The 72,089-nt window shown below is 43.4% G+C and overlaps 1 protein-coding gene across 1 annotated transcript; it reads right to left on the bottom strand.

Annotated features, from left to right (window-relative positions):
* Window positions 1-24,328: 24,328 nt before the first annotated feature.
* LOC141085802 (ranaspumin-like) lies at window positions 24,329-60,120 on the bottom strand. Its single transcript, XM_073571367.1, has 15 exons — window positions 59,964-60,120; window positions 59,824-59,873; window positions 59,554-59,610; window positions 55,442-55,498; window positions 51,340-51,390; window positions 49,863-49,928; window positions 47,701-47,748; window positions 45,090-45,134; window positions 44,404-44,451; window positions 39,994-40,038; window positions 37,628-37,678; window positions 33,655-33,723; window positions 31,094-31,135; window positions 25,474-25,579; window positions 24,329-24,488 (listed from the first exon to the last, which is right to left on the bottom strand). Exons 1-14 carry the CDS (start codon window positions 60,010-60,012, stop codon window positions 25,508-25,510), a joined length of 750 nt encoding a protein of 249 aa, XP_073427468.1. The 5' UTR covers window positions 60,013-60,120; the 3' UTR covers window positions 24,329-24,488; window positions 25,474-25,507.
* Window positions 60,121-72,089: the final 11,969 nt, after the last annotated feature.

The following is a 72,089-nucleotide window of genomic DNA, read 5'->3' as shown; positions in this document are numbered from 1 at the left end:
GATTTTCCTGCTGGATTCCTGGAGACCAGTCTGATTCCTGCATCTCAAAGCTAAGTTTTTCTGCTCTTCTTTGTACTCTTCAGTTTGTTTTTTGTTTTGCCTTGTTTTTTGGGAGTTCTGCCATCCCCGGCCGGGGGTGAGCTGGATTCCATTTTTGTCTCTGATCTGTTGATATTTTGCTCTGTCTTCAGAATATACCTGAGTGCTGATATAGTCTTTTGAAGCCTAGCGACTTCAGGGCCTGTTTTTCCTATCAGTCGGTTGGCTCATTTTGATAGAGTTTTTGCGGATGGCAGACAGCAGGTTTCCTATCCTGTCCTATGTAGTTAGCTTGGGCCCCATCACAGGTTTCCTATCCTGTCCTATGTAGTTAGCTTGGGCCCCATCATTTGCTCAACCTATCTTTCTATCTGTGTTAGTGAGCAGTGTATTTTAATATATGGAGGGCTATGAGGAGTGTATTATACTATATGGAGGACTGAGGAGTGTATTATACTATATGGAGTACTATGGGGAGTGTATTATACTATATGGAGGACTGAGCAGTGTATTTTAATATATGGAGGGCTATAAGGAGTGTATTATACTATTTGGAGGACTATGGGGCAGATTATATTATATGGAGGACTATGGGGTGTAAACTGTAGATGTGCTGCTGGTAACATGATACTGTATGGTGATTTGTTAGGGTGTGTGCACACGTTGCGGATTAGTCTGCGGCTTTTTCTGCAGAGAATCCATATCTCTTGGCAGAAACCGCAGGGTAAAACACATGCATTTTTCCTGCTGATTTCTAGCATGTGTACAGCTGATTTGATGCAGGTTCTAGTGAGGTTTGGCAGTGCGGATGAGAGAGATTGATTGATTTGTAGGTCCCGGAACGTACACTGCAGCTGCGGTTCCACAAAAAAGAAGTAACATGCTGCGGAAAATAAACCGGAGCAAATCTGCGCGGAATTTTCCGCAGCATGTGCTCGGCGGATTTGGTTTTACATAGGATTACATGGTACTGTAAACCGCATGGAAACTGCTGCAGATCCGCAGGACCAAATCCGCTGCAGATCCGCAGCAAAAACCGCAACGTGTGCACACACCCTTAGTGATCCATTAGTGATCGTTCTGTTCCCATCATTGTTCCTCAGCCAGTGGAAAGAGGCCGGGAAACAAATGTTGAACTATTTCAGTAATGTCGATCACACTCGTTTAGCGTCCTGAACTCAGCGCATGTAAATAAAACCGAAATGCTTCTGTGTGATGTGCAATATGTTAGCATTTGGGGCCCCATTTTAAACTTTGCCAAGGGCCCCACTTTGCCTAAAACCGGCCCTGACCACGGACATCATGGATCAGACACTGTCTCCATCACTTCAGCCAGGTATGTTTTATTCTGTAACACTATGGTATTTCAGAGAAAGACAATACATTTAAAAGCCAGCAGGAACCATGCCACACAGGTGACTGATCCAAAAGGCAGCGTGTCACAGTTTCTGGTCCATGCTGCCTGTTGTTCAAGGACCAACTGTCAGATTCACTTTAAGACCTAATTCACACATCTGTATTTCTGGTCAGTACATTAGTATTTGTCAGTCAAAACAAGGAGTAGTAAAATCTCAGAAGAGGTGTGAATCTTTGTATCTGTGGAGTCTATTCCTGATTTGGGATTACAAATACAGATGGGAAAGACTGAACAAATACTGACGTGTGATACCCTATTCCAGGGGCGCACAACTCCAGTCCTCAAGGGCCACCAACAGGTCATGTTTTCAGGATTTCCTTAGTATTGCACAGGTCATAAGTTAATCGCCTGCACAGGTGATGATTCCAATACCTTGTGCTTATGAAATCCGGAAAACATGACCTGATGGTGGCCCTTGAGGACTAGAGTTGTGCGCCCCTGCCCTATTCAGTAGCTTGCTTCAATTGATTTGTTGTGGAATCTCCCCCAGAATTTTCAACAAAATCAGGAAAATCTAAACGTTGTTTGAATCACACAAATCATTTATCAACATTTTATTTATTTAAAAATTACTGAATTCAGATGTTACTCTGATGTTAAAAAGCAAACTGGCTTTACACATCCTTGTAAGGTCCAAGGTCCAGTGCTGAGTCCCTGCTGCTGCCTCTGGGGTCTGGTGTCGTCTGCCATGCTGATATGTGGACAGCGCTGCAGCCAACCAAAAAGATCAGGAACTTTGAGCAGCTTGTGGCATCAACGCGGGCAGAGCCGCTCAGCTTGTTTATTGGCTGCAGTGCTGCTGATGTCGTGTCAGTGCTGCAGACAATCACAGAGACTGCGAGCAGTAGCAGAGACTCAGTGCTGGATCCAGGGAGGGTGAGTAAGGGACAGCTTGTTTTTAGAAAACAAACTTCAGCCAGGTGATAAAGCTAGGTACGGAGAAAAGGAGACTAAGAGCTTCAAGGAGGACACATTAGTATATGTTCTGGACTGCTTGTCCGTTAGATCACCTGACATATAAAGAAGGGGTAACTAGAGTTGAGCGAAACGGGTCGAGAAAATTCAAAAGTCGCCAACTTTCGCCAAAGTCGGGTTTCATGAAACAAAACCCGACCTTAGCGTGAGGTCGGCCACGAGGTCGGCGACTTTAGCGCCAAAATCGCGTTTCAAAAGGTGCTTTAGTGCCCTTTTTCAGCCAATCAGGAAGAACGGACACTGTGGGCAACGTGATGACATAGGCAGCGGTCACCACCATGTTTGAGAAGGGCATTGTCAGAGACACCGCACTGAACTTGCTCACTGAGCCAGTGCGCGTGCCCTGAGTAAAGCAAAAGCGTGCTCAAAGCTACCTGTGGAGCGGGCAGCAACCGAATAGATGCGTACTTCAGAGCCGCAGGACCTGAAGCACGTGACTGCTAGAGGCGTGGCCTAAACTCCACAGAGCTAGGAGCTGCAAGACAATTCCTAGCAGAGTAACTGCGAGACAAAGTTACCAAGGGGCATAGACAGGGAGAATAGTCAGGACGTAGCCAATGAGTCACACACAGAGATAGCTGCAAGGTACCAGAGGGGCGAGCAGAGAGTAGTCAGGTCACAGGCAATGAGTCATACACAGATAGCTGCAAGGTACAAGAGGGGCGAGCAGAGAGTAGTCAGGTCACAGGCAATGAGTCATACACAGATAATAACGCAGTACAAAAACAACAGGCAAACTCACAACGGGAAACAGAATCGGGTCAGAACCATATAAACAAGCTATAGCAACAAATAGGCACACGGGGGTCAGCACACTAGGCCAAAGGCAAAAGTATAGTATAGGAGTAACCCCGGCACACTAATAACATGAAAGTAAAGTCTTCTCAACGACAGTCTTTAATTGTTGTGATTTTATTGATTGTGAAAAAAAAGGGTGGTGTTACAATCCAAAAAAGGGTGGTGTTACAATCCAACGTTTCAGCTCTACATCTCGAGCTTTCATCAGGGATATGACTAGATCCTTGGTTTTGAGGTGTGTGTATAAGTGGTATAGGTTTGCCTTTGTAGTCCAGCTGCTGGAACAGTACCTATAGTAACCACGATGTGTAGGGTCAGCACGTGCCGGGGTTACTCCTATACTTTAGTCTTGTTTTTTCCCAGAGCACCTAAGTTGGGGTTTGAGCCTGTCATATCTACTTTATAAAGGCAAAAGTATAACTGGCAGGGATTGAAGCTACCCAGAAGTTTATGAAGCTCTCCCAGAACCAGAAAGAGGCCACAATCATTAACCCCAAGTGTGCAGGTCAAAACCTGCACAGAGCTCCAGACATTAACCCCCAGTGTGCAGCTCAAAAACCTGCACTGGGATCATGACAGTACCCCCCTCTCAACGGGGGGCCTCTGGACCCCCAGGCTTCCCCGGGTACTTGGCATGGAACGCCTGAACCAGGCGATCTGCATGTACCGAACGAGCAGGGACCCATGAGCGCTCTTCTGGTCCATATCCAGGTACTGCAAAGAGCGGCGCACCCGCCGAGAGTCCACAATATGTCCGACCTCATACTCCAATTGACCCTCCACCAGCACTGGAGGAACAACAGTCTCAGAGTTCTCTTTGACAGATCCTGCTGGTTTCAACAGAGACTTATGGAACACATTAGATATTTTTAAGGAGGCGGGGAGACGCAACCTATATGCCACAGGGTTGACTATCTCCATAATCTCGTACGGACCAATGAACTTTGGTCCCAACTTAACTGATGGTACCTTTAAGTTGATGTTACGCGTGGAGAGCCAAACCTTCTCTCCCACCTGAAACATGTCTCCCGAGGCTCTCTTTTTGTCCGCAAAATATTTGTATCTCCCCTGGGCCCGAGAGATATTACGCCGGACTTCAGTCCAGAGGTTTTTTAACCGTTGAACGGACCCCTCTGCTCCTGGACAACCGGAATCCACCCGAGAAAACTCCCCAAAATGCGGATTAAAGCCGTAGTTAATCAGGAATGGGGACATGTTGGTGGACTGACTCACCCGGTTGTTAAAAGCGAATTCAGCCAACGGTAATGCATCACACCAATCCTCCTGTCTGGCGGAGGTCAGACACCTGAGAATTTGTTCCAGGGATTGATTGGTGCGTTCCGTCTGACCATTGCTCTCCGGGTGATACGCCGACGAGAAGGAGAGTGAGATGCCCAATTTCATACAGAACGCCCTCCAAAATTTGGCCACAAACTGCACACCTCTGTCAGACACAACATTCAGGGGTACCCCATGCAGTCGGACCACATGCTGCACAAACAGCCTTGACAATGTTTCTGCTGAAGGTAATGCTGCCAAGGGAATGAAATGGGCCTGTTTAGAAAACCTGTCCACCACCACCCAGATCACGGTATTGCCCCTGGAAGATGGAAGACCGGTAATAAAATCCATGGAAAGATGAGTCCATGGCCTATCAGGAACCGGTAAAGGTATGAGTTCCCCAGCCGGTCGGTTATGCGAGCTTTTGGAACGGGCACACATACCACAAGCAGAAACAAATTCCTTGACATCGGACCTTAATGAAGGCCACCAAAAACCCCTGGTTACTGCCTCTCTAGTGGCCATGATACCTGGATGAGCACTCAGCCTAGAATCATGAAACTCCTGCAGAAGTCTAGGCCGCAATGAATCTGGAACAAACAGTTTATCGCTTGGCCTGGTTGCCGGAGCTAGGGCCTGAGCCCTTAGGATTTCTTATTCCAACTCAGTTGAGACCCCCGCCACTACCACCCCTGGGGGAAGAATGGAGGACGGCGGCTCAGGGGGAGACACTCGATCAAAACTTCTGGACAGGGCATCCGCTTTAACATTTTTGGATCCCGGTCGAAAAGTAATTGAGAACTGAAATCGTGAAAAAAAAAGTGACCAACGGGCCTGTCTAGGAGTAAGCCTCTTAGCAGATTCAAGGTATGCCAAATTTTTGTGATCCGTGACACCGTGATAGGGTGAGCCGCCCCTTCCAAAAAGTGCCTCCATTCCTCAAATGCCAGCTTAACCGCAAGAAGTTCTTTATTGCCTACATCATAGTTTTTCTCAGCTGAAGAGAACTTCTTGGAGAAGAAGGCACAGGGTTTGAGATTGGTAAGGGTGGCCGGACCCTGGGACAGCACAGCCCCCACCCCCACTTCAGAAGCATCCACCTCCACAATGAATGGTTTGGACGGGTCAGGTTGCACCAACACCAGGGCAGACATAAAACATTTCTTAATTGCTGAGAAGGATTCCTTAGCGAGTACAGACCAATTTTTTACATCAGCTCCCTTCTGGGTAAGATCCGTGAGCGGTTTAACCACTTGTGAGAAACCTTTAATGAATCTCCGGTAATAGTTCGCAAATCCTAAGAAGCGCTGGAGCCCCTTGAGATCTCGAGGCTGAACCCAGTCAGCGATCGCCAGCACCTTCTTAGGATCCATACGAAACCCCTCACAGGACACAATCAACCCCAAAAAAGACAGCTCCTGTACAAAAAACGAACATTTTTCCAATTTAGCGAACAATTGGTTCTCCCTGAGTCTCTGGAGAACAGTCTTTAGATGTTGCAAGTGATATTGACTGTCCGGGGAATACACCAAAATATCATCCAAATAAATAATAACAAAATGGCCTATCAGATCAGAAAACACAACATTGATGAAATTTTGCAAAATAGCGGGTGCATTAGTTAACCCAAATGGCATTACCAGGTTCTCGAAGAGTCCTTCTGATGTGAGGAATGCCGTTTTCCACTCGTCCCCTTCCCGAACCCTTATCAGATTGTAGGCCCCCCGCAGATCCAACTTGGAGAACCATTGGGCCCCAGCTAACTGGTTACATAAGTCTGGGATGAGGGGAAGCGGGTAAGAGTTCCTAACCGTTATCTTGTTCAGTTCCCGAAAGTCGAGGCACGGCCGCAAACCACCATCTTTTTTCTTCACAAAGAAGAACCCTGCTGCCACAGGTGACACAGAAGGCCTGATATGCCCTTTGCGGAGACTCTCAGCTATGTACTCCTTCATGGCTTGGCGCTCAGGCCCAGACAAATTGAACAATCGAGCCTTAGGTAACTTGGCTCTGGGTACTAAATCAATGGCACAATCATAGGGTCTATGTGGTGGCAGCGCCTCAGCCTCACTTTCGGAAAAAACGTCTTCGAAATCTTTCAGGTACTCTGGAATACCTTCCAGATCGACAGACGACACAGACACTGATTTAACAGCGTTAACAAGATGTCCCCGGTTACCACATTTACTATTGCATCCCCATTGAGTGATTTCCCCTGTAACCCAATCAATGGTAGGATTATGGCGTTGAAGCCAAGGCATCCCCAGTACCAGTCCTGCAGGCAAGTTATCTACCACCAGACAACTTAGTTTCTCCACATGAGTGGAACCCACTTTTAGAGAAAAAAGTTCAGACCTGCAACAGATACCGTCTTGGGTAAGAGGAGATGAGTCAATTGCCACAAGTTTAACAGGATCGTGAAGCCTGACTGTCCCTATCTTATAAAGAGTCATAACCTTGGTATCAATCAGGTTCACAGCCGAACTGCAGTCAATAAAAGCAGTAGTCTGAACAGGACCATAACCAAGTTCCAGTTCCACCTGCAGCACCATTTTTGCACATGAGGAAAATTGTACCTGAAGGTCTGGGTAGCCTCCTCGATTACTACCCAGACCTAGTCGTTTCCCGCCATCTTGGAGGATGACGGACAGGAGGGGCAGTCCTTCTTCCAATGTCCAGATTTCCCACAATTGAAGCACAACTGCTTTTCCCGGCGGTGTCTTCTTTCCTTTCCCTCACAGGTGACAGCGTTCACCTCCATAGCCATAGGAAGAGTCTGGGTCACATCTCCACTGAAGAATAAGGGCATTTTCCATTGCATAATGCCTCTAGCCCACAGCCTGCTATCCATGCGAACCGCTTGGACCATGGCATCCTCCAGGGAGTCAGGCGGAGGATGAAGTGCCAAAGCATCCTTCAGACGTTCACACAGGCCTCTGTGGAACAGCCCCCGCAGGGCGGCGTCACTCCAGGAAATCTCCGCTGCCCAACGTCTGAATTCAGTACAGAACCATTCGGCCGAGTGCTCCCCCTGACAGACACTCATCACTTTGTCCTCAGCCAACCGCACTCTATCAGGCTCATCATAAATAAGTCCTAAGGCTTCAAAAAATGCATCCACAGACATTCTCTCAGGGGCAGAAGAGGAAAGCGAGAATGCCCAGGCTTGTGGAGACCCCCTAAGCAGGGACATCACCACCCCCACCCTCTGTTTCTCATCCCCAGAGGAACGGGGTCTCAAAGAAAAAAAAAGCTTACAGCCCTCCTTAAATGCCCTGAAATCATCCTTGTTACCAGAAAACATATCTGGTAATTTAACCGGGGATTCAGGTGGGACTAAAATGACATCTCTATTCCCCACCTGCTGGAAGCCAGCGGAAAGTACCCCCTGAACTGAGTCCTCAACCCGCCGTTGGGACTGGGCCAGAGCTTGGTGTTCCAAACTAAGCTTCTGCAGTGACTGAGTCAAGCTTTTCACCTGCTCAGATAAAGCACACATTGGGTCCATGCTGCAGAAGTGAGGAGAGAAAAAAAAATTGTAGGCCAGTTATAATGTCAGAGACACCACACTGAACTTGCTCACTGAGCCAGTGCGCGTGCCCTGAGTAAAGCGAAAGCGTGCTCAAAGCTACCTGTGGAGTGGGCAGCAACCGAATAGATGCGTACTTCAGAGCCGCAGGACCCGAAGCACGTGACTGCTAGAGGCGTGGCCTAAACTCCACAGAGCTAGGAGCTGCAAGACAATTCCTAGCAGAGTAACTGCGAGACAAAGTTACCAAGGGGCATAGACAGGGAGAATAGTCAGGACGTAGCCAATGAGTCACACACAGAGATAGCTGCAAGGTACCAGAGGGGCGAGCAGAGAGTAGTCAGGTCACAGGCAATGAGTCATACACAGATAGCTGCAAGGTACAAGAGGGGCGAGCAGAGAGTAGTCAGGTCACAGGCAATGAGTCATACACAGATAATAACGCAGTACAAAAACAACAGGCAAACTCACAACGGGAAACAGAATCGGGTCAGAACCATATAAACAAGCTATAGCAACAAACAGGCACACGGGGGTCAGCACACTAGGCCAAAGGCAAAAGTATAACTGGCAGGGATTGAAGCTACCCAGAGGTTTATGAAGCTCTCCCAGAACCAGAAAGAGGCCACAATCATTAACCCCAAGTGTGCAGGTCAAAACCTGCACAGAGCTCCAGACATTAACCCCCAGTGTGCAGCTCAAAAACCTGCACTGGGATCATGACAGGCATGCAAGTGATTGGCTTGCTTTGTGTGGCATCACAGGGGGTATAAAAGGGCGTGCACGCCGACCGCCATCTTATGCTGATCTCAGAATAGGGAGAGCTGCTGCTGCTGCTGCTGATTCTGTAGGGAGAGCGTTAGGCAGGGAAGAAGATACCAAAAACTGCTTCTGCTACTAGCGATTTTGCATGTACAACACACCAGCTACTGTGCAGTGCAAGGGGAGGCTATATTTTGGTGCATCAGCTCTGTTGGTTATTAGGCTGCCTTTTAAGGCTCCCTGATAGCTGCATTGCTGTTTTCACACTGCTGAGAAAACTGCTTTTTTCAAAGCAATCCAAAATTTATTGTTTTGTCCTGGTGAGTTACTGAGCGTTCATTTTTTCACACACCGTACAGCGGTGTACGCTCCTCACACAGTACCGTGTACCGGCTGTTATCACGGCCAAATTGAAGCTATCTCTGTGTGACTCTGTAAGAAAAAGTCGAGGAGTTTGCCTGTTCTTACAGACCTACACTCTAGGGAGATTCCAATTCTGCCCAATTCTATATACACCTTGTAGTTTGTCATACACCAGCCAATTTCTGCCTGTGACATTGCGGTGTAATCTCAACTGCGCTTGATACTAGTTCAGCGGCCAAATTGAAGCTATCTGTGTGTGACTCTGTAAGAAAAAGCCGAGGAGTTTGTCCGTTCTTACAGATCTACACTCTAGGCAGATTCCAATTCTGCCCAATTCTATATACACCTTGTAGTTTGTCATGCACCAGCCAATTTCTGCCTGTGACATTGCGGTGTAATCTCAACTGCGCTTGATACTAGTTCAGCGGCCAAATTGAAGCTATCTGTGTGTGACTGTAAGAAAAAGTCAAGGAGTTTGTCCGTTCTTATAGACCTACACTCTAGGGAGATTCCAATTCTGCCCAATTCTATATACACCTTGTAGTTTGTCATACACCAGCCAATTTCTGCCTGTGACATTGCGGTGTAATCTCAACTGCGCTTGATACTAGTTCAGCGGCCAAATTGAAGCTATCTGTGTGTGACTCTGTAAGAAAAAGCCGAGGAGTTTGTCCGTTCTTACAGACCTACACTCTAGGGAGATTCCAATTCTGCCCAATTCTATATACAACTTGTAGTTTGTCATACACTAGCCAATTTCTGCCTGTGACATTGCGGTGTAATCTCAACTGCGTTTGATACTAGTTCAGCGGCCAAATTGAAGCTATCTGTGTGCGACTCTGTAAGAAAAAGCCGAGGAGTTTGTCCGTTCTTACAGACCTACACTCTAGGGAGATTCCAATTCTGCCCAATTCTATATACACTTTGTAGTTTGTCATACACCAGCCAATTTCTGCCTCTTACATTGCTGTGTAATCTGTCCTGGGCCTGAGACAATAGTTCAGCGTCCTCCAATCTACAGTGAGCTTCAAATTCTCACCAATACTATATACAGCTTCTGCCTTCTCATACACCAGCCAATTTCTGCCTGTCACATTGCGGTGTAATCTCTACTGGGCCTGAGACAATAGCTCAGCATCCTCCAATCTACAGTGAGCTTCAAATTCTCACCAATACTATATACAGCTTCTGCCTTCTCATACACCAGCCAATTTCTGCCTGTCACATTGCAGTGTAATCTCTACTGGGCCTGAGACAATAGTTCAGCGTCCTCCAATCTACAGTGAGCTTCAAATTCTCACCAATACTATGTACAGCTTCTGCCTTCTCATACACCAGCCAATTTCTGCCTGTCACATTGCAGTGTAATCTCTACTGGGCCTGAGACAATAGTTCAGCGTTCTCCAGTCTACAGTGAGCTTCAAATTCTCACCAATACTATACACAGCTTCTGCCTTCTCATACACCAGACAATTTCTGCCTGTCACATTGCGGTGTAATCTCTACTGGGCCTGAGACAATAGTTCAGCGTCCACCAATCTACAGTGAGCTTCAAATTCTCACCAATACTATATACAGCTTCTGCCTTCTCATACACCAGCCAAGTTCTGCCTGTCACATTGCTGTGTAATCTGTCCTGGGCCTGAGACAATAGTTCAGCGTCCTCCAATCTACAGTGAGCTTCAAATTCTCACCAATACTACATACATCTTCTGCCGTCTCATTCACCAGCCAAATTCTGCCTGTCACATTGCGGTGTAAATGTGGTGCCACACTGGCTTTGCCTTCCTCCAGGGGAGGGTAATGCCAGGCTTGGATGCAGTGATGGGTCTCTCCAGCAGTTAACCTAATGCATGCAACACAGTTCCACTCCAGGCCAACAGGGGGAACTCTGAACCAGGATTGAGGGGAGGAGTGCTCTCTTAGGGCCAAGAGGAAGGGGTGGGCAGTTAGTCTGCGGAGGGTGAAGTGTGCAGACGTGGAGAGAGAAGCTGAGAGGTTGAGCTGCAGAAGGCGAGCTCCCTCAGCTTGAGAGTGCACGAACTGGAGCCTTGTCTCCACGGTGGTATGAATACTAACGGTCCTGCCACAGAATACCAGAGGGGTAGGAGGCTGTAAATGCCCTGCTCCCATCTAAGACTTGGGACACAACAGCAACTGAATAGAGAGCCAGGACTCAGAGAGGAGTCCCCGAGAGAGGTTACAGCTGTCTGTCAAACAAGTAGAGTTCTAGGAACATCTGAAGAGAGGCATTCCAGAGTAACTAAGTACTGGAGTGCTTCAAAACACAAGGCGCTAGGAAGGAGACTGCACAGCCCTTCTACTGAGAGAGAACCCTGATCTGCTTCCAGGCTAACCTGCTTCAATACCATCTGTAATCAGGACCCTGGACTGCATATACCAAGTAAAGGTACAGAAACTGCAACCGCTTTGTCTTGTCTGTTTCCTTCGCTCTCGGCACTGCTACATCCCCGTGCCAGCTATATCTACACTGCCCTGGGACTACAGCTCCACCTGTGTGGAGCTACAACATCTTTGCTGCACCACACCATCAGTCCCAGCAGATCTGTATGCAGCGTTGGTCTAACACCATACTTGCCAAACACCACGGGTGGCGTCACGAACTATTCTACCATTAACCACATCTCCCTATTGCTTGGGCGCCCAGGGCCACGGACCGGGTCACCGCTGCTGTGACACATCCCCCTGACACCGGCCCGGTACCGAGTACCCCACAGCCCTGGGAGGGCGACCCATAATCTCTACTGGGCCTGAGACAATAGTTCAGTGTCCTCCAATCTACAGTGAGCTTCAAACTCTCACCAATACTATATAGACCCTCTACCTTGTTTTACAGTACCATATAGCTGTTGTTATTTTTGGTACCTTTTTCAAAAAAATGAAGAAGTATGGTGGAAGAGGCCGTGGAAGTGGGCGGGGGTTGCCATCTGGTCCTAATGGTGGTGTTGGTGCTGGTAGTGGCAAAAGCACAATAGCACCTAAGGCAGGAGGTGGTGAGCCTGCGTCATTGTCTGGCTCCACAAGGCCTCGTAGGCTCCCTTTTCTGGGAGTAGGTAAACCGCTTTTAAAGCCGGAGCTTCAGGAACAAGTTTTGGCTTACATTGCTGACACAGCCTCCAGCTCTATTGCCTTCTCTTCTGAAGTTTCAAAAAATAAAAGCACTGCATCGTCAGTGGAGGCTCCTGGTCAGGAACAACACCTTTCCTTGTGTCCTTCACCCCTACCAAAAGTGAAGGATGTGGCAGGCCACACTACAGATTACTCCATGGAGCTCTTTTCTCATACCATGCCTGGGTAATCAAGTCAAATCGTGAATTCCCCAGGCCAAGATGAATCTGACATGGAGTGCACTGATGCACAGCCACTGCTAGATTAATCTGCTGGTACATTCACTCAGAGCACAACATTGTCCTCGCAGTGTACTGAGCCAGAATCTGACCCTAATGAAACTCAGGTGCCCCTTCCCGCATACTATACCACCATACACGGTGACACAGAGGAAGGTGCACATGACATTGAAGATGAGGTGATGGATGACCCAGTTGTTGACCCAGATTGGCATCCATTGGGGGCAGAGGGTGCCGCTGCCAATAGCTCAGAAGAGGAGGAGGAGCATCCGCAGCAGGCATCGACATCTCAACAGCTGTTATCTTGCAGGCCCGGAGCAGTCCAAAAACGAGTTACAAAAACCAAAAGAGTTGCAGGACAGCTTGGCCAGATGGTCAAAATAACACAGCGTGCAAGGCCTCAAAATGTCTTCCATAGTAGGAAGAGTGCAGTGTGGCACTTTTTTGAACAAAATCCTAATGATCAGGCAAAGGTTATCTGTAAGAAGTGCGCAAAGACCTTTAGCCGAGGGAAAAATCTGAGAAATTTGAATACCAATTGCATGCTTAGACATTTGACCACCATGCACTTGCAAGCGTGGACGGACTGCCAAACCTCACGTACCACATGTGCAACTGCTCCCAAAGAAGGTAGTCAGCAACGCTACATTGTTTCCCCCACTGTAAGCCCACCGGTTAGCACACCACCAGCAGTAAATGTTGAGCTGTCGTCGCAAGGCCAAAGCAGTCAGGGAATCGCAATGTTATATCAACGAAAGACTGAATCTAGGCCATCAGAAAGAACACCAACTCCATCACCATCATCAACCCTCTCTCAGTCCGCCATGTCCACCGCTAGTTCCACCGTATGCAGCTCTCAAGTCCAGCTCACCCTACCAGAGACTATGAGTAGGACAAGAAAGTACTCATCCTCTCATCCGCATACACTGGGTTTGAACGCCCATATTACCAAACTAATCTCGTTAGAGATGATGCCCTATCGCTTGGTTGAAAGCGCAGCTTTCCGTGAACTCATGGCCTACGCAGTACCACGCTATGACCTACCCAGTCGGCACTTCTTTTCTCGCAAAGCCATCCCAGCCCTCCACCTTTATGTGAAAGACATGCACTCAAGCAATCAGTGAGTGGAAAGGTGCACCTCACAACTGATGCATGGTCCAGTAGGCATGGCCAGGGCCGTTACGTGTCCATCACTGCGCACTGGGTTAATGTGGTGGATGTAGGGTACACAGGGGACAGTGGTGGTGGGACAGTGCTGCCTAGCCCACGGTATAGGAAACAGTTGGCTGTAGGCATTCGACCCTCCTCCTCCTTCAGAAGCGAAAGCTCGTCCACAGAGCGCAGTCTCACGATCACTCCATCCGCAGCTGCCAGTGTTGCACACGAGGTGTCCCCCTATCGATCAGCTAGTGGAAAGCGTCAGCAGGCTGTTTTGAAGATGATGTGTTTGGGCGACAGACACACCGCGGAGGTACTGGCCGACTACTTTCAGCGACAAACTGAGTCATGGCTGGGCAGTCTACATCTTGAGGCAGGCAAGGTAGTTAGTGATAACGGCCGGAATTTTGAGGCAGCCATAGCCCTTTCAAAACACAGACACATAACTTGCTTGGCTCACACCTTGAACCTGGTGGTGCAGTGCTTCCTCAATAATTATCCGGAGTTAACAGGCCTGCTCCATAAAGTTTGAAGACTGTGCTCGCACATCCACCGGTCGCCGGTACACTCCATTCGCATGCAGAGGCTACAGCGATTGATCCACCTTCCCAAGCACCGCCTAATTATCGACGTTGCAACAAGGTGGAACTCCACCCTGCACATGGATGAACGGCTGTGCGAACAGAGGCAGGCCGTAATGCATTTGTGGGAAGATACACGGGCAGGCACTTTGAGGGCAGACATGGAGTTGACAGGTGTGCAGTGGTCGAAGCTGAAAGACCCCTGTAAAGTCCTTCAGTGTTTTGAGGAATGCACACGGCTGGTAAGCGCAGACGACGCCATCATAAGCATGAGCATCCCACTTATGTGTCTGCTCATGCAAACTTTGACGCACATTAAGGAGCAGGCGTCTGCAGCCGAGGTTAATGAGGAGGAAGAGGAGGAGGGAAGCATGATGACAGTCAGCCATTGTCTGCTCCGGGACCTCTCCTGGACGAGTTGGAGGAAGAAGAGGAAGAGGAGGATGATGATGGGGATGATTATTTAGGGGAGGAGAATGCTTCTCGTGGGGCAAAAGAAAATGTTGGCATGGCAAGGTCTGGTACAGGGTTTGTGCGTGACTGGAGGAATGTGGATTTGCCAGAAAGTGCTCCTCCACCCAGCACTCGCAGTGCATCATTGACAACGGGAACATTGGCCCACATGTCAGATTATGCCTTGCAGATCCTAAAAAGGGACCCCCGCATTGCCAAAATGATGAACGATGACGACTACTGGTTGGCCAGCATCCTGGATCCACGCTATAAAGACAAATTACAAAACATCATGCCACAGGAGAACCTTGACCTAATATTGGCTAACAAGCAACTCTGGTAAACCGGTTGGTTGAGGCATTCCTAGCACACAGCAGCGGTGATGGTTCTCACACGAGCCGTAGGGGCCGGGGGCAGCTTGGAAGAGGTGTTCGTGGTGCACACATCAGAAGTGGCGTTGGAGACAGGGGTTTCATGACCATGTTGTGGACTGATTTTTCAAGTCCCGCCCACACGACTGGTAATACTGCATCGATTGAAAGTGACAGGAGACAGCAGTTGTCAACTATGGTTACAAACTACTTCTCGTCCCATATCGATGTTCTCCCTCACAGGTCATTCCGATTTGACTATTGGGCCGCTAAACTGGACACCTGGCCTGAATTGGCACAATATGCCTTACAGGAGCTCGCTTGCCCATCTGCAAGTGTGCTATCGGAAAGAGTCTTCAGTGCAGCTGGATCAATCCTGACAGAAAAAAGGACCCGTCTGTCCACCCAAAATGGACAGATCAAAATGCTTCAGATGATCAATGGCTTCCATTTCTTATGGACGTCGACTCACAGTGACATGCAGTGGTGGTCTATCATCAGCTTTCACAGTTTTCCTACTCACAGACGTGTGACATTCCGGCGCCCATTTTTAAATGTGTCTTCTCATGCCAATCCCATTGAATCGCCTACGGCCTGTGGCTTCTGTCTTTTGCACTCCAAAGTTACGTGACAGATCATGATACGCAGTGAGCAACATGTTTACATCTCTCCCTGTGATAAAAATTTGATGGAGATGAGTAACGCTGATGGGATCAACGGTACTGCGATACAGCAACACTTTCTTCACAAAGAAATGTTTTTGCTGTCTCCACACACAAATTAATTGAGGGTCAGCATCGCCTCTGAGAATTGTGACGGAAGTTATTCCCGCGATTATTAATTCCTAGATTTCTGCAATCACTAGACTTTATGTCAGTAATTGTATGCATCTCATTTCCTATTGTGGAGAGGCTGGACTGTCTTACTGAGACAGAAATATATATGAAGATTTAAAAATACCACCAAAAGTGTATACTGGTGTACGCTTCAAATACATTTCCTTTTTTATTCTTTTTAGATTTTTGTCTAATTCTTACTGAGAACACGGAGATTTTAAATGTTTAAACTATGCTATATATACCTGCTATCCAGTGATAATGTACCCTTTCTCAACTTTGTACAATCTGGTCAAATCCATACTGGGCCTGAGACCGTCTGAGCCTGCCTCCTGATCTATAGACATAGGTTTTAATATGTAAACTATGCTATACATACTTGTAATCCAGTGATACGTTACCCTTTCTCACCTTTGTCCAATCACGTCTAATCCATACTGGGCCTGAGACCGTCTGAGCCTGCCTCCTGATCTATAGACATAGGTTTTTAATGTGTAAGCTATGCTATACATACCTGTAATCCGGTGATACATTACCCTTTCTCACCTTTGTCCAATCACGTCTAATCCATACTGGGCCTGAGACCGTCTGAGCCGGCCTCCTGATCTATAGACATAGGTTTTTAATGTGTAAACTATGCTACATATATACGTGTTATCCGGTGAAACTGTACCCTTTATCAACTTTCTACAATGTTGTCGAATCCATACTGGGCCTGAGAATGGCTGCTGAGCTGTTAAGCAAGCTACAGCACGTGTGGTTTGGACACGTAATTTTTTCATTTTGTCAGGAATGCCGGTTAGGCCTAATTCCGTAATTGCGGTTGACCTGCACTTAGTGGGAAATCATCGTTCGCGGGGAATAATTGGAATCCCAGATTCCCATCACTAACGGTGTTCAGCGGGTTATCAGCAACTGTAAGCGACAAAAACTGGTCCTTTCAGTGTAGCGCGCATGCAGCCCTGGACATGTAAGGGCATGATAGACCTGTTATTGCTCGATCTCGCGTACCAGAGCCTCGCGTATCCCTCTAGTAAGCTTGAGGCGTACCGCGGGGGCATGCCGGAGTCTCGGTCGTTAACGGAATAAAGCTGAGAAATCGCTAGCACAACTACAAACGGACATACCACACCACACACAGAATCAACAAAGCTTGCAATCTGTCCATCTTTTCTGTAGCTTGTATGGTTGTGGTTTCCCGGGTGAAGTCCAATTAAGCCATAGGCTCCACTCCTGGTGGTGCCCTTTTGGACATTCCTTTAAGGTTCAGCTTTGCAATCATACAGCCCCCGGAAACCAAACACTTTGCCTTCATGGACGCAGTTTGGAGGTTCGTGGGAATAACGCCGCCCCATCGGCAGTTGGCATAATTTATTGGTGGGAAGTCTGACGGTACATGATCGTGTTCGATTTCAGATTTTTTTTTTTTTTTTGGTATTTGTATTTTACATTTTTATTCCAGCCTTTCTTGACTTCATAAGCCTATATCTGTGCCTCCTCCACCTCCTCCTTTTACTCCTCCACCTCTTTTCTAAATGCAGTTGCCCTTTTCCATATGTTATTTTTGTCTTCTGAGCATTTTGTCTGCTTTGGGACACCTTTAAAGGTGTTTTGTAATTGTTTTCTATGTGTTTGTATGTGTTTGTGTTTGCCTGCCATTGTTTTCAATGGGGTTTGACGGTGTTCTTCGAACGTTCGACGAACATTCGACGAACTTGCCTCCTATGCGACGAACCAAAACACTAGCGGGGTGGCTCAACACTACTCCTGATATATAAACGTACATTGTTAATGCTTAAAGTATGCTATATATGTGGCGCCCCTGAGGCTCAGTCGCCACAGAGGTACTGCACCTTCTAAGGTGTAGTGCCCCACCATCCAGGTAAGGTGGGAGCTCCTTGCCACACTCCAACACCTGCATCCTACACACAGGATAGTTCAGCACAGGACCAGATTGCAGCTCAGTGCTAGTGGGTAGCAGAGCACCTTTCGTGGATCCTTGCTTCGTAACACGAGATGTGCTGGGAGGTGGGGTGGTTGGTTGTAAATGCACTACTCCCATCCAAGACTTGGTACACAACAGCAAACTGATAGAGAGCCGGGATCCAGGTGCATCCCCGAGCAGGCTACAGCTGTCTGTCATACAAGTGAGAGTTCTAGGAACATCTAGAAGGAGGCATTCCAGGGTAACTAAGTACTGGAGTGCTTCACCCTTAAGGCGCATTGGAGGAGTCGTTCAGAAAGGCACACGTTGGCGGAGTGTTGGCAGGGGGAGTCATATCTCGCCTGGAGGTTGGCTGGGTCTCTACCCCGGAGGACACAGTACCGAGGCGGGCACCTGTGTACACTACGAACTGTGAGTAAAGCTTTGAAACTGCAGGCCCTGGTGTCCTCCATTCATTCTCCCATCAGCACCGCTACATATGAGTAACAACATGTACACTGCCTGCGCCTCTCCTCCAACAGCGCTTCTACACTGCCCTGGGACTACAGCTTCACCTGTGGGGAGCTACACCATCTTTGCTGCACCACACCATCAGTCCCAGCGGATCTGCACACAGTGTTAGCTTAACATCACACTTGCCAAACACCACAGGTGGCGTCACAAACTATTCCACTTAAACTACATTGCAAACCACCATTTTATTGGGCGCCCAGGGCCACGGACCGGGTCACCTCTGCTGTGACACATCTCCCCTGACTCTGGCCCGATACTGAGTACCTCCGCTAGCCCTTGGAGGGCGACCCATATATACCTGGTATCTGGTGATACTGTACCCTTTCTGCCAGGAAGTCCTCCTCCAACCAACACTCTAAGTGTATCATTGACACCTGTAACATTGTCCCACAGGTGTGATTATTTCTTGCAGATCTTCTTGTTATATTGTGGTGTGATCCATCCTGAGTGTGTGAGTGTCTATGGGTTACTCCAGCAATTTAGATGTACATTTAAAAATTTCCCCAACACTGTATACAGCTCTACGCTTGTGATACATTACCCATTTACTGCTTGTTATATTCTGGTCTAATCCGAACTGACCAAGTGAGAGTTATTTTCTGACTGTGGAAATAAATACTGAGATTGACAACAATGACACCTACACTGTGTACAGCTGTACTCTTGAGGTCCATTACCGTTTTACGGCTTTTTAGATTGTGTTGTAATCCAATACTGAGCCTGAGAGTGTCTGTGTGTGCCTCCTCAAATATCTACGGAGATTTAGAATGTTTAAACTCTATTATATATACCTACTATCTGATGATATTGTACACTTTGTCAAATTTTTATATTCTTGTCTAATCCATACTGAGCCTGTGAGCATCTCTGTGTGACTGATGGAATATATAGGGAGATTGACAACTATCCTTTGACTGAATAGAGCTGTACGCTTCTGATACAGTGCCATGTATCTGATGTTATTTTGGGTCTATTTTCTGCAAAATTTTGAAGTTTGGTGGAAGAGGCCGCGGACGTGGGCGTGGGGGGGCCAGCTGGTGCTGATGGTGGTGGTGCATCTGCTGGTAGTGGCAAAAGCACAATAGCAGCTAAGGCAGGAGGTGCTGAGCCTGCGTCATGGTCTGGCTCCGGAACGCCTGGAAGGCTACCTTTTCTGGGAGTAGGTTAACCACTTTTAAAGGCGGAGCATGAGGAACTGGTTTTGGCTTACATTGCTGAAACAGACTCCAGCAAATATGCCCTCCTCTTCTGAAGTTTAAAAAAATGCAAGTACTGAGTCGTCAAGTACTGGCTCCTGGTCAGGAAGAACCACTTTCCTTGTGTCCTTCACCCCCACCAAAAGTGAATGATGCAACAGACCACACTTCACATTAGTCCATGTAGCTCTTTCTATCATACCATGCCTCAGTTATCAAGTCAAATCGTGAATTCCCAAGTCCAAGATGAATCTGACATGGAGTGTGGGTGGCCAGCCAGGGCAGTGGGGTTAATCGGTACTGGGCCAGTGTCTCACAGGGATGTGTCACGGTGGTGGTGACCCGTTCCATGGCCCTGGGCATCCATGCAAAGGGGTGAATTACGTTTATAGCTGAATGATACGTGACGCCACCTGTGGTTTCTGATTAGATTGACCAGCGCTGCAGTGTCGCTTCCTTGGGACAGATATTGTGGTGCAGCTAAGATGTAGAAGCCCTGCACAGGTAGGGCCGTAGTCGCAGGGCAGATGAAAGAGTTGGTAGATGGTGTGCAGTGCAGGATGTAGCAGAGCAGTGCGCCAGGCGCAGGACAAAGATGACAGACACAGTTGTGCAGTTCCTTTACCTGTACTTGGTAAGTGTCGTCCAGGACCCAGAGTACAGATGGAAAAGGAGTTGGTCAGCCTGGAAGCCAATTTGGAATTCTCTCTCTGCAGATAGGTAGTGTGGCCTCCGTTCTAGCGCTTATCTGAGGTACTCGCAGTGCTGAGTTCAATGAAGTTCCCCCTGTTGACTCTCTTTTGGAACTTTCTCGTATGGCAGGCAGCCGTAGCCTTTTCCTTCTGGCTCCCATGCTGGGGCCTCAGAGCCTTAGTTGGGTACAGAGCATTTACAGCTGCTACTTCCTCCGGTTTCTGCTGCAGGAACATCAGTGTCTCTACAAATTCGGAGACCGGAATCCGGACCATGCGCTCCAGCTAGGAGTGAGCGTTAACTCTGCTCATCCTCCAGCTCCCCTTCTCACATCCACACACTTCCCCTTCCCTACACAGAGTGCCCTAACTTACCTCCTCCCGACCACAGAGAGCAGCTCCTCAGCAGTCAGGTTCAGAGGTCTCCCTGCTGGCCTGGAGTGGGAAATGTGTTGTGTGTTGGTTGAACTGCTAGAGAGATCCTTCGTTGCTCCCAAGCATGACATCACACTCCCTAGGAGGAAGGTAATGCCACTGTGGCGACCGTACTCCTGGGGACGCCACAAGTGCACTGATGCCCAGCCACTGCTAGATGATTCTGCTGGTACATTGACCAAGACCACTACATTCCCCTCACACTCTACACAGCCAGAATCTGTCCCTGAGGAAACTCAGGTTCCCCTTCCCGCATACTATACCACCTTACACGGTAAAAAAGAGGAAGGTGCAGGTTCCTTGAGCAGGTGGGGAGGCATAGTCATGGGTGACGGCACTGGCACAGGGCCCCTAATAGTACGCAAAAGTGTCTCTGCCCGCCGTCAGACACACCGCCGTACTATGAGGGGCCCTGTGCCAGTGCCATCGCCAACGAGTGGGCCCCCCATGCTTGCTCCGGATCACAGCACTTGCAAAGTTGAAATACTTACCTCTCCCTGCTCCACCCCCATGACTTCTTCCGCGTATCCTGACAGTGATATTCTGATCAGAGAGCGCAATGACATCATGTCTGCACACCCTCTGCCTAAACAGCCAAGTGCAGTGAGATGGAAGATGGGGACAACGAGGAGTCCAGACTAGTACAGGGATTCCCTAGCGAGGAGACTTATTTAATTGTTTTCAATGTTGGGACAGCAATTTTTGGGGAGCACTATACTCTGGAGAATGATAGATGGGGCCCACCATACACTGGAGCATTCCAAAGGTGGACATCAGACACTGAAGCAGCATTTACAGGGCCCATTATACACTAGAGCATTAGAAATGGGGCCCATTATATATGGAGCATTATTTGGCCCATAAGACAGTGGAGCTTCATCCATGGGGACCAACATATACTGTAGCATTATGTGGAGCTCATTATATACTGTTTCAAACATTATATGGGACCAATGATTCTGTATGGAGAAATATATGGGCCTCATTACTCTGTATAGCGCACTATGCGGTGCCCATAATACTGTATGGAGTAATATATTGTCCGTTTTTAGAGCTATTGGAGAATTTAAAATCGATATCAGTCATGAGATATAAAAAGTGAAGTATTTTTCATTGTACTATACCGCTATTTCTCTGCCGTATCGGAGCATCATGAGTTGTGGTATGTGTTAAAGGAGCGCTCTTTGGCCCAGGGCACATGAAAACCTGGAGCCAGCCCTCCCCCCCCACAACTTTAGCCAAATAACCCACAGTTTTCAGTGAGTAATTATTATTATGAAGTAAATTAAGGTTGACAAGCTTCAGTAAAAAAAATTGATGTTTTTGCCATTCAAATGGGCACTGTAGGTGTGTTTAATGTCCTCCACTCCCTGCCGACTTTGCTTCCCCATTGACTTGCATTGGGTTTCGTGTTTCAGTCGGCCTTCGACTTTTCACGATAATCGGCCAATTTCGTTCGACCCGACTTTTGAGAAAGTCGGGTTTCATGAAACCTGACTCAACCCTAAAAAAGGCAAAGTCGCTCATCTCTAGGGGTAACTAAGATGGGCTAAAAACAAAATCAAGCAGTGACAATACTGATGGCAGAAAAACATTGAATGAGCACTAAAAAAAAGGCTGACGTCCTCCTTTAAGCTTATTATTCACCATGTAACTTCTTTACAGTCACAGGTGGATCAAAGATCCAACCGCGACTGTTAGAGGCACTTGATGGCTGATTAAAACAGTATTTAAAAAAGTATTTTTGTGTCTGTGTGTTTTATTATTACTGGGTTAGTAATTTGGGTGTCTAATTGACATCTCAGATGCGTCGTCTCCTGGTAGAAGCTAGAGACGAAACCCGCGTTGGGGTGGGGGGACACCACATCTATTCTTCCTTACCTCTCCTGCCTTTCTGGTTTCATCTTCTTACAGGTATAACTCTATTATTTACTTTATATTTCTTTGTGTGGACTATACTTTTGTGTATAAGGATATATGCTTCTTACAGTGGCATAGTCTATGTTTATGAGGTTTTGTTATGGCAATATTTACAAAGAGTTTCTCTTGCCCTTTGCAGTTAATGTTAACCATACAGCCGCTCTGTATACACCTTAGGCCTGTTTCACACATACGTTTTTTACATCAGCTGCAATCCGTGAAAATGGCGGGACACGGATCCGCAATCGTTTTCAAAGCAACGTGTGCTACCGGACCATTGTTGCGACGGATCCGGGGAAGGCAGAAATTTAAAGGAACCATGGAGAGAGAGATATTAAATTTCCAGCAAAGGCAATTCTTCCGGGCATGCGCAGTGACAAATGCAGATCCGGCCAGCCTAAAAAACGTTTCATTGTCCGTCCTGTCATGTCAGCGGACGCAAAAATTTGGGCGGATCCATAAAAAAAGTAATCCATGTAATATTATAGTTGCAAAGAATTTTGGCGATGTCTTGAGCCCGTTTTCTGGCCGATTCACTCTTCGGCAATGTGTGGAATGGCGCCGGGAAAATCAAATTGCAAATAGTTTGATTTTGCCGACATCTGCAAATGTCTGAACATTCAACTCGGTCGATTTGCATTGGATTGATCGGCTCAACTCTTAAAGAGATACAAGTCATATCACAGCCTTCTGTCACTGTAAGCAGCAGCTCACTGGGTAGAGATTTTCCTCCAAGTTTTCTTAAAGATAATAATAAATTCATACACAACCTACTGATGACAAAGATAATTACCATTTTTAATTACGATACATGATTTTTTTTCTAAAAAATACTTTCTACAAGTGGGTGGTTCTCCTCTGCTTGGGGCGTTCCTTGGCAGGACTTGGGGCTGGATTTAAATATTGGCAATGATGGACTATTTTGGCAACAACAATGTTGGTAATCATGGTATTTTGCCTAGGACTGCATCTTATCAGTAAAATTTTCTCCTGTCTGTTCTATTGCATTAAACTGAATTTAAAAAGTACAATCCACACAAGGCCACCATTCTTTCAATCCTAGCACCACCGATGATAACTTTCACACTAACCCCAAGGTTCAATCACAACCTATTACCAAGTAGATCTTAAGACTCTCTAAAGCTACAACGCAAGATCTAAGGTTTGTGCACCTAGCCTACGGTGTATGTCTAGAAGCTTTTCCATATGCCATAGATGACCATTCATCAGATGAAAGCTGAAAGTGTGGCTGGGGTTCACCTGCATGCCGTTCTTTTACTGTATAGGAAAGCTCTGCAGTGAAGTAGTGTTTTTTGGGCTATAAAGTGCTCTGATAGATCTGCAGAAGATAAGACATTGATTTTGTCACAATGATAGAATGCCGTCCACTAAGTGACAAATTGCCGGAATCAGGGTCTCTGCCCCTGCATAATGCTGCTCTCAGATAGAGGAGCAAAACCTGGTGATAGATTTCCTTTAACAGTGGGTCCCTATGGTGGACGGATGTCATGGCATTCATCCTGACGGTGCACATCTTCTGCAGAATATGAATCTAGTCCCAGGTTGCTTACTCCTGATATTAAATGAGGCCTTGAAAATCTACTTATTACATTTATTATAGATGGGGAAATCTCTCTGGTCCATTAAGACCTCAGCCTGACAATAAGTACAGCTTGTTAAAACAACACACGGATACTTAGATTTCTAGATTATTTATTGATTGAATGGAACATAAGATTTATAGAAAGTTTTATGAATCATCATGAAAATCAAAAAAATAAATCAAATGATTTTATGCTTTTTTTTTCTTTTTTATTGCATGCTGTCTTCTATTCTACTGATTGAGTCCAATGACCCTAGAAAAAAAGATAATTAGAAATTGAATTGCCTTCATATATTTAAGAAATGCCTACAGCTTTCTAGTACAAATTATTCAGAAAAGCAAGTTCAAATATTATGTATCTTATAAAGTACACTCATGTAGGCTCATACTTTTTGCACTATTATTGTGTTATATGCCTATGACTGGCCTTTATTGTATAATGAAGTAGGAGCTCAAATTGTGAAATCTGTTTTGGATTTCTGCAGCTTAAGGTCACAGACTGCGGATTTCTATTCCACACTGTCGGTCAATTTACCCTGCAGATTTTCTCCACAACCTGTAGATGAGATTTGATAAAATCCTGTGATCTGCAACATAGTTTCCTTCTGGAAAATCTTGTCTAGAATATCCATTGTGTATCTGACCCGTGTAGACACACCTTAAATGAACTTTTCAAGAAGTTGCAGAACCCATAGCAAGTGCTGAAAATTAATAGAACTGGTGACAACACCTACATCGTTGGGAGAAATTGGCAAAGGGTATGTCACATTTCGGACGTACAACAAATGATCTACCGCCAAATTTAAAGTAGAGTAATGGGGTGATGTGTAGCTACCAGAGGTAGGGAAATGGTATGGATTTTGTCACAGATCTGCATTGCAAACATGAAATACAGAGAATTTGTCAGGAATGGTTAGAAAAAGAAATAAAACATGAATTCCTTTAAATTCTATGTTGACCGCATATTGTAAATTTACGGCATGTGATCACATCGAGGATTTCTATGTGCAGCGCTCGTATGTAATACGGAATAAATTGAGATGCTCTGAAAAAGTTGCCTCCATTTATTCATAATTTTTGCATATAATGAACATGTCTATCCATTCTGTGATCTTCGTAATTCCATGACTTTTCTTTCTTGGCATTACCACTTAAATGATGGGGAATGTTTAATTTCCTAATAGAATGATGTGTTAAATGTTCATAATGAGGATTATTTGCATTTTATCACAACTTACCAGATTTCTTTGTTAGGTAGGATTAAATCTTAACTTAGCCTAAGGAACTGGGAAGGCCTCCAGCGAGAACGCCTCCTGCGCCACTTTGTCCACTGAGAATATCGACCTAAATAAAAATAAGACACATTGGAAACAAGGACTAAATATTTAACTAAAACAATGCAAAGATAATTATAAGATAAATACTAGTAATTTGTCACAAATACCAACTTTTACATGAATTTCTAACAATTACATTTTCTGCAGAAGATTTTCATGTGACAGAATCAAAGTTATTTCACTTTCTACATTACTTCTAATTAATAGCAATAAATAATCATTCAGGAGCTGATTACATGTCCAGGAATTGCATTTACATCAACTCCATAATAAATATCTATCACTTCATATCTGGATACTTTTGTCTTAAGGGGAAAACAAGTGCATCAATTTCTCCACCATACAGGTGTATGCAGAGGATAGGCTATTAATGCTATGATCGCAGAAATCTGCATAATATACAAGAGCCCCAATTCAATAAGGTGTTTCTGCCACAAATCTGACGTGACACATTTTAATAAGTCGTAAAATATTTGCCCAACTAGATATTATTCAAAAATGTAACTTTTAATGTGTTCACAGAAGTTATGCCCAGTTCCACCAAAACGGGCAGAGATGGGGTGGGATGGGGACACGACACCACAGCTTGTCAAATTCATGATGAGCTGTGGCATACCTTACACCAGAAATCTTATTCCAGTCCCCCCAAGTGAAGTAAGATTTGTGGCAAGATACATCAAGGCAGTCGCCACTTTTCACACACACCCCATTGACTAAGAGGTGTGTGACTTATATTGAGTCAGGAGCATCTGTCTGACTGCAACACGACCCGTCATCAAGACCAGTGTTATTCACTGGACTATGTTAGAAAGTGAATGGAGACACCCAACTGATAGCGCTCAGTGGAAATGTAGTCATACATTTCTAGGAGCATTAATAGAAGAATGGCACAATGCAGAGGTCTGAGATTTTCCAGAATTGTTATATTATGCAGAATACATATAGTACCAAAACCAGACATGTCCTGAGAGATGACATTATAAGTAGAGGTGAGCGAATATTTCAATGTTTGGTTCGGATTCCTGTCACCGTTTTTGCAATATTCGATGATTTATTCGTCGAATATTTGCCAAACATGGCCGAACGCCATTGGAGTCAATGGGAGGCAAAAACAAATGCATACACAATACCTTCATAGGGCCCAAAAGCTGCCAAAACACATCAAATTAGGCGCAGACACCAGGAAAGTGGCCTCAATTCACCCACAGTGCAAATTTTAGACTGGCATGGCACCAATCAGCCAGGCATGAGGTATCAGGGTGTCCGCCAGCATTTACAGCTTTCAATTGAACTTTAAATTAAGATGAGGTGGGTGAGGGATCGGTGAAGGCCTGCTTTCCTGGAAGCCTTGATGCCACATGCAACAGCTCAACCTGCTTTTATACTCAGCCACACTCAGGTGGCACAAATATCAGTTTCCTAGACTACTATTGTCAGAATAATGTACGGATAGTAACACGGGTAGTTGATTTGAAGGAAGTGAGGGCTGCAGGTTTTGGAGGCCTACTGCTACAGGCAAAACACATGAAGGAGATCCAAACAGAAATCAACATATTTCTAAAAATTAGTGGCAGACATTACCAAAGTGGCATCAATTTCACCAAAGTAGAACTAGTATAATGGGGACCGACACCTCTTCCACTACAGCCAACCCAGCAGATGGAGACTGTAACAGGCAAAGTTGTGGAACCACTGTGCCGTAGCCATCGGAAAGCCTGGAGGGGTGTAAATAGATGGCCTACCAAGTCCGACCTCAGATAAACGGCAGCAGGTGAAAACCGTGACCCAAGGAGGTGGCACCAGGTGCTACTCCAGGGCTAACTTACAGAGGGAGGCTGTTGTGCCCATTTTGTGCAGCTAGATATTTTTAAGTGCTGTTCCAGCTATCGCCAGTAGGTGTCATAAGTTGCTCTTCTCCTTTTATTCCTGTGTTTCAAATTTTCTGTTCCCCGAATGGTTAATTGTTCAGAACCGCCCCTTCTTCTAGTCTTGGTCAACAACATGTAACCATTCTCCAGCATCTCCTGAGCAGCCCACATGTGTTTAGCTCAGCTCTTTGCAAAACCATTGCTATAATAAGCAGATTCTGGTAAGGATAATGCAATTCTGAGTTATGCATCTTTGTTAGAAGCCATAATGCAGCCCCCCATGATGTTTGCAATGCATGCTTAGCTCCTGTGATGTTTTTTCACTGCATGTTTGCTATAAGCATTCTCTAGTTATGCATCCTCTGTTTAGTGAGTGTAAAGCTGGCAGACACTAGTTGTGTTTGATATTTCTTTCTCCTTTGCTGCTGTGTAGGTTATATTGCCCAGCTCTTATATAATGCATGATAACAGCTTCCTGTATCATCGGTACTGTGATAATACCTGCATTGCTATTACCTGCCAGTATCCGTGTATTGTATGCTGTCTACTGATATGCTGTATTATCTGTCTTTTGTAGTTTTTACCTGAATCATCCACATTTTGTACAACAATCTGCTGAATTATCCATCTGTTATCATCTCCCATCATTGTCCATATCATCCCAATAAATAATATACTTAAGCACCCATACAGTCTTGTTTCTGGGAGTGGATGAAAGGTTAAGCCGTATGCTGGAATCCACACAGCGTCATACGTGGAAGAGGGCAGAACAGTGGCAGCTAACTCCCTAGAGCGGGTAGGCTGGTACGTCCTGAAGGAGGGATGAAGAATACAGGCAGGCAATGTAGGGACACTGGAACCATGGGTGCAGATGGGACCAGCTGAGGATCAGAAATGCACTAGCGGGTGCGGGCTGGACCAGGTGTTAGACAGATGGGCACTGGGAGTTGCGGACTGAACCACAGGTGTTACACAGATTGCCAATAGCAGGTTCATGCTGGACTGGGTGTTAGACAGATGGGCATTGGCAGGTGCGGATTGGACCGGGTGTTACACAGATGTGCACTGGCAGGTGAGGGTTGAACCGGGTGTTACACAGATGGGCACTGGAAGATGCAGGCTGGACTTGATATTAGACAGATGGGCCTGGCAGGTGCGATCTAGATCAGCATTTAAAGAGATGAACACTGGCAGGTGCAGACTGGGCCAGCTGAGGAACAGGAGAGCACTGGCAGGTGTGGACTGGACGAGGTTTTAGATAGGTGGGCACTGGCAGGTGCGGGCTGGACCAAGTGTTAGAGAGAGAGAGGCTCTAGCAGGTGCGGGATAAACCAGCTGATGGACAGAAGAGCATATACAGGTACGTCTGGTGTGTGAGTGGGAGACACTGAATGTCCTGCCTGTTAGCTACGAGGAGAGCCAACAAAGGGCCAAGTCTTGAATGGCAATACATCAGAAAGTATAAAAAACTGGAGTCTGAACTGAGAAAGTAAGTTAATGTGTATGCACAATGTAAGTGCATATTAACACATGACCATTAACCAGAGAAAACAAAAAGTAAAAAACACAAATATCCTAAAATAAAAAAGTAAAAAATAAACTGCAAATAATGCATAAAGGTAATAATAATAAGGGTATTTAGTAAACATAATTTTGATCAAAATAATGTACAAGCCATCCCGCCACGTCACGGCAACCCTTGTGGGACAGTCCTACTCTAGTATTTAAAACCTTTTCACTTGCCAAGTGACGTGAATGTGAACAAGGATCGAGGGACTGAACCACTAGTTAAAGCTTAGGCCAGACAAGATGGTTTTCCCAGCTCAGAAAGAGGGCGGTCACACCCATATATGCACAGAATGCACAGTGAAATAATACATTATTTTGATCAAAATTATGTTTACTAAATACCCTTATTATTACCTTTATGCATTATTTGCAGATTATTTTTTATTTTAGGATATTTGTGTTTTTTGCTTTTTGTTACATCAGAAAGTATGTAGCAAGAGGAAATTGTCCACTGTGTCAAAGGCAGATCCCAGATCCAGGAGTAGGAGAAGAAGAAACTAGCGTCTCTTGGATTTTTCAGTAAGTAGGTCATTGGTGACTTTAGTCAGGGCAGTTTCAGTAGAATTGTGCGGTCGGAAGCCATATTGTAAGTGGTCAAAGAGGTAGCAAGACGAGAAGTGGGAGGACAGTTCAAAATGGATGTTGTTCCAGTAGTTTGGAGGCATAGGGGAGAAGGGAGATGGGGCGATAGCTAGGCACAGAGGATGGGTCAAGGGAGGGCTTTTATCTTAACAGAAGAAAGTATTTTTTTTACTGTGGATGAGGCCTATATGCAATAGAATATATATGCTCAAAAAAATTTCAAACTCAGATCTAGCCTGCTGTATCACGTATGGTACAGAAAACCACATTTTTTTTACTCTGCATGATCTCTGCACACAGCTGAATTTCACCGCCACTAAATGACCAGGTGGGATATGGTGTGCTGTATCACGCTTGTAACCGAAAAAAATGTTTATTTTTTTACTTGCAACAGCTGTACAGAAAGATGAATTTCCCGCCACTAAATGACAGGATGAGATATGGCGTGCTGAATCATGTTAGTAACTGTCAAAAATATATTTTCTTCCTGTGCAACAGCTCTGCACACAGAACAATTTCACAGCCACAAAATGATAATTTGGGATATGGCAGGCTGTATCACGTTTAGCTACAGAATTTTTTTTTACTGTGCAACAGCTGTGCAGAAAGATGAATTTCACTGCCACTAAATTAGAGGGTGAGATATGGCGTGCTGAATCATGTTAGTAACTGTCAAAAATATATTTTTTTTACTGTGTAATAGCTCTGCACACAGAACAGTTTCACCGCCACAAAATCACAAGTTGGGATATGGCGGACTGTATCACGTTTAGATGCAGAGAAAACATTTGCGTTTTTTTACTGTGCAGCAGCTGTGCTGAAAGATGAATTTCACCACCACTAAATGACAAGGTGGGATATGGAGGGCTGTATCGCGTTTAGTTTAATCTATCAGCACCCAGTCCCAGCGTCAGGAGCAGCCTTTCTGTGCTGTGCTAGTGACAAAATGGCACTAAAACAAGATGTCCAGCCAATAACACAAGCTGTTGTGTCAGGAAATTGTGGATGTTTCCTCTGCCCTGATTGGCTAGCCGCAATGTGCACACATAAAGTTGGGAAATTTTTTTTTTTACAACTTAAGCATGCCGCTCCTCTAAGCTCTCTCCACCCCCTACCCTCATCAAACACGTTCCCCATGCTCATTATACACCACCACTATCGTAGCCAAAGTGATCAAAATACTTTAGCGGCAACGCAAATATTTTCCCACACTTTTTAATGAATATTATCGATTTTTTTTCCGATTTTATAAAAATTTGCTTGTGGTTCTGATCACGAATCTGAATGTGCCATATTCATGTTGAATTTATGTTTGGCGATCGTTTTTCGAACATATTCACTCATCTTTAATTATAAGCCACACAGTACATATTGGACATTCTTTGTTTTCATTTTCTTGTAATCTCTATAATTAATCATTTGTAGTGATGGTAAAGGAGGGGAAAGATATATAACAGCAATGAGCTTTGATCTGGTAACAAACTGTATAGAATAAAACTTACCACTTTGCATGTAAGTCCGCCTGGTACATTTGTGTCAAGACCCTGTAAAATAACATTGTTACATTGGATGATATTCAGTATAGTTTACTACTCTATGAATTTCCAGGTAAATTATTATTTTTATTATGTTTTATTATTTGCACTATTAATGAAAATGTAAAATCTAATTATTCAGCTAATTACTTCTGAACAAGTTTGCGTATTTTCCGAACTATAAGAGGCACCCCAAATTTTTGGGAGGAAAATAGGAGAAAAAAAAATTTCAATAAAACGGTAGTGTGTCTTTTACGGTAGCTTACCGCGGGGGCGGCTGCAGTGGAGTGGGGTCCCAGGAGGCAGGGTCGCTGCTGCAGGAAGCTGGCTGGCAGGGTGGGATGATGCTGAGGGCCCCGAGCAGGGAGGAAAGTGTGTTCGGAGGTGCAAGACTGCGGCGGGAGCCGGGCTTTTACAAAATGTCAGGAGTCCCCGCACTTCCCATCCTTTTCACTTTGGCAGACTTAGGGAAAATGGCCGCATGCACATATTGATATCTCGGGACCCGAGATCTCGGGGGGACGAGGCAGGAAAAAAGTGTGTATATGGTATACATTACAATAGTGAAGCCTAGGTGCACTACTGATGAGGGTTGGACTATTTATAGGCGGGTGCAATGCCAGTGGCAGACAAAATGGAAAATACAAGAAAAAGTACCACTGTAGGGAATGCACACCACAATGCTATATAAAAAGGCAAAACTTTATTAACAAAAACAGTTTAAAACATCCTTAAAACCAAAGCAGAGCTCCCCCCATGCGTGATATAATAATCACAGGCAATAATGCAATGCAATAAACAGCCCCTGGACAACTATTTAAGTGGCACTCATATTTTGAGGAACTTACAATTTTGGCATTCTTGTTGCAGAGCACTTTTGGGGACAGATTAAATTAGATTGTGATTGTACATTTTCATAACTTGTTATTCATGGTTAGGATTTATTATTTTTCTATTTTTTGATATTTGCATGTTACAATCCAGGGTCCAGGGGCTGTTTATTGCATTGCATTATTGCCTGTGATTATTATATCATGCATGGGGTGAGCTCTGCTTTGGTTTTAAGGATGTTTTACACTGTTTTTGTTAATAAAGTTTTGCCTTTTTATATAGCATTGTGGTGTGCATTCCCTACAGTCGTACTTTTTCTTGTATTTCTGGAATACATTACAGGATATCAGCTGCAGGCATACTGTGTGTCGCTGAGGATAAAACTCGATGTTGGATCATAAGTGAAAATCTTCTTGCGATAAAAAAGTTAAGTAAAAATGACTTGAAGAGACAGATCATAATTGATTGGTTAAGATCTGACTGCCAGTACTGGTCAGTTAAAGAATAGCGGTCTTATTTACGTTCGAGAGTCCTATTCCTGGAGCCATTTCTGCTCTTCACGCTGTATTTTACCAGATCTTGCTAAATTGTATATTGTTTAAAAGTCCTGTCTGAATTAGGGTTTGTGCACATGCTGAGCTTTTGCAGCAGATTTTTGTAGAGTAATAACCAGAGTGTTGGCAGAAAAGATCCTGTGTAAAATGTACTTCTTTTTGTGTGCATTTTTTATGAGATTTTCTTATTTATTTGAATGAGTAAAAAAACACTACAAATGTTTTCTGAAAGAGTTGACATGCTACAGATTTGAGAAAAAAATGCTTTGATGGTTATAATATGCAAGGAAAAAATTGACAGCGTCTGCAATGAGATTTCACAAACCTCATTCACTTTGCTTTTACTGTAAAACACTTTGGGGGTTTTTCTGCGGCAAAAATGCAGTATATGAACAAGCCTTTCCAAATCTGGAGTAATCATTTACTTTACCTACTGAAAACTGTTCATCTACCTACCCTGTCTACAGAAATGATCTAGTCAAATTCATTTCAGCAGCCTCTCCCTTCCCACTGTGTTACAGGCAATACTTTGCAAGCAAACTGCCTCTTCAGAGAAGAAGACAAACTCTAGTGTCACGTATTTGAAGTAGCAATCCTAGAAGTCAATATTGTCCCTTTAATGAGCCTTGCCACATGACTTTGGATGAAAGCCAAACCAGAAGCTCAATTTGCAGACAAGGTGTTTCAAGGTGTAACCCCTCATCAGTGTAAAGTACGAGATCTGGTTGGTCTAGGTGGGAGGTTTCTGACTGGGATCCAAGGGGTAACTTTTCTCCTTGTGGATAGTGACATGCCTAGCCTGACATGCTAAGGTGAGGAGGCTTTTAAGCCTTGCAATGCTCCTCTGGGAAATTATATATGCAGCAATTCTACAGGCAATACTGCACAACACCACTCAAGCCCATATTATGTAATGGCCCCTTCCTTTACACTGAAATCCAAATGACGTCCCTCCATAGCCTGCTTCCCATCTTTCCGTGTGACACCAGAAACAGTGGAACATAAATATACCATCTCTTGCCACAAAATAGCCAAAATCATCTTACGTATTATTTGACAATGCATTAATTACCTAAGTGAGTAAATATAGAGACATATATTATAAGAAGGTTTGCATAGATCAGTAATTTGAGAAATACTTACTTTCAAGGTACCAATAATTGGTTTTAGTAGATCTTCAAGGGATTTCCCAAGATTGGTAACCAAATTTTCCTGTAAAAACTTGTCATGTTAGATGTTTAGTTTCTCTCTGTCGTCTACATCTTTCTAACGTAAATTTGGTAGATTGGCAAAAACGCAGGTGGCAACAGCAAATCAGCTATAGGCACAAAACTGTAAGAGATTATTAACCATTTTGCTCTATTACAAATATGTCAGGAGGAATCATAAGGAGCTGACTAAGAAGAAATAGTGGTCTAGGAGAGGCATAGCCTTAGAAGGTTGTCTTCCTATAATATATTGACAAGCAGTGAGGCTACATTCCCACAGTGAGCTTTTGGTGCGTTTTTGACGCTGTGTTTTTTTTGCTGCATCAAGAACACAGCATCTTACAGTTCCAGCAAAGTGGATGTTATTTATAGAAACGTAATGCCCACGGTTCTTCTTTTTACTGCTGCGTAAACTCACATGCGGTCTGTTTGTGTGACGCTTCATTTTTTAGGCATTGAAAATATGCAGCTTCAAAAACTCACCATAAGCTCATCGTGGGAACGTAGCTTTACACTATGGAGTACTAATAGTACAAAAGCATTATGTAAGTGATCAAGAGATCACAGCTTTAAGGTGGAATCATTTGCAAAATGTCCCAGCACAGCTCCTATACATTCTGTGACTTTGAAGATAATGTGATATTCTATAAATCTTTATAAAGTTTTATGATGAGATTTTAAAGTTAACACCTATCCACATGATAGCTCTCTTATTGTGGGTGGTCTCATCAATGGAACCCCCACAAATCTCAAAAATGATGGGGACCTTAACAATCAGCATTTCCTTACTTTTGAACAACAATTTTAATACGTTTTTTCCATGTCAGAATCTCTAAAAAAAAAGTCATGAAATACAGGAGGTTTCACTCTAGCAACTGAGATTCATAACTGGCTGACACTTTCTGTTTTATGGAGATTAAAGGGGTTGTCTGGTGAAAAAGAAGTTCTCACCTATGCGTTGGATAGATGGTGACTTACCGTTAGTGTGGGATCTGCACCGATTGGCAGAATGGTGAATTTTTATTCCCGTTACAAAATGGAGTGACAGGTCAGATGCTCAACCACTGCTCCATTCACCTTCTATGAGGCTGCCAGAAAAATCTGAGTGTATGGGCAGGTGAATGTGACTATTTTCTCTCAATCTGAGAAAAACAGTCTGATTATGCTAATCAGAGTTTGATCAGAGTGGGATTTGTTTTTCTTAGAGGGGGAAATAAAAAAATTAAAAAAATCAGTCAGTCCTTGAAAATGGGACCGCACTCGATCGTCATCAGTGTGTAGTCCGATGTTTTCCACAGGCCCATTCACATCTGGCACTCAGATCGAAATCGGGCATGTCACCGACTGGTCGGAGGAAAAAAAATGGACATATGCACAGTCCCATAGAAAAATATGGTATAAGTGCTATCCATGAAATCAGTGTCGGACTGGAGCAACTTGGGCCCACCAGAGAAAATCATTCTTGGGGCCCACTATGTAGCTGCATAGAAATAAATACAAGACGACCAATTGTGTGGTAAAACACGCTAATATCAGGGTATAATATAAGGTAGTTCACGTCTTTATTATGTAGCAGGGGTTGGGGTAGAATCATAGAATCATAGAGGGTTAGCCCCTTCATAGAATATAATGTAGCCCCCTCACAGAATATAAGATAGCCTCCCTCACAGAATATAATATAGCCCCCCTGAAAAAATAATGTAGCCCCCCTCATAAAATATAATGCAGCCCCCTCTCATAGAATATAATGCAACCCCCTCATAAGGTATAACGCAGTCCCCACCATAGAATATAATGTAGCACCCTCATAGGGTATAATACAGCCACACCACAGAATATAATGCAGCCCCCATAGAGTATAATGTAGCCCCCTCATAGGGCATAATGCTGCCCCCCTCATATAGTATGATGTAACCCCCCCAGAATATAATATAGTCCCCTGAGAGAATAATGCAGCCCCACCAAAGAATATAATGCAGCCCCCATAGAGTATACTGCAGCCCCCTCATATAGTAATATGTAGCCCCCCAGAATATACTGTAGTCTCCTGAGAGAATAATGCAGCCCCAAAGAATATAATGCAGCCCCCCCCATAGAGTATGCTGTAGCCCCCTCATATAGTAATATGTAGCCCCCCAGAATATAATGTAGTCCCCTGAGAGAATAATGCAACCCCACCACAGAATATAATGCAGCCCCCCATAGAGCATACTGTAGCCCCCTCATATAGCATGATGTAGCCCCCCAGAATATACTGTAGTCCCCTGAGAATAATGCAGTCCCCCACAGAATATAATGTAGCCCCCTCATAAAGTATAATGCAGCCCCTCTCCACACCATCATTATCCTCATCACCACCTCATCATTGCCTTCTCCCCCACCACCCCATCACTGCCCATTCCATCACCTCAATCATTGCCTCCTCCCCACCACCATCATTGTCCATTTCATCACCTCCCTCATTACCTCCCCTCACGACCATCATTGCCCATCACCTCCATCATTGCCTCCCCCCACCGCCATCATTGCCCATCACCTCCATCATCATTGCCCATCACCTCCATCATTGCCTCCCTCCACCATCATTTCCCATCACTTGCATGATTGCCTCCCCCCACCACCATCATTGCCCATCACCTCCATTATTGCCTCCCCAACGATCATTGTCCATCACCTCCATTTTTGCCTCCCCCACCATCATTGCCCATCACCTGCATCATTACCTCCCCTACCTCCATCATTGCCTCCCCAACCAATATCATTGTCCTTCCCCACCACCCCTCTCTCACACACACACACACACACAAAGCACCGCACAACACACTCACACACAAAGCAATGCACCACATACACACACGCAGGCACACAGACACACAGCACAGCTCACTTCCCCACAGCAGCAGCACATCCCGGCAGCCTCTTCCTTGACGGAAGCTTTCTGCCTGAGACAGCATGCTGGATGATGACATTATCCAGCTGGGCTCTCTCAGACAGGACACACCGGGCAGGAAGCAGGACGCCAGGATGTGCTGCGCTGTGTGTCTGTGTGCCTGCGCTGTGTGTCTGAGTGCCTGCGTGTGTGTGTGTATGTGGTGCGGTGCTTTGTGTGTGTATGTGGTGTGGTGCAGTAGTGGGGCTTTACTTGCGGGCAGTGTTATCTGCGGCCTGCGGCTAACACTGCTCGCTATTAAAGAAAAATGGTATTCACACCTTTCCACGCCCATAGGGATGTGGAGAAGCGTGAATATCCATTTTGCTTTAGCAGCGGGGACAGGTCTCCAGCTGCTGCTATGCTGGCACAGGGTGGGCCACCTTGACTCAGGGGCCCCATAGCCACTGGCTGGGGGCCCTTGGAGCAGTGAGGGCCCTAGGCAGGTGCTGGCCAGTATGCCAGCATGTATCAGTGCCTGGGCCCACCAGAGAATCCTCCGGTTTTCCGGCGGGCCAGTCCGAGCCTGCATGAAATCCCCGGATAGCAATCGTTCAGTTTAAATTGTTGTGTCCATGAACCCTAACACTCGGAAGCCCCAGAGGGAATGAATGGAGAGGTAATTGAGCATTTATTCTACCACCCCAATATAACGGGGATAAATGTGCCCTGATCTGCCAGTCACTGAAGGTCTCATTGATCAGAACCTCACCGATCAACAAGTTATGCTCTTTCTTGTGGATAGATGATAACTTGTCTTCACTGTAAAATCTCAGAAGTCATGTCACTATCACCACAATTAATAATAGTCACAACCTCCCTCCTCCTCTGCACAATGATAACTGCACAGATCAAAGGACATTACCAGAATTCATTGTCTAATATATATGTGACGCATCTGTTATTTAACCAATTGATATGCTCTTTTAGGCTTTATTTACAGACATCTTAAGAACAAAATGAGGACATATTTTCATACCACTGTTTCTCCTGATCCAGTAATATCATCCGCCAAGCAACCAACCTCTCTCTGAAATAAAAGTAAATAACATATTTCTAGCATTTCTGTAAACATTCCACGCTATTCCTGCACGCTACTCATTTATACAGCGCCATTAATTCCACAGCGCTTTACAGACATCATCATTGCTGTCCCCATTTCAGTTCACAATCTAACTTCCCTATAAGTACTTGTATGTCTTTGTAGTGTGGTAGAAATCAGAGTACCCAGAGGAAACCCACATAAATATGGGGAGAACACACTCCGTACAGATATCCTTGGAATTTGAACCCAGGATCCCAGTACTGCAAATCAACAGTGCTGTTAACCACTGAGCCACCATGCATTGGAAGTAGTAAGAATCTTATAGTAATACTATGACTCTGTTCACACTTGCAATAGTTTGTCTTTAATACAAAAACAGTACAGTGATGGATTTGTCAAGTTACAGATACCATTACCACCTGACAGATTCCATTGTTGCATGTTTATAGATATACAAGGAGGAGTGGATTTGATCTGCGCTGCTAGAATGTCAGAGACAGGCTGAGAGGACCAAGGGTACATAGCCAATCCAACTTTACTGCTCACTTTACATGTCGTTGTCCTGAAAAGGAGTCGGTTTGACTGTGAAACACGTTGACGGTAAACCACTTTTTTCTACCGGTGGTCATCAGATCCTGTATTTGACATTCCACCAGCACAGATCAAATACACTGCGTCTGGTTTATTGGTGCATTTAATTCTTGTGGATGCTACAGTGGCTGTTATCTTCACGCTACTAGTGGTTGGGTCACACAGAACCCCCCAGGTGAGCATACCATATGTTTTCTTACGCTGCATAACCCGGATAGGACACTATGCACTGTACATTTTTCTCTGGCTGCAGGCTCTCTTATACCATTCAGTATGCATGTAGATCAATTCTTCCAGTGAAATTTGATGGAATAAGCAATGGAGTCTCCAGACAATTGTGAAACTTAATGAATATCTGATCACTTACCTTAATATATTATTTTGGGCATGTGTCACTTGTTGTAATTGATCCTCTATGTGTAAAAGTAATTTTCTATTTGCTCCAGGTCTATTTTTGCATTGATTGGTGAATCCATCAGCAGCTGTTCTCTTATTTGTTATATATCTGTTTCATAGCCATACTCACCAGAGGCGGCCGCTCCACTCCTGGGAGCCATATAGCATTAGTGATTTCCTGCAGTCACCACAAAGGGGACCTTAGTTAATGGAAATCTGAGCTCTCCCAATAGTGGCTGCAGGGAGAGAGTTTTATCATGTGCCGTGTAAAGGGAGGTAGAGGAGTTGGAGAATCGTCAGCCTACTTATGTCAGTAGTCTGCTATAAATACCGTATATACTCGAGTATAAGTCGATCCGAGTATAAGTCGACCCCCCCTAAATTTGCCTCAAAACCTGGGAAAACTTATTGACTCGAGTATAAGTCTAGGGTGGGAATTGCCGAAGATACTGGTAAATTTAATGCTGCACAACATACAGTATGCCCCCAAAATGTTGCACAGTGAATGCTGGCCCAAATAATGCTGCACAACATACAGTATGCCCCCAAAATGCTGCACAGTGAATGGTGGCCCAAATAACGCTGCACAACATATTCCCCCATAAATGCTGCACAGTGAATGGTGGCCCAAATACCGTAATGCTGCCCCCAAAAGTGATAGGATTACTGGTAATCCTATCATGTTGCTGCCGCTACCGCTGCCCCTGCTGGAATTTAAAAAAAAAAAACACTATATACTCACCTACGTTGATGACAGCTGCTCCTGAGCGTCGCTGGCTCTTCAGTGACTCAGGCAGAGGGCGCGTGCTTTCCACGTCATCGCGCCCCCTGCACGTCACTGCCGGAGGACGGGAGAGAGCAGCGCGCAGAGATTTTGAACGCCGCCGCGGCCCTATCATCACCCGCCGCCGCCACCAGGACGCTGCAGGGGACCGCAGACAAACACCGGGGACCGCGGAGACGACTGGGACCGCGGAGATGACGGGGACCAGGTGAGTTGGCACCGTGACCCGAATATAAATCGAGGGGGGTCTTTTTCAGCCCCAAAAGGGGGCTGAAAAACTCGACTTACACTCGAGTATATACGGTACATATGTTCACTCTGGTATTGATGATGAGGAATCAGACAAGCCTAATTCATTAAGAGACACTTGTTCAATGTCAATGTTTGTCATGATGACCAACCGTCACAGGGTGGGGTGAGCTGGCAAATACTAAACATTACTTTTTTACCAAATCATGCTGATTCTTTGGTGCTTTAAACAAGTTGTTACTTATTAAATATAAATTAATTTAAAAAATGCCAAACTTACCAAGAGCTCAATAACTTTCCTTGCAAGTTCAGCATCCTTATAGGTCTAGAAATGATGAACAAAAAGTAACAAGTTAAATTACAGTGAGCTCTCAGACTTATTCATCAAAATGAGGTCTGTCCGGATTCTGCTAGGGAGTCAATCACTTTGCCAGACAAACTAGTACAGCACACTGTGCTATTCTGTCCAGTATCTTCACAGCGGCTCCTAACAAAGCCCCTAATAAAGAAGATAACCCATCTTAACCGCTTCCCGACCACCGACAGTAAATAAACAGCGGTCTTTGCTGAGCTTTGTGCAGTGCCGACATTCCTCTACGGTCGGCGGTCTTCCAACGCTCAGAAACTCACAGTCCTGCAAGCGCTGGGATTCCGATGCAGAGCGATAACACTGACTAGCAAAATCATCGGGACCTGATTGGCTCAGATACCGATTATGTTAACCCTGTATTATCTTCTAGATGCCACGATCAATGGCGATCCCGACATTTAAAAGAATTTTAGAGGGAGAGGGTTACTTCTCTCACCCCGCTGACACCTCCATAACGTGATGACAGGGGAGCTGAGAGTTGTGATGGCAACCGGAGGTCAAATGATGATCTCTGGGTCTGCTTGCTACTGTAGCCTGTTACACTCAGAGAGCAGCAGGGTCTAACAGGCAATCTGCCAGTGTACAACTGACAGTTCTCATGCATTACAATACTCACTACTGTTCTAGATGAAATTCACGAGAGGTGTAGTTTCCAAAATGGGTCACTTGTGGGGGTTTCTAAAGTTTTTGTATGTCAGCGGCTCTTCAACTGTAACATGTGTGGTGGAGTAACCAGTGTCTGACGACACAGACAGACCGTGACTGGAGGGTCAAAGACACCGACCGATATTCCGACCGCTGGAGGCGGGGGAGGTCTAATGCAGGAACGAGGCCGTATGACAGATGGAGACGGTTCTCTCGACCTGTGGGGCAAGGTGTAGTGAGTGCCCGGTCGCGAGACCCTGGTGTAATGTTGTGTGTTCAACCCCACAAGTTTGAACAGAGGGGGAGGTATGTGGTGTAGTAACCACTGAGTCCGCTAGGGGGCGGACCTGGTTACCTACAAACCCACCCAGGGGGTGTGTTTAAAGCACTATTGTAAAAGTGTGTAAAGGCTTGAAGGACCTGTGATGAGGTCAGAGTCATGTGACCTGGTGGGCGTGGCTATGGACCATATAATGTGGCCAGGGTAGGTCACATGGGGGTGAATGCTGGGACCTGGTTGGTCCAGTGTGGAAGGTCCCGCTGAGATGGGGCTTCCTGCCTGACAGCACGTGTGGACGCTGTGTTTAATGGCTGCAAGTGCCTGAGAGTTCCCTGGAGGGAATGAATGTCTGCAGTATGGAGAAGCAGCCATGAGAGAACCCTGACGGGGTGAGATATAACTGTGAGGCTAAAAAGCCTGCGTATTGGACATTGCTGACAGAGTGAAGCTCTGTCATGGACGCTATGCTGTATATATATTGCTGGTCATGGTTTATGATGTTTAATAAACCGCATGGACTGTTCTGAGTTTATGGAAAACCTGTGCCGGATCTTATTTTGTGGCTGCCAAGCGAGTGATCCCCTACTTAAATGACAGCGCTACCTCACACATGGCTTTCGCAACCTATTCCAGCCAATTTTGAGCTTCAAAAGTCAAAAGGTGCTCCTTCTCTTCCGAGCCCCGCTGTGCACCTTAAGAGCAGTTTTCCAAGACATATGGTGTATCAGCATACTCCATTTATTTTCACGGCTGAACTTTATTAAATTATGTGAAACACCTGTGGTTCAAGGTGCTTACCACACATCTATATGAATTCCTTTATGGGTTTAGTTTTCAAAATAGGGTCACTTGTGGAGGTTTTCCACTGTTTAGGCACATCAGGGGCTCTGCAAACATGACATGGTATCTACTCCAGCCAATTTTGCATTCCAAAAGACTAATGGTGCTCCTTCCATTCCTGCCGTCCACCCAAACATTAGTTTTCCACCACTATGGAGTATCACCATACTCAGGAGTTGCATAACAAATTGTATGGTGAAATTTATTCTGTTACCCTTGTGAAAATGCAAAATTTGTGAATGAAGTAACATTTTTGTGGGGAAAAGTAAAATGTTATTTTTTTTCCTTCTACATTGCTTTAATTCCTGTGAAGCACCTGAAGGGTTAATACACTTCTTGAATGTGGTTTTGAGTACCTTCAAGAGTGCAGTTTATAAAACTATGTAACTTTTGGGTATTTTCTGACATGCTGGCACCTCGAAGTAACTTCAAATGTGATGCGGTCCCTCAAAAAATTGGTTTTGTAAATTTTGTTGCAGAAATGAGAAATTGCTGATAAACTTTTAACCCATCTAATGTCCGAACAAAAAAATGATGTTTCGAAAATGATGCTGATAGAAAGTAGACATGTGGTATCTGTTATTCATTATGTATTTTGTGTGATATGACGATCTGGTTAAAGGGAACCTATCACCAGAAAAAACACTATTAATCTGAAATATGGGGTAAATCTGTACGCTAATAGTGTTACTAACCTGCCCGGTGCCCTCACTTAGCCGTACGCTGTTGGGAGAAAATGAACTTTATTCCCACCGGCAGTGTGCTAGTTTCAGTGACGGGGGCGAGAAAAGGTGAGAAAAAAACAGTTTGTTTTTAGAAAACAAATTGCAGCCAGAGGACATGGGTTTTCTAGAACCAAAAACCCCTTTAGAGAATAATGTAGTACTTTTTGTGTATGGCTTGTTTATATATGTTTTGGTAGATGTGCCAGGTTTGGATTGTCTGTCATCTTGATTCCTTCTTTCCATCTCTGATATGGTTTCCCTTTGGCTGGGGCTGCATGGCAACTTTGGTAGTAACAAATTGTGTTATCATATATTGTGGCACAATACAAGTAAATGGTGTACCTTGATTGTGCTACAATGTACAACGACCTGTGTCACAGTCAAAATCGATGTCTATCCCCAGCCTAATTCAGTCTACATTCCAATAATGCATGGGTCTCATCATATTGTTCCTGCTGCCATCTAATGGTTGCCAGTGACAGATCAGTAACATAGAACTGTTGTCCTCTAATGTATACAGCAGAGTCTCAGTTTATCCTGTGTGTTGTATATAGCAGTGTCTCAGTGTATCCTAATTGATGTATTCAACAGAGTCTCAGTGTATCCTATGTGATGTATACAGAATAGTCTCAGTGTATCATGTGATGTATACAGAATAGTCTTTGTGTTTCATATATGATATATACAGCAGAGTCTCCTAGTGCTATTCTATGTGATGTATATAGCAGAAATGCAGTGTATCCTATGTCATATATATAGCAGAGTCTCAGTTTATCATATGTCATATATATAACAGAGTCTCACTCTATCCTATATGATGTATACAGCAGAGTCTCAGTGCTATTCATACAGCAGAGTCTCAGGGTATCCTATATGATGTATACAGCAGAGACTCAGTGTATCATATGTGATGTATGCAGAATAGTCTGCTTCATATGTGAGGTATGCAGAATTGTCTCAGTGTTTCATATGTGATGTATAAAGCAGAGTCTCAGTGGTGTATCCTACATGATGTATACAGCAAAGTCTCAACGTATTCTATTTGATGTATACAGCAGAGTCTCAGTGGTGTATCCTATATGATGTATACAGCAACGTCTCAATGTATTCTTTGTGATGTATACAGCAGAATCGCAGTGTATCCTATGTCGTATATATAGCAGTCTCAGTTTATCATATGTCATATATATAGCAGAGTCTTAGTGTATCGTATATGATGTATACAGCATTCGCAGTGTATCTTATATTCTGCATATAGCAGTGTCTCAAGTAAAATGTTTCCTACAATGTTTCCTATGTGATGCAGATCGCAGTGATATCACTGTTCTCTTATATAATGGCACACATTATATTGGGAGATTTATGAGTCTTTTTAAAATAAAATCTATTTAGAAGTAATTGTGTCTTTGCTGCATCTAATAAATCACAGCACAGCTTTCATTTTTTTTTCTATTCTTGTAGATTGAATGCTGTGCTGCGATTGGTTGTTGTGGGCACTATTCATTTTTAAAGAGCAGAATGCAAAACATAATCTGCTCTGTGATTGGTTACTCTGGACAGAAAGCCAGTTTTTATTTCAGACAGTAGTAAGGACATATAAAAGGACAGGCAGGACAAAGCTGGGTGGCTGGAAAAAGAGACAATAGCTGCCAGGAAAAGACCTTAGTATATGTGCTGGACTGCTGGTCAGACTTTGGATCACATGACCTATATAGAAGGGTGGGGAATTCAAAGGTGAAACTCAGATTAGCTAATTTGTTAAAACCTAATTTCTAATCTAAATTGTAACTTCTTTAATCTTATTCTTCCTCATGCCATTCACATTCTTACCTTACAAAATGTATCGTCTATAGCTGTAATCACGGCTGGAAGTTTCGTCTTCAATTTAAAAAAAAAAATAAAAATCAAACAAAAAATTGTTATTAGTCATTTTCATTTTGAGTTTAGAAAATAAATGTGAAGGGAAATATATAATATGAATCCTAAAAGGTTTCACAAATAACATAATTTCTGTTTGCAAACAAAAACTAAAAAAGTAAACGAAACTGTGAAAAAAAAGAATTTTCATTGATCCTGGGATTTTTTTTTATAATTCGATATATGGGAGTTGAAAATAAATTTACCCCAGTTATGAATTAGTTTTCGTCAAGCCTCAAGAGACTTGCTTTGCCCATTGCTGCATAAATATAATAGGCTAATACAGTATATTCAACATATTATATGTTGATGAGCAGGTTAATATCGAAAGTTATATGTTCTACTAATATATAAACATATAAAAAAAAGTGTTAATAATGCACACTTCAATGTTTCTATAAATGAATGTATGTAGAGATATCTACGATCTATCTAGAAATCCTGTATATAGATATATGCATATCTCTCTGTATATATAGAAATATATATATGTATTTTTTTCTTTATATTTATTTACATATATTTATTTATAAATACATTTATATGTACATTATTAACACTGTTATATATGCTCATATATGTGTAATTAATGATATTACCGCAATAGCTGCAGCCCAACAGTCTGAAGTCAAAACACCTCCGGCCTGTGAAAGGAAAAACATAACAATCATTATGTCATTTTTTCCCAGTAATGATGCATTTTACATAAACATTCTTTTTTGGTTTTCCTCTACTTGAATAATACATGAACACTTAAAGAGATGTGAAAAAAATGTTACTCACATATTTTAGCATAATGTTACTTTATCTTATTCCTCTGTATTATGTTCTTATCATTAAACAGTTATTCCCATCTATGCAAGTTATCAACTATCCACAGGACAGGTTAAAACTTTTTGATCACTGGGCCTACCGCTGGAAACCGCCCTAAGGCTGGGATCACACATGCGAGGAATACGGCCGAGTCTCGCATGTTAATACCTGGCACTGCTGCCGGCCTCGGGAGCGGAGCATTCAGCTCCATGTATTGCTATGTGGCCACCCGCTCCTCCCGAGGCTGGCGGCATTGCCAGGTATTAACATGCGAGACACGGCCGTTTTCCTCGCATGTGTGATCCCGGCCTAATCCTGAGAGTCCTGTGCTCTGAAGTGCCCCTGTGGAATGGAGTGGAGGCCACACATGTATAATGTACTCCGCTATCTTTGTCAGTTCATACACAGTCAATGAATCAGAGGCCAGAATGTGCTTCCACCCCTTTAAAGGGAACCTGTCAGCAGGATTGTGCACAGTAACCTGCAGACAGTGTCAGGTCGGCGGCGTTATACTGATTACAGAGATACTTGGTGAGGAAATCCGTCTTGTGGTTGTTGTTTAATCTTTATTTCCAGTTTTGAGTTAATGATATGCTCGTGCTCCAGGGCAGCCTTTGGTGGGGGTCTTCATATGGTGCTCTGCTTGGGTATTCATACTGATGGCTTATGACAGGTCACTGATCCCTCACTGCCCTCTATTTTACATAATGAATATTATATATATTGTAAAAAAAGAAATCACCTGCAGCAGGCAGGCGGCGGTGTCTGCGCAGCAACATGATCGCATGTGTAATGTACATTAATGGGAACCTGTCACCCCCTAGAGTTTTTAAGTAAAATAGCCACCTTGTGCAGCACTAATGCTGCATTCTGTCAAGGTGGCTCTTTTATTTAGCGTCCCTTCCACCGCAGAAATAATCATTTATAAAATTGGTCAGACATACCTGATATTTGTCAGGGGGGCAGGACTTTCGCCCCTGGACACAGACTCCTCACATACGTCAGTCATGTCCAGCTTTAGAATTTGGCGCCGCCTCCTCAGCATTCATTTCTTTTTCTTGTGCCTACTGCTTTGCTGCCCTGCTTAGCTCCACCCCTACTGGTCACATGGTGCTGACGTCATCACAGGTCCTGCTGGCACCTACTGCTCTACTGAGCTCCGCCCCTACTGGTCACATGGTGCTGACGTCATCACAGGTCCTGCTGGCACCTACTGCTCTACTGAGCTCCGACCCTACTGGTCACATGGTGCTGATGTCATCACAGGTCCTGCTGGCACCAATGCTTGCTGAGCTCCGCCCCTACTGGTCACACGGTGCTGACATCATCACAGGTCCTGCTGCACCACTGAAAGAATATTACAGCGCAGGTGCGAGAAAAATAAATGAACGCTGAGGAGGCAGCACCAAATTCAAAAGCTGGACATGACTGATGGATGTGAGTCGTCTGTGTCCAGGGGGGAAAGACCTGCCCCCCTGACAAATATCAGGTATGTCTGACCAATTTTAAAAACGATTATTTTGGCGGTGGAAGAGACGCTAAATAAAAGAGCCACCTTGACAGAAGGCAGCGTTAGTGCTGCACAAGGTGGCTCTTTTACGTAAAAACGCCTGGAGGGGGTGACAGGTTCCCTTTAAATTGTTTTATTTGATGATATAAGTAAATTCATAAATAAAAAAAAATGCCTCCTCTAAGATAGTGCTGCTGGGTTGCAGCAATCGCCAATCGCCGGCAGATGCTACTGTGCAGGCGCCGGTGGCACCATCTTGCTAGCGTAAAAAAAAATTGTCTTCACTAAGATGGCGCCGTCCGCGCCTACACTGCAGCATCTATCAGCGATCGCAGATAGCCGCTATCTAGGAGACTTTTATTTTTAAATTTACTTCTATCATCAAATAAAACAATTTAAAACACATTACACATGCGATCAGGCTGCAGCACAGGCACCGCCGCTTGCCTGCTGCAGGTGATTCTTTTTTTTTTTACAATATATATAATATTCATTATGTAAAATAGAGGGCAGTGAGGGATCATTGTCCTGTCATAAGCCATACACAACAATACCTAATCAGAGCACCACATGAAGACCCCCCCACAGGCCGCCCTGGGATACGAGCTTATCATTTACTGAAAACTGAAAATAAAGATTAAACGACAACAGATTTCATCACCAGGCATCACTGTAATCAGTATAACGGCGCCGACCTGACACTGTGTGTAGGTTACTGTGCACAATCCTGCTGACAGGTTCCCTTTAATTCCAATTAATAAGTTCACAGACCCATTAAGTACATTCTTTCAATATATTACACGCTGCATCACTCCTTTTTTCTGTTTAGTTAAAAAATACTTATGATACCAGAAAAATACAGTCTCCGTGTATAATTATGTCCTTACCAATTCGCACAACAGGTCTGTAGCAGCTTCATTTAACCCTAGTCCTCCCTGCAATGTTAAAGAACATACAAAATGATTATATATATATATATATATATATATATATATATATATATATACGGTATATATATTTTATGTATAAAACATTTGACAGAGAGCGAGTAGATCAGGTTGGCAATAGTATAAAGATTTCCTAAAACTGGAGAATTTATCCTGATTGAATGTCATTGTTTATTACTATATGAATGCTGATTATTAATGCTGAATATATTTCAAGCTCATCCCAATCTTGTGATTACTGAGCCAGATGGAAATTGCAGAGTTCATCAGCAGCAACCAAGGAAAATGTATTGGAAGCTTAATATCAATTGATAATAATGTGATGTAACGATAGAGGATGCAGCAGCTGCAGATGGGATTTTGTAAGCCAAAACCAGGAGTGGGTGATAAATGCAGAAGTGGTGACGTGTTTCTTTTATACTTTTCCTCTGATTGTTCCTCCTGTTTTTGACTTGCAAATACTGATGTAAAATACTGACCAAATACTGAACATTAGAGTTGAGCGACTTTGGTCGGATTGGGTTTCATGAAACAAAATTTGTTTCATGGGGAATATCATCCGTTCAATGCCGACTTTTATTTCCCATTGACTTGCATTGGGGTTGGGTTTCGGACGAAACTCCGACTTTTTTTGCCCTAGTCGGACCAGTTTTATCTGAAACAAATTTTGTTTCATGAAACCCGATCTGACCAAAGTTGCTCAACTCTACTGAACATGTGAATGTGGCCTAAGCAGCATAAAGCAAAAAACCAATTAGATTCTTACACAGCAGCTTCATGCCGGGCAGAAAGCCCATCTATCAGTCAGGCTCTTCCACTGGACCCTACATGCTGGTAAGCGCTCCAGGCATATTCTTCAGATATCTCAGCTGCACCCCAACCTTGCAGGATATGGTAATAATTTGTCAATTGCTGCAATACTGCACATTGTTTGCTGTGATTTTCATAAGACACAGATCATACGGCACAGTTTTGCTGTGATTCTAAAATTGTGTCAAAAATAGAGTTGCTTTGCTGCAGTTAAGGAAAACAATGTAATTTCTGAATTTTTTTGTGGGCCTTAGATCTCGCTAACATGAGCGTATCCGGTGTTAGCACTCAGCCAAATATTAATCTATGCGGCACTGCAGATCTGCATTTTTTTCTCAAACCGCATGCTTGCTGCGAGTAGATCCACCATTCGGATCACGCTCACCCATTCAAGTCTATGGGGGCGTGTACAACATCAGACTGCACTCAGATGTCCTCCGAGTGCAGTCCCATTTCCGCAGACTCAGACAACGGAGAAGATGGAGAAACTAAATCCACATTCTCTACATCTGTGCTGCGATTTTCTCATGCGAGAGAATTGGATCACACTAAGGTGACACTCGGATGAAACTTGAAGCAGAGTTTGAGCAAAGTGTCATTAACATAATGGATCCAAATATATGATCCTCTGACCCCGGCCTCAGTGCGGATTAGAAACAAATCTGCCAAATCTGAAATGGCCTCAGGTTATATTCTAATATAGTGGTCATGCTGTTGTTTATTGTTGCGGCTGCTGCAAATTCACAGCAAAATGCGGTAGATTTTCTTAAGTTTCACAAATTTTCCAGCATTTCAAAGCAATTTTGGTAAATCATCTCAAAATAACAGGACATACCCTATATATTTGAGGGTATGCAAATGTAATTTTAAACATGGCAGATCTGCACCAAAAATGCCCTATAATTATTATACAATACATCACACTGGGGTTATAAAAACACAATACATATACAGCAAAAATTAACCCAAAGGAATTTAGGGCTTCTCTATGGGTAGACAGGCGTCTAGTGGGCAGTTATCTTATGTGTAACGCCAGGATTACACCCAGGGTTACATCGTGTAAGTATTAGCGCCCTTTGGTTTAGATGACATCATTATTTGTTGCATTCACCTTTCAGCACAAGCCAAGTCTATGCTGGCAAATGTCTCAATGAATAGTCATTTACTTATCAGATGTTTTAGATGTTATTGCTTGTTTTATGTAAAACTGAAAAAATTATACTGAAAAACTAAAATGTATCCATATTCATAGTATTTAAAAAAACAAAAAAAAACCCAAATAAATAACTTACAGTAAGTCTGAGAACAACGCTGCCAGCATGTTCTGCAGCCTTTGCTGCATCTCCACCAATATCTTCCTGTAGTGGGATACAAATGTATAAATATTTTACAGTCATTTCAGACTAACAAATAGATTTTCTAATCATTATTTTATTATTTGACTTAGATATAAAAGCTTTCATGAATACATAAATGAAATTCGGACTTTCAGATTCATAATTTAGATTTGGAATTCTTTCTATGGGTTAATACAAGTATACCGTACGCATTGATTTCAATTTTGCAAAACAAAAACATATTGTTTAAAGCTTTATTTAATATTGTTTTCTTAATGGACTGGATGTGTTATCAATTACAGGATGTAGAGAACATACACATGGTATATTATAGAAGCGTGGTAGAATCCACAATAAGGCCTCTTTCACACGTCAGTGTCTCCGGTACGTGTAGTGACAGTTTTCTCACGTACCGGAGACACTGATACACATAGACCCACTCAAATGAATGGGTCTATGCAGATGTCAGCATGTTTTCACAGACCATGTGTCCGCGTGCAAAACACGGAGACATGTCCGTTTTAACATGGACACATGGAGAACAGTTTACACTGTCCTCCGTGCTCACGGACTGCCGCCGGGAAGAAGCACTTCAGTAAGCGCTGTCCCCGGCGGCTGGTGCTGACCATGGCTGTGATTCTTCTCTCCTGCTCTGCCAGCAGGAGAGAAGAATGAATGAAAACCCGACGTGGGGTCCCCTTCATTTTATGAACCAACCAGACGAAACTTAAAGCTGGGGGCTGTGACCCTCAGCTGTCAGCTGCATCAAGGTTGGTTCTCTAAAATAAAGGGGTCCCCACGATGTTTTTTTAATTATTTCAATAAATAATGTTGTTTATAACATTTTAAAAATTAAAGTTATTATATATTGAGGGAAAAATTGAGGCTCTGCTTTTTTTGTTTGCAAGTGTGTGTGTGTGTATATATATATATATATATATATATAATTTCTTACGTCTTTTGTCCCACTTAGGAGCTTTTGATGGCCATTTATACCTATATTATGTAATCTATTGGAATACCTTTGTATTAGCAGAGTAGTTTGCAGACAAATATCTCTCTGGAATGGCGGGGGGCGCTATCGTGCATTGCGGTCAGTGGAGAGGTGGCTGTACGTGCAGCGGTGTCTCCATTTATTTATTTGAAATTTCCAAAAATTGAAGATTTCATTTTCCCTCTTGCTTCTCTTTTCGCATACACTTTCTCAAGACAGATTTTAGTCCCAGCTGATGCCAACAAAACAGCTGGGAATAACACTCAAATTCTGTATTACTTGTACTATTTTTCCAGGCAGATTTTTCTTTCCAATCTTTTACTTTTTTTACTTAAATAAGAAGTGAAACTGAATCTTCTGAAGACGCTACCCTGTATAACACAGTGTAAACTATGAACATTATCCTGTGACATTTTAATTTGTTTTCTGTTATCTTACAATTGTTGCATCTGTTCCAAGTACTTCATCAAGATAACATGTAAGCTTTTCCTATTAAGAGATTAGAAGAAAGAAAAATAAAGTGAGTTCAAGCTTTGAATCTAAATGAAAATAATTGTATTGCAGTTGTATTATTTCTTCATTTGTGACAGGAGTTTTTTTTACAAGTAGGAAACCATCCTTAGGGTCTGAGCATAAGACGACGTCTTTATCAGGCAGATAGTCACCATATAAACCATCTCAAAAACCTGTTAGAAAAACCTGAAAAGAATAAACATAAGCATTTTTTATGTATAAATGACTTTCGGTGCATGTGTTCAGGCTTTTCACAGCTTCAGGTTTCTAGAAATGTCACGCGGTTAAAAGCGGTGATGTCCATTTTCTCCCCTCGGAAGATGCTGTGTACTTTATAATGTAAATGATAGGGAAAGCTAAAAATATGCCCACAGACGCTTGGATGTCAATTGGCGCTTTTTACCATAATTTTGTTACTTAAGAAAATGCTAGCGGTTTCTTCATTATTTAATAGAGTGAAAAAAAGATGACCGGAAAACAACTGTTAAGAAGACATTACAAAAACCATGGAAAAAAACATCTGAAAAAAACAGCAATGGTCAAAACCGTTGGAAAAATGCTGAGGAAACTGAAAAAAAACTGCAGAAAAGACTCTTCAGGAAGAAACTACCAGAGTTTTCTGAAGCATCTTCTGTTTGAAAAACATGATGGATTCTCCACCTGGAAAAGTTGTCTTGTGCTCATACCCTTACTGCTGGGAAATGCCTGCGGATCTCAGGGCTTTGTCAGTAACACACAGGATCTGCATGTGTGCTGTTAGGCTACGTTCATACAATGAGTTTTTGGTGACTTTTTGATGTTGTGTACTTGTAGTGATATGCAATTTATATTTTCCTCCCTGGAATTATTCAAAACCTCTTAAGGTAAAAAAAAGCTACAAAAACTCCTCACATGAGAAAACAGGAGAAACTATAGAGGCTCACAAAGGAAATAGCGGGTGGTAATAGTGAGTGCGGCACTTATGCTCGAGGTCTTCTTCATAGGTAAACATGATGTTTTTACAGTATTATTTTACTGCATGACCCATATTCAATAGGGCAATTTATTTGAGGGACACCTGGGGTATCTCTCCTGCTACTAAACAGACGCCATTAAAATCATGCTTATCTACAGTGGGGCAAAAAAGTATTTAGTCAGTCAGCAATAGTGCAAGTTCCACCACTTAAAAAGATGAGAGGCGTCTGTAATTTACATCATAGGTAGACCTCAACTATGGGAGACAAACTGAGAAAAAAAAATCCAGAAAATCACATTGTCTGTTTTTTTTTTCATTTTATTTGCATATTATGGTGGAAAATAAGTATTTGGTCAGAAACAAAATTTCATCTCAATACTTTGTGATATATCCTTTGTTGGCAATGACAGAGGTCAAACGTTTTCTGTAAGTCTTCACAAGGTTGCCACACACTTGTTGGTATGTTGGCCCATTCCTCCATGCAGATCTCCTCTAGAGCAGTGATGTTTTTGGCTTTTCGCTTGGCAACACGGACTTTCAACTCCCTCCAAAGGTTTTCTATAGGGTTGAGATCTGGAGACTGGCTAGGCCACTCCAGGACCTTGAAATTCTTCTTACGAAGCCACTCCTTCGTTGCCCTGGCGGTGTGCTTTGGATCATTGTCATGTTGAAAGACCCAGCCACGTTTCATCTTCAATGCCCTTGCTGATGGAAGGAGGTTTTCACTCAAAATCTCACGATACATGGCCCCATTCATTCTTTCATGTACCCGGATCAGTCGTCCTGGCCCCTTTGCAGAGAAACAGCCCCAAAGCATGATGTTTCCACCACCATGCTTTACAGTAGGTATGGTGTTTGATGGATGCAACTCAGTATTCTTTTTCCTCCAAACACGACAAGTTGTGTTTCTACCAAACAGTTCCAGTTTGGTTTCATCAGACCATAGGACATTCTCCCAAAACTCCTCTGGATCATCCAAATGCTCTCTAGCAAACTTCAGACGGGCCCGGACATGTACAGGCTTAAGCAGTGGGACACGTCTGGCACTGCAGGATCTGAGTCCATGGTGGCGTAGTGTGTTACTTATGGTAGGCTTTGTTACATTGGTCCCAGCTCTCTGCAGTTCATTCACTAGGTCCCCCCGCGTGGTTCTGGGATTTTTGCTCACCGTTCTTGTGATCATTCTGACCCCACGGGGTGGGATTTTGCATGGAGCACCAGATCGAGGGAGATTATCAGTGGTCTTGTATGTCTTCCATTTTCTAATTATTGCTCCCACAGTTGATTTCTTCACTCCAAGCTGGTTGGCTATTGCAGATTCAGTCTTCCCAGCCTGGTGCAGGGCTACAATTTTGTTTCTGGTGTCCTTTGACAGCTCTTTGGTCTTCACCATAGTGGAGTTTGGAGTCAGACTGTTTGAGGGTGTGCACAGGTGTCTTTTTATACTGATAACAAGTTTAAACAGGTGCCATTACTACAGGTAATGAGTGGAGGAAAGAGGAGACTCTTAAAGAAGAAATTACAGGTCTGTGAGAGCCAGAAATCTTGATTGCTTGTTTCTGACCAAATACTTATTTTACACCATAATATGCAAATAAAATGAAAAAAAAACAGACAATGTGATTTTCTGGATTTTTTTTTCTCAGTTTGTCTCCCATAGTTGAGGTCTACCTATGATGTAAATTACAGACGCCTCTCATCTTTTTAAGTGGTGGAACTTGCACTATTGCTGACTGACTAAATACTTTTTTGCCCCACTGTATGCATAAAGATAACTGTGTGCAATTTTGGAATAATAAAATCTATTAACGGTAAAGCCACATAATTTATTTTTTATGTGGATCACTCCGAAACTGCGCAGTTTTTGCATAGACTAGCAAGATTTTCTGATAGCCGGTTGTTTAGCAGGATATTACAGAGGTGTTCCTCATCTGCCCTTTTACATTTGTGTCACGCAGTCAGAAAACCCACTGTCAGCACCGTCATCTATGTAAAAACCGCATGCAGTCAACTACATATAGTTTAGGACTTGTCCAAACTGAGTCAAAACGATCGGATCATGGAGTGTAAATCTGGCAGCATGTAAGCGATATTGATATAGTTCCAACATGACAAAAAATAGCCATTTATGAACATCCACTCAGATCTTTAAACTATCAGTGTTATGCAGAACAGATCCTTAGAGTAAGGGCTCATGTAGACGTCCATGCAAATCGGTGTGATCTCTGAGCACAATAGACTGGCGGTGGGTTCCTGACCGGAATATGACCGCTTCATATATTTCCGTGATGCTGTGACGCTCAGGTTGGTGGAGCCGCAGCCAGTGTGTGCATTGCAATCCAAGATCGGACTGATTTGCACAAACATCTGCATGAGCCATAGGAGATACTTTTCTACTCACTCTCCACTGTTGTCAGGAGATGAAGATGTTAACTACATTAACTCAGAATTCACTAATAGGTACAGTACATGAAAATCGGTCAATCCCTTTAGGAAGGTAAGAAAGTGGCTTAAAGAGAACTTCAGTGAATTTAGAGAATTATGATAGGCTTACAGTATTAAGAGAAATATGTCACTAGATTCATGCTGTCCGAACCACAGGTAACATAAATCAGAGCCTGTGGGACTCCAGACAGGTGTGTTTTCCTCTGAAATGTCTCTCTATAGTTTGAAGTTTGAAGAGGTGACCGGGGACCATAGGGTAAAGCGTTACTTGTCTAGTGCAGCCCCTTTCCGGCTTCTCCTTCTCCAGCTATAGTTGATTGACAGGTCTTTCACTATGTGCCCACAAGAGAGAGAACTATCAATCACCTGCAGTGGTGCGAGCAGAAGCCGATTTGGAGCGGACTAGGCGGGTCTCTCTCTATAGCTCCCGGTCGGCTTTTCAAGTTATGGTTTCAGTGGAACGCCCAACGTTTCTGAGAAAAACATACCTGGATGCAATCATGCAGCCAGGCCCTGATTCCTTTATATGTCCTTATATGTACAGGATCTTAAAGGGTTACACTATCATTAATGTGAGAGCACTATATCTTCACATTCAACTACAGACTGTTATTGTGTATTTCTTACCAATGTGTCTTTCACTTCAGCAAAGGCATTTTTATAGTTTTCTACATTGCCGTCAAACTGTGAAATAAGAATTGACAAAATATCTATAATTAAATGTATGTAAAATTACATTATCAACTGATCAGCTAAGAGGTATTCCCACTATACAGCACACTCCCCTGTCGGAGGTTATAAGGTTTTAGCCTTTGTCAAGTTAATGGGAGCTTATGGATATCTTTGATCTAAGCTTTGGAAGTTTCCCTGGCCCATAAGGCTGGTGGGCAATACTAAATCGGTAGTGAAAGGCCCTAATGCGTTCTGTAGGTCAGGTTGGTGCAGCTGAAGTCTTGAGGACGGCACATGTGAACGTCTGGGTCTTTGTTACTATACGCATTATACATTGCTTCGGAGAATAAGCCGCCTATGCCTTATTCCTGCTCATACTGAAATATTGACGTTTCTGTGATTAGCAAATGATTGGCCAAGGTTTCAGCAAATGTTTACACTCAATGACAAGAAAGCGACGTTTTGAAAATTTCAATGACAAAATATAAAATAGGTTAAATTAATATGTAATTACATGCACCCCTTTACTCCTTTATACTGTTTTCCAATTAGGTAAGATCACGTAGTAAAGTCAAACACAATATGGTTTGGCAGAAATGGCCATGAGTTCAAATAGTAACCGTCATTTTATTATTTTTCTCCGTTAATCTGTAATGCATGCGAAAATAACAAACTTTGTAATATATCTTACCAGAGAAATTTGCTGTTTTCTTCTCCTGGACTAATCTTCATTCTCAGTTCACAGGTAAAATCTGTCTTCAGTAATTATAGACTTTCCCATTACTGAGATATGAGATTGTAGTCAGTGAATTTCCAGCAGAATGACTGTGTTGGCCTCTAGCTCCTCCTCCTTTCTCCATAGAACATTATGAGCACCAGCTGTCGTCTCCTATCTTAGTAATTTATAAATCTGCCTTCACTAAATCACTGGATACAGATTTCATCCATTAACTGTGAATGTTTTGAATGAAAGAAAAGTCCAGGAGGAGAAATAAACAGGTTTCTCTGATAAGATATATTTACAAAGTTTCTTATTTTCATGTGTACTATTGATTTATGAAATATAAATTAAAATGATGGCTACTCTTTAAATAAGTACTTACACTTACTTTTTTATGCATTAAATGTGTCTGTACATGTGTAATACCATGGCCGTCGGGGGGTAGCTTCTGCAGCCGCTCCAGTACTCACTGTGCTGGAGGCTGTTTCAACTCCGGTAGGCTGTCCACTTTGGGGACCCAAATGACTGCAGACAGAGGCTGGAAACAACTTAAACAGTTCAACTTTATTTTATTCAGGGCACAGCATGTCCACAACGGCTACAGGACTCTTTACCCGGTAACAGCAATACATCTTCATCTACAGCAGTACTTCACTTCTTCCTTCACTTCACATGTATGAACCACACAGACAAGCTGACTCGTCACATGAAGCACAATGAACACGAAACACTTCCCTTCTTCCAGAGCCCGACTTCAGCCCACGAAGGTACCTGACTTATCCGTTACAGCTCACCCCTTTACGGCACTGTTGCTCCTGTTCGTGTCCTAGGTTCACAGTGCACAAGACTCTTCACAAAGCTCCCGTACTCCAGCTGCTACTTCCACAGGGGCTCACACTGACCTCCTTGGCTTGCAAAACCCCAGACACGGGCTGGTTTCAATAGACTGGCTGGTTGTCACTTCAGCTCTTCCTTGCTAGCTGACTTGACCACTGAGATTCCTTCTTCGGTCTCCCTAGTCCTGCAGTTCCCAGTCTCTAACTGCGGGACCTCCAGCACCACTACGTGCTGGCTACTGCTGTAGGCATTCGCTGTGTTCACTTCTGTCCAGTCCAGCTAACCCCGGCTCAACTCCCCATGAGGGAAAATGCTCTCCTTTTTGGCTCTCACTGGCCACTCCTCTCAGGTTCCCTCCTAACAGTCTTCTCACTAGTTGAGCTCAGTGCCCCATCTAGAGGCCCTTTTTTGGATTAATATACTCACCTTCCGCTGCTTTCTCCGGTGTCCAGCCCCGTTCTCTGCTTCTCAGTGATGTCACCACAATAATTGCGACTAGCCGGCTCACTCCTTGCGGTCTGCGTGATTATAATGAAAGCCTATAAAGCCTCGTTCTGATGCTCCATAGGTTTTCATTGTAAAGAGACTTTCGGGTCATGCAGAGCGCAGCGTGAGCTGGAGAGTCTGCAGAGCGGTGATATCACAGAGAAGCAGAGAAGAGCGGTGCTGGACACCGGAGAAAGCGGCGGTAGGTAAGTATATTAATACTTTAACCAGCACTAGGTCCCAGCCAATACTAGCAGGACCAAAAGAAAATATCCCAGATGCGAAAAAATCTATTTTTATTAACAATTTATAAGTCCACAAGATTCACATTTAATTGTTTGTGTTTGTAACGTTTTGGTCACTATCCAGACCTTCTTCAGACAATGTGAACACTTGGACCTATATGAATCACTCAAATGCGAGGACTAGAAAGCAATAAGAAGGCAGTGGTGCACATTTAGCAGTCGATCCCACCTCTGCTCACAGCCTGTTGGCACACTCCTTGCAGCGCTCGCCTTTCATCCGGAGCGGGATCAACTGCTAAATGTCCATCACTGCCTTCTTATTGCTTTCTAGTCCTCGCATTTGAGTGATTCATATAGGTCCAAGTGTTCACATTGTCTGAAGAAGGTCTGGATAGTGACCGAAACGTTACAAACACAAACAATTGAATGTGAATCTTGTGGACTTATAAATTGTTAATAAAAATAGATTATTTTTTAGCATCTGGGAGTGCCGGATATTTTCTTTTGCATTTGAATCTGGACTGGTATCCTGTTCTGTGCACCCCGCACCATTGCTACGGAGTGACGTGTTTTCTGTTCTAATACTAGCAGTACCAATCTCTCAAAAATTAGTACAGAGAAATAGCGAGGAGAGAGAATAATTTTTGTATTCCTAAAAATAAGCTTTTATTACAGCCATTAAGAGGAGTTAAGTTATCTGACAAACAAACTATAAACCAAACGAGACCCTATAAAAAGGTCAAAAATATCAAACAAGGGTGCTCAACACAACAGTGTATATTAAAAAAATGGTCTGATCTCAGTTATTTATTGTCATAGAGATTCAATTCAGGAGCTTGGGGGTATGGGAAACGTGCTAGATCCCCTGTGGTGTAATGATAGAGTTACAACATGGTTACGATGCGGAGTCCTGTAGTGACAGGAATCCCCACAGTGGCGGTGTAGAGTGCTGCGCAGGGTACTGCACTCGTCAGGGCGGGAGCCATCGAGAGCGCACAAGAGGGGACCTAGCACATTTCCCATACCCCCAAGACCCTGAGTCATTTCTCCACGCTGAATCTGCGTGAAAACAAATGGGTGAGATTGGACCATTTTTATACCTTTGTTTGATTTTTGGCCTTTTTATAGAGGATATTAATACACTCACACTACATTAGATGTATAGACACATACATTTAATGCGTAAAAAAGTTACTCAGTGTGCTGGTAACAAGTTATCATTCTTGTACTATCATGGTGTAGTATTGTATAGCGGGATGATTTGTCTTTGAGGTTTATAACTTCTTCTTAAACTTCTATAAAGGAGTAATAGTTATATGTAGAATAATCTCTACCATTTTTACAGCATTCACTATAGGGAATATTAATGACTGACAGCAATAACACGTCAGTTTTCCTTCATACTTTCTTTTCTAACTCATCTACAGGACAGGAGAGAGGAGGCACACTATCTCAAGTGTGAAGTAGAACACAAGTACAATATAGGAACAGGCTGCTAATGACTCTGCTCACACTAGATCATGGATTTTGCGTATAATGATATCAACAATGCTGAATCCATTTTCTAACAAATACTATCATTTTTGGGGGGTTCTATTAGGGCTCTGGTATTTTTACACTATAGGTTGAACTTTTTTTATAATAAAAAAAAGCACAGTAAGCTCTGAACACTAGCAGGAACAGAGTTTTTGCTAATTGATGCTCATATTTTTAAAATGCAGTGAATTTATTTTATCATCATTAATGAAGACTGACATAATGAGATATATTGTACTTACTTTGCCTCTATATTTACAAATAAATTCAGCCAATTTTTGCAGGGCTGTTGGCGTCGTCTAATTGAGAGAAGACAATCAACATGATCAGTCAGTGTAGGCGTAATAATGTTGGTACAATCAAATGAACATACAGTATGTACTATACAGTGTACCGCTGCTACTATACAGAAATTATGTTTGAATAAAAACAACTTAGCGTTTATTATTATAGATGTGTTCAAATTTGAGTGTGAAATTAATTATTGACATTTTTCACTTCAGGAATCTTACCTCTAGTCCATCAAACAAGCATTGCCATCTGGATCCAGGATCTGTATCTCCTTCACAAATCGAGCAAACACAGACAAGTTATTTCAGAATGCATCAATATAATCAAGGTTGCAACACAATGTCACAATCTATCTACATACCTGCAGCGAGGCTGAGACCAGCCAGAACAAGGAATATGATCATCTTCATTCTGCAGATAGTGGAGCTCAAGGCATGAAAAGCACCAGCCAGTGCCCTTCTTTTATAGCCCAAAAATGGGTGGCAACGCTCAACACACAATATGGCCCTACGCACATTGGAAACTGTCCTAGAAGGTGGTAACTTTGATGCTAGAACTATTTCAATCAAGTTTATTGGTTTAGCTGAGACAACATTTAACATTTGCCAATATTTCACATCCTGCGCTAAATGTAAACATTAATATACCATGATGCTGTTTTACGCTTTAGCTTTTCTGTCTGCTAGATTTTGCTGTTATGTAATTTGATAAATGCATTATTGCAGACTACAGTAGGAAACCCTGAAATCTGTCTAAGTCTTAACATCCAGGTAATGCAACTTTATCTTCTAAAGGATTGGTCTGATGGGCAAATTCTGTGCCTGTAAACCTAGCTGTAGAGTTTGCTCACATGAACATCTTATCAGTCAGTGTGCCATCCATCACCAAGGACAGCACACTGACCAACGAAAGTCATAGTGCTAGAGCAAAAGAGCGATCTTATACATGGACCAATGGTCTGTGGGTAAATATCGCCCTACTCTCATCCGATGAGATCTGATAAGACAGTGTTATTGTTCAATGGCAAACAGCTGGAAACATCCATGATTCATATTGGCATATGGAGACGGAGCTGCAATTTCTGCATTACTTTTAGTAATGTTTTTTTCTTCGCACAGGTATCCTAAAGGTGATTGACAGATGTCTACCATAGCAAGAGACCTTTTCAATCATCTGAACCGGTGCAGGGAAGAGTCGGCCAGGGACAGTGCCAGATTAGTCTCATCTCCGGCTTTGGTCCTCAGCCGGAACTTCTAGCTATATTTTTCCCTGAAACGTCAGAAGAGCATTTCACAGAAAAATATACCCGGATGCAACTGTTCAGCCAGGATCTGATTAATGCTGTCCTCGGTTTTATGGCCTTTACATTTATTTGTAATTATTTTCATTTCTGGATTCAATTGTGACCTGTTTTTTCTGTATATGTTGAATACACCAATAGCGCACGTTGTTACCGTGATTTTGTATGTTGTGAAATAAAGTATTTTCACCAATGAATTTCTATTATTGTAAATAACATAGTTTTGAAGGCTGAAGGAAGACCTTATGCCCATCTAGTTCAGCCTATTTTTAGTGCAGCTGTTCTGCATTGTTGATCCTGGGGAAGGCAAAAAACCCACAGAGTAGAAGCCAATTTTCTCCATAGGGAAAAAAATTCCTTCCCCTAAGCTGGGTCAACCATCTACCTATAATATTCTGTTATTTGTAACCTTCTATACTGTTACTCACAAGAAAAGCATCCAATCCTTTCTTAAATTCATTCAGTGAGTTGGCCATCACCACTTCCTCAGGAAGAGAATTCCAGAGCCTCACTGCTCTTACCGTGAAGAACCCTCTTCTATGCTGGTGCAGAAATTGTCTCTCCTCCAAACGAAGAGAATGCACCCTTGTTCTTGTCACAGTCCTTGGTACAAATATATATATGGGGGCCAGGATGCATACACATGTGGGGGCCAGGATGCACATATATTGGGGTCATGATTGATATTTGGGGCGCAGGATGAATATATGAGGGGGGCCAGGACAAGGGACCATATGGGATATATGGTGGGCCAGGATGCGTATAATTGGGGGCAAGGATGTATATATATGGAGGGCCAGGATGGATATATGGGGGAGCCAGGATGCATATATATGGGGGGGGCAGGATGGATATATGGGGGGCAGGACAAAGGACCAGGATGGATATATGGGGTGCCAGGACAAAGGACCAGGATGGATATATGGGGGGCCAGGACAAAGGACCAAGATACATATATATGGGGGGCTAGGATGGATATATGGGGGAGCCAGGATGGATATATGGGGGAGCCAGGATGGATATGTAGAGGGGGCCAGAATAAATATATGGGGAGCAAGGATGGATATTCGAAGGGGCCATGATGGATATATGTAGAGGCAGGATGGATATATGGGGGGCACGATGGATATATGGAATATATGGAGTGGCCAGGATGGATATATGGGGAGCCAGGATGGATATACGAAGGGGCCATGATGGATATATGGGGGAGCCAGGATGGATATATGAAGGGGCCAGGATGGATATATGGGGGAGCAGGATGGATAGAGAGGGGCCAGGACAAGGGAACAGGATGGGGCATATTATAAAATAAAAGATGCTAGGCTGGCGATATTATTAAATAAGGGGGCCAGAATAGGGGACTTAATTACTCTTTGGGGGCTAGAATGAGAAACATGCTATATTAGTTTATTGTGACAAGTGTGGAATATAATTTCTTTAGGGTCCAATTAGGGACATTATTACTACTTTGATATAATTTACTTTTTAGGAAACTGTTTTCCATGGAGGGAACAAAAGGGGGGTTCTGTTACTGTGCAAAGCGGGGCTTTTTTTCTTCATGAGACTTAGTGAAGAAGTCAGGGAAAAAGTGGGGAATGTGCTCTGGAAGCGTTCAGCTATTGATGACTGTGTTATTTTTTTTGCAGAGACAAGTCCTGGTTGGAAGAAGTGATGGCGGTCTGTGTCAGATGAAGTAGAAAAGCGAAGATGAAGGACTTCAACTACAGACGTCAATGGTGAGTCAGTGTATTACATGGACACGCACACTATACACTATATACTATGTACACAGTTCCTGTGTATAATGTCACTGGTGATCAATGTATTACTTGTGCACTGACATTATATACAGAGCTCCTGTATATATTGTCACCGTTGATCACTGTATTACCTGTACACTATGCACTAAATACAGAGCTCCTGTGTATAATGTCACTGATGAATGCTGTGCTACCTGTACACTATACACTACATACAGAGCTCCTGTGTATAATATCACTGGTGATCACCGTATTACCTGTACATACAAAATGTAATCACCTGTCCACAAGATAAGCAATATCGTATTGATTGGTGGAGGTTTGACTGTTTGGACGCAATCATCAGAATGTAAAGTTTTTATCCCTATTAGACTGGAGTGACATGTGCGACTTGACCACTGATCCACCTGCTCCAGACATTCCACCTGCTGCTGCATTTTAAAATGGGGATAAGTGTCCTGTCAGGCATAAAACTTTCTCATTCTTCCAATCAGTGCAGTTTCTAATCGTTGGACCTAAGTGATCACCTATCCTGTAGAGCCCATGGATCGGTTATAACTTGCTTTTAACCAAAGAACCCTTTTAATGTAAACTACCGTAATTGTACATCCCAGATATGGTGGCGCACAGTAGATGTGCAGGAGCCTCCTGTGTTTTACAGTCGATGCTCCACTATAACAGGGATAACGGCTTACAGGTATTTGCATATAGCTGTAGGGTGGGTCCCTTGGGTCAATTCCCCCTGTGATCCCCAGACAACCTAGTCCGACCCTGTCTGCCCTAAATGTACAGTATATGTGTGCAGAAAGGCTCAGGAGGCTGGTGCTGGCTGTATTATACAGCAGACATCAGCCTGTAACTGCTGTGATCAAAGCTCTCATGCAAGTCTTCATAGAAGTGTAGGTGTATAGTACAAGTGATAACAGGTTCAAGTTTCTTACTGGATAAAAAATCAAAAAATATTTTTTATTGTGAACTTTGTAAACAAAAAACAAGTTCAATATAAGAAAAAGGAGCATATTGGGTGTAGCCTAGTCGATAACATTCCAAAATAGTAAAATTAGAATTTATCCTGCACAGTGAATGTTAGGCTCATCAGGCGAGTTGGGTCTTCTAAGCCTCAGGTCCGGGTGGGCACACAGATCTCGGGCCTGATATAACAGTAGGAAGCCATGTGTGGAACGAGGACTTGGAACACTGGAGGCCACAGGCAGACAGGATGTAGGAAAGTCCAAAACAGCGCAGGCAGATCCAGACCAAGAGAAAAAAAAACAGCACTAAGAGTCATTGGGGCATGCCGGGACACTTGTAAAAACTGATGTGGAGCACAGCAGAGGGCAGCAGCCATAGGGGAACGTCGTGGAGCCCTACTGAGCCGAGGGAGATACGTAATAGTGAATGACTTAAAATAATCAAAATACCAGATTTTCTGTTTTTTTGGTCACTTCACCTAATGTAAAATATGTAACAAAAACTAATCAAAACATAATGTGCATCTAATTTTGGTACCAACAGAACCTACATCTCATCTCAATACAAACACTTTTTATAACTACTGCACATTGACCAAGAAAAAAAACAAAGTTTTGATTCTCAGAATATCATACGGCTGCATATACAAAAAGTTTTATACATTTGGTATTTGGTACTAGAGACATTGATATACAACATAACTGTGCTGAGAAGTAGAACAAAGTTAACAAAGTCAACATGTTGACAGAAAAATTAAAAGAAAAAATGTGGTTTAGTTGGTGGAAAAGAAAAAAAACAAAAGCAAAAAAAAATGGCGATTTCCTGTACAGGTTAGTATTAACCTCCCAAACAGGCAAACATGTTGTGGGATAACACAAACTTTTAATTAATTGAACCTTATCAAACAGAGGCAATGGAAGTTACCCAACAAAAACTTCAACTACTGTATGACTCTACAAGATTACCCAGCAGATGGTGCTGTTTTCTATCTACATCTTTATTTCATTGTAAAGCTGCTCATGTGTTCGACATCAATGTTTCTGGTTTGTTCTTATTAATGACAAAGTTTAATGATTTTTCATTAAATCTAAACTACACCCATGATTTGTCGAGCTGAGACTGGAATTCAGTCTTGAACATTTGAGAGCAAAGAAGTCCACTTACTGTATAGTGAATGTGAAATATGAGCATGCACTTGTTCGTTGTGGCTGTAGAGGAGCGAATCTGTTGAGATTCGATTTCACCACATCACTTGAATTTGGTAGAAAAATTCAATTGACATGAACCCCTTTCCGACATCGGGTGTAATAGTACACCGATGTCAGACACCCTCCCTTTGATGTTGGCTCCGGCAGTGAGCCCACATCTTTCCGGGGTCATGTCAGCTGTTTTGAACAGCTGACATGTGCCTGGAATAGCCGCGGGTGGAATCGCGATCCACCTGTGGCTTTTATCCTGTTAAATGCTGCTGTCAAAAGCTGTCAGTGGCATTTAACATGTGCTTCCAGTAACCATGCCGGAAATCCGCCCACCGATGACACCAACCATGTGATCGTGAGTCACTGGTGGGTTTGCATGACAACCAAAGGTCTCCTGGAGACATCTATGGTTGTCAGTGCCGGCTTACTGTGAGCAAGGTGGTCGGCACTCATGGCAAGTGAGTAGTTCAGCTGCATACAGGCGAACTGATTATCGCCTGTATGTAGCAGAGCCGATCAGGTTATGGCAGCTTCTAGTCTCCCATGGAGGCTATAGAAGCATGCCAAAAGTAAAAAAAAAAAATATTTTAAAATATTTAAAAAATATATATAAAAGTTCAAAACACCCCCCTTTCGCCCCATTCAAAATAAAACATTAAAAAAATCAAACATATACATATTTGGTATCGGCTTGTTCAGAATCGCTTGATGTATCAATAAAAAGGGATTAACACGATCGCTAAACGGTGTAGTGAGAAAAAAGTAAAAACGCCAGAATTACTTTTTTTGGTCGCCGCTACATTGCATTAAAATGCAATAAAGGGTAATCAAAAGATCGTGTCTGCACCAAAATGATACAATTAAAAACATCAGCTCAGCATGCAAAAAATAAGCCCTCACTCAACCCGAGATCACAAAAAATGGCGACGCCACGGGTCTTGGAAAATGGCACAATTTTTTTTTATAAAGTTTGGAATTTTTTTCACTTCTTAAATAAAAAAAAAAACCTATACATGTTTGGTGACTATAAACTTGTAATGACAAGGAGAATCGTAATGGCAGGTCAGTTTTAGCATTTAGTTAACCTAGTGAAAAAGCAAAACAAAAAACAAGTGTGGGATTTCACTTTTTTTACAATTTCACCGCACTTGGATTTTTATTCCCATTTTCCAGTACACGACATGGTAAAACCAATGGTGTCATTGAAAAGTACAACTTTCCTGCAAATACAAGCCCTCACGTGGCCATATTGATGGAAAAATAAAAAAGTTATGGGTCTGGGAAGAAGGGGAGCAAAAAATGAAAATACCTTCAGTCATGAAGGGGTTAAAATTGTCCCATGATTTATGGTACCAACTAGGCCATTGACGTCACAGTGCATGTTGTGATGTCCCAATGGGTGTTATGATGGCATGTGTGAAATCTCGTATCATGTCCTGACGTGTGTGCGCCATCTGGGACTAAAGGGGGTTTTACACTAAGCGATATCGCTAGCAATATCGCTAAAACGTGACGTTACGATTTTGTGACGTTATAGTGATATTGCTAGCGATATCGCTATGTGTGATACTTACCAGCGACCGGCTCCCCCGCTGTCCATCGCTGATCGCGCGAGTATGTCCGGCTCCATTTCTCGTCGTCTGCTTCCTGCTGAGACTTCCTGCTGTGACGACGAGCGACGCGTGGACGCGGGCGGAAGGACGTCAGGATCGCTGTGTGTGAATGGTAAGTATCGTGCGCTGCGTCGCTGCTGCATCGCTGTGAGATCTTTCTGTATGAAAGCTCACTAGCGATCATTTAGCGATGCACCAGCGATCCTGACCGGGTCGGATCGCTGGTTGGATTGCTGGTGCATCGCTAAATGTAAAAGGGCCTTTAGTCTGCTCCAAAGCCTCAGCACAGAGTAAACAACAAGATATCAGAAAAAAAGAGGACGGCGGAAAAAATAGGCGGCAGTGTACAGAGGACCAGAGGCAGGTGCATGGTGAGGGACAGCTGAGTGGTGAGGGACAGCTGAGTGGTGAGGATGTGTGAAAGAAGAGGAAGGTGGAAAAAAGACCAGATTGTGTGAAGACTGGCCATTATACTGTTTTCAAGGCTATATGGGGGTCATTATACTGGTTGGGGAGCAGTGTGGGGGCCATTATACTGTATGCAAGCAATTATACATGTAAAAGTTTTTTTGGGGTCCATCCTGTGTAGATGGCTGTGTAGGAGCCAGTATGCTGTTTGAAGGGCTAGTGGATGCCATTATACAGTGTGGATGGTTGTGTTGGGTACTTCAGACTGAGAGGAGAAGTGTGGGGCTATTATACTGTATGGAGGGCTATTTGGCGATCAAAGTTGGGGCATCATACCAAGCTGGCGTCACCATACTTTGCCAGAGAAGGAATGAGTGAAGGGTGGTACAGTAGGGTCATCATACCGTGTGTGTGGAGGGTACTGTGGAAGAAATCACTGTGGGGGTATCATACTGTGTTTGGGGGGGCACATTATTGTTGGCATCATACTTTATGAGGGAAATTAAAGGGAAATCTACGGGCTTCTATAGGAGGAGAATTACTTTGTAAGGGCTGCAAAGTTGTGAGATATGCTCTTCTGGGACCCAGCTGAATATCAAGTTTGTTGTGCTTTTTTTGGGGGGGAGAAGGGGCCCAATGAGAACTTCTGCTATGGGGCCTCATGATTTCTATGTACACTCCAGATGCTCCCCCTCTCACACAGGGGCTTAAATAGGGGTAAGGGCAGTGGATGTATATGCCCCTGGCATCGTTAACAGGGGGAGAAGGGAGGGATGAGGAGATAGTTTGATTTACGTACAATTGCTGCTGCAGCCGTCCAGCACCTCTGTCAGCACCAGCGGCGTATCTGGGGGGGGCAGCCGGGGCAGTTGCCCCGGGCGCAGCCAGCAGGGGGGCGCAGTCGGGCCGCCTAATGCAGCGGTCCGCAGTGTCCTCCTTGGCGGCTGCGTTCTGCCGCCCCCCCGGCCTGAGAGTCGGCGGTTCTCTGTGTCAGCTGTCAAGCTGACAGCCGGCGCAGAGAAGGAGCGCGTGCCGGCTCCCAGGGAACAATTGTACTGGCGTCTATACAGACGCCAGTACAAATGAAGCTCTGACCGCCGGGCCAGAGCGACGTCAGCATCGTGATCAGGTCATGTGATCACGCTGCTGACGTCACTCCCCGGCGCCCAAAGCAAACGTTGGTGGTAAGTGTGCTTCTCTGTGGAGCTGAAGAACCACCGAAGATGGGATGAGGGGGAGTTAATGAGTGGAGATGGGGGGGATTTGTAGAGGGGATGGCGGTTAATGTGTGGGGATATTTAGAGTGGGGATGGGGGTTAATGTGTGTGGGGGTTAATGAGTGGGGATGCCATGGGGTTAAAGTGTGGGGGGATTTGGAGTGGAGATGGGGGTTATTTAATGTGATGGGGGTTAATGAGTGGGGATTGGGTTAATGTGTGCGGGGGTTAATGAATGGGGATGGGGGTTAATGTGTGGGGGGGTTAATGTGTGGGGATGGGGGTTAATGTGTGGGGGTATTTGGAGTGGAGATGGTTATTTAATGTGTGGGGGGATTTGGAGTGGGGATTGGGTTAATGTGTGCGGGGGTTAATGAATGGGGATGAGGGTTAATGTGTGGGGGCGTTAATGAGTGGGGTTGGGGTTAATGTGTGGGGGGATTTGGAGTGGGGGTGGGGGGATTTGGAGTGCTGATGGGGGTTAATGAGTGGGGATTGGGTTAATGTGTGGGGGGATTTGGAGTGGGGATGGGGGGTACTTAATGTGTGTGGAGGATTGGGGATGGGGGGATTTAATGTGTGGGGAGATTTGAGGACACAAAATAAAGAGTATGTATGAGGAAACAGTATGGGGGATTGGTGCAGACAGTATGGGGAGCGAATGGGTTAATGTAAGTGGACACAGTATGGGGAGTCAGGGGTATGTGTGAGCAGACAGTATAGAGAGTGAGGGGGTAAATATATGAGGAGACAGTATGGTGAACAGAGGGATGTTGGAGGAGACAGTATATTGCAGACATTTTTATTTAGGGGAATTATAATGACACTTCTATCTTTAAGGGCATCGTGTGGAGATTTTCTGCAGGAGACCAGAGAAGATGGAAGTCTGCAGAGACGAGATGTGGATGAGAAAACTCATCATGGGGTCTAGAAGAAAAGGTGACTGACTGCAGAGACGACGTCATCTATAAGGTACCTGGATGTAAATGTTATTTGTGATTCTGACTAATTCTCATGTTTTTATTTGTTAGGAACATTAAAGGGTTTGTCCAGGTTTGTGCTGAGTCTGCAGTCATTCTATGTGACTGCAGACTTCTGAATTCTCACAGTGCTCACTGAACGCTGTTAGGATTCTCTCGTGCCGGTAATTTACATACATGCGGTCACATGCTGACTAGACATGTGTGGCCTCACTCAATGAAAATGAACAGAGCGAGGCCGGGCACGTCTAGTCGGAATGTGGCCAGAAGTATATAAATCACATACTTGTGCTGACATGACTGTACATCAGCCAGGGAGAATCCTAAAAGTGTGCAGTGCATTTGTTGTGAGAATTCAGAAGCTGCAATGTCAGGATTCAGCTCTGTAGGTTCCAGTAGTCATCACATGGACACTTCACTCATATGCGATTTTCATAGGTATGGTCCTGTGACAACGAGCTTCTCTTCCTGCTTCTCTCAGTTTTTTACTGAACATTGAGAGCATTAGGAAGAGCAGCTCGCAGGTACGTGGCTAAGTGTGCAAGTCGCATGTGTATTTGGGCGGGGGGGGGGCGCCGAACCGAATTCTTGCCCCGGGTGCCAGAAAGCCTAGATACGCCTCTGGTCAGCACTAATCAGCTGCTTTTTTCAGCTGCTAGAGGTGTGATGTGTGTTGGGCAGCTGCAGCAGTAATCATCTTGAGTTTCAGCAGCCAGCAATGGTTTCCTGTTCCTCACAGTCATATCTAGATTGAACTTGCTCCGGTGTGGGATAATACCATGGGAAGTGGTGGGCATCTCCCCCATACACTGCAGCGCGCACAACAGGAAACCGCAAGAATGTGGTTCCATGAAGATAACTAAGAGCAATGTGCTGTAAGATGCGCCTGTGTATACAGGAGCTGAGAGGAGTGACGTACCGCAGGATGGGACTGTATATAGAGGGGGTTGAGGAGAGTGACGTACTGCAGGATAGAGTGGTGTAGATGGAGCTCTGAGCTTAATCCTTTTTTAGCCACAGTCCATAGCATCTATGGAAATACATCATAAAAATTAGTAATGAAATAAAATTTTTATGTTAATGAACTTTTTTTTTTACATTTTAGATTGATATTGAATTAAAATATTGAAATCTTGGATTTTTTACACTGGCCACTTGGGCTAATGTAAACTCTTATTTCCTTTTCTTTCAGAAAATCCACATTTTCATTGGCAGCAATAGAATAATTCAGACCCTATCTTTTGTATTGAAGACTCTAATGAGCATGTGCAAAGGTAGTTATGAAGGGAGGGGCAGCAGGGTCAGCTGAAACCTCTCCTATTGTGATTTATGGATAATGTGTTTTCATTAGTATTACCTGTCATTATAAACCTGCCTCTGATGATAATGAGCCTTGTGAAAAGTGTTCTGTAATGAACAGGATTTAAAGCTTAAAATATCCCCATTAGTCTGCGTAAAATTGTTTAAAAAAGTGACCTTTTAATCCTTCACATGTTTTCTGCTATAAAGCCAATCCGTAGCTTACAATAGAAGTTAATGGGAAGGCTACAAGAATGGCCCAAAGATGACTGTGGTTTTAGTTTTTAGCACTGAGTAAGTGATTTTGAGGTATTTTCACTTGAAAAAAAACAGTTGTGTTTATTCATTGCGAGATGGTTATAAAATATGTGACGAAAACGCCTGCAAAAAATGATTAAAAAGTGTTACAATTTTTTTTACAGGCGATAATGATGCAGGAAATTTGGTAGCAAAACCGCTTCTGGACAAATAAACATGTAAAAGAGCACCACATAGAAGGTACAGTTTCTGTGGTGTCTCGGTGTAACAGGCCAGAATATACCTTGTCCCAGACTATAAATAAAAATTCCAGAAAAAAAGGTGTTAAAATTAATACTAAAAATAATATCAATAAAAAGGTATACTCCAATAATACATTGCAAACAAAAAACGAACGACAAGGAGTAAAAAACACCTTCAATTATAAAATATATTAAATTTATTAAATATATTCATGAATATTATTACATCATAAAAATGTATGTTATATAGACAAAATAACAATGTAAAAGACATAAGACATAAGGTATGACACAGTTACATAAATATCTGGATCAGGGATATTGAGATAATATAATTCAATAGTTTTTATAAGTAATCCAAGTGACTAGATACAATTGGAAAAATACAGTTGTGGCCAAAAGTATTGACACCCCTGCAATTCTGTCAGATAATACTCAGTTTCTAAACAAAACAAACTCTTTAAATAGGCAAAGGAATAAATCCATATTATTTGTGTACATATATTCCCTTAAAAAACTTTTATTGATAATTTGAATAAAAAACACCTATTCCCGTGTAATCCACAAAGACAAAAAGCCCTAATCAAGGACTACAATAACCTATCTAGACACCTTCCTAGCCGTGGAGGTTGGCACCCTAGAAGAAGTCGATTATTTGGCGCCCCCACTCGGACGTCGTCTGTCCCTATCTCCCCTAGCTCACCCTGAATAAAAAGGTGAGAAAACAATAAATGAAAGGAATGAGATGAAGGAAGGGAAAAAAAGGTTACATGTAGAATATATATATTAATGGGCAAGAAACATCTTATATCATATTTGGAGTGACCCTAAAGAAGGTACTAATCTCAATAAGAGACCAACAGAAACTGCATACAGCAATGTTATTGCACCCAAAGTACAAGTGCTGATAGAATGAAATATGGATATAAAATCCAAAGGTGCATCACAATGCGGTTCCTAAACAAAAAAACTTTTCTCCATGAAAAAGACAAACATGGCCTACATATATAATGCTCATATGAGATAACATATGGATATAATTAATCCAAAAAAATGAAAGAGCATGTATGACCATGCAGTTACTTATCAGAGAGAGTAGAAAATCGCCTCGACGCGTTTCCCCGTTGTTGCGGTTCCTCAGGAGGCCTATAACTTTAGTACCATCAATGCTGGATATGTTCTATGATGCCCCAGATACCATGATGAAAAAGGCATAGGGGCGGTCTCAAAAGAAGG

The sequence above is a fragment of the Dendrobates tinctorius genome, unplaced genomic scaffold, assembly GCF_039654945.1.
Source record: "Dendrobates tinctorius isolate UK_male_01 unplaced genomic scaffold, ASM3965494v1 ptg000029l, whole genome shotgun sequence".
Classification (NCBI taxonomy): domain Eukaryota; kingdom Metazoa; phylum Chordata; class Amphibia; order Anura; family Dendrobatidae; genus Dendrobates; species Dendrobates tinctorius.
This window is presented reverse-complemented; position numbering and strand designations above follow the sequence as displayed.

Bases quoted from the DNA above. Each gene is read 5' to 3' on its own strand.
- LOC141085802 (XM_073571367.1), bottom strand. From the start codon at position 60,012: ATGAAGATGATCATATTCCTTGTTCTGGCTGGTCTCAGCCTCGCTGCA. The intron at 49,929-51,339 runs GTAAGATAACAG...ATCCCACTACAG, and splicing joins TTGGAACAGATGCAACAATT to GAAGATATTGGTGGAGATGC. The intron at 25,580-31,093 runs GTAAGTTTTATT...ATTTTTATTTAG, and splicing joins GCGGACTTACATGCAAAGTG to GTCGATATTCTCAGTGGACA.